The sequence below is a fragment of the Anopheles nili genome, chromosome 2 (assembly GCF_943737925.1).
Source record: "Anopheles nili chromosome 2, idAnoNiliSN_F5_01, whole genome shotgun sequence".
NCBI classification, from domain to species: domain Eukaryota; kingdom Metazoa; phylum Arthropoda; class Insecta; order Diptera; family Culicidae; genus Anopheles; species Anopheles nili.
Window position 1 is genome coordinate 18,863,591 of NC_071291.1, and position 65,190 is coordinate 18,928,780.

The 65,190-nt window shown below is 50.0% G+C and overlaps 4 protein-coding genes and 2 non-coding genes across 7 annotated transcripts in view; 4 read left to right on the top strand and 2 right to left on the bottom strand.

Moving 5' to 3' along the window:
• Positions 1 to 18,019: 18,019 nt before the first annotated feature.
• LOC128720727 (fructose-bisphosphate aldolase) lies at positions 18,020 to 33,085 on the bottom strand. 2 transcript variants are annotated; one of them, XM_053814420.1, is made up of 6 exons: positions 33,041 to 33,085; positions 30,292 to 30,460; positions 29,950 to 30,193; positions 27,349 to 27,539; positions 26,828 to 27,256; positions 18,020 to 18,791 (listed from the first exon to the last, which is right to left on the bottom strand). In XM_053814420.1, the coding sequence occupies exons 2-6, from the start codon at positions 30,424 to 30,426 to the stop codon at positions 18,699 to 18,701; spliced, it is 1,092 nt and encodes a 363-aa protein (XP_053670395.1). In that variant the 5' UTR covers positions 30,427 to 30,460; positions 33,041 to 33,085; the 3' UTR covers positions 18,020 to 18,698. The 2 variants fall into 2 exon arrangements, with proteins under 2 accessions (XP_053670395.1, XP_053670394.1); XM_053814419.1 differs by lacking the exon at positions 18,020 to 18,791 and adding an exon at positions 23,414 to 24,479.
• A 1,558-nt stretch (positions 33,086 to 34,643) lies between these two features.
• Positions 34,644 to 37,735, bottom strand: LOC128730902 (ras-like protein family member 10B). The gene is made up of 6 exons (XM_053823991.1): positions 37,677 to 37,735; positions 37,156 to 37,259; positions 36,845 to 37,081; positions 36,654 to 36,761; positions 36,496 to 36,563; positions 34,644 to 36,420 (listed from the first exon to the last, which is right to left on the bottom strand). The coding sequence occupies exons 2-6, from the start codon at positions 37,219 to 37,221 to the stop codon at positions 36,300 to 36,302; spliced, it is 600 nt and encodes a 199-aa protein (XP_053679966.1). The 5' UTR covers positions 37,222 to 37,259; positions 37,677 to 37,735; the 3' UTR covers positions 34,644 to 36,299.
• Positions 37,736 to 39,260: 1,525 nt separating this feature from the next.
• Positions 39,261 to 39,333, top strand: Trnaa-agc (transfer RNA alanine (anticodon AGC)). Its single transcript has one exon. It is a non-coding gene; the product is annotated as a tRNA-Ala (tRNA).
• An 8,372-nt stretch (positions 39,334 to 47,705) lies between these two features.
• Positions 47,706 to 55,834, top strand: LOC128730247 (odorant receptor coreceptor). Its single transcript, XM_053823283.1, has 8 exons — positions 47,706 to 48,144; positions 48,296 to 48,456; positions 49,401 to 49,499; positions 49,644 to 49,761; positions 51,285 to 51,492; positions 55,114 to 55,318; positions 55,441 to 55,596; positions 55,784 to 55,834. Exons 1-8 carry the CDS (start codon positions 47,706 to 47,708, stop codon positions 55,832 to 55,834), a joined length of 1,437 nt encoding a protein of 478 aa, XP_053679258.1.
• Positions 50,780 to 50,852, top strand: Trnaa-agc (transfer RNA alanine (anticodon AGC)). The gene has a single exon. It is a non-coding gene; the product is annotated as a tRNA-Ala (tRNA).
• Positions 55,835 to 64,532: 8,698 nt separating the features above from the next.
• LOC128722132 (alpha-tocopherol transfer protein-like) overlaps positions 64,533 to 65,190 on the top strand; it is a 7,134-nt gene continuing 6,476 nt past the window's right edge. Inside the window, exon 1 of the mRNA XM_053815968.1 lies at positions 64,533 to 64,589. Within this exon, the coding sequence (XP_053671943.1) occupies positions 64,533 to 64,589 (57 nt within the window). The remainder of the gene's footprint in view (positions 64,590 to 65,190) is intronic.

The window sequence follows — 65,190 nt, forward strand, 5'->3', positions numbered from 1 at the left end:
TGTGGTCTTGCTTCTCGAAATGGACTCACCGGATCGATGCGAGGCGGTACGGCATTCGCCAATGCGGGCCCACCGTTCATGATGGTCAATCATTTCCCGGCGTTTTGGACACGGTGGACGTGTGTGCCGTATTTTTGCGGCTCCCGAGATGGATCGTGCCAAGTGCTGGCCGTCCCCGTCGGTACCGTCACCCATTGCCAGAAGCTGACGGAAAGATGTCAATCACTGGCCGCACTCTGGCTCGAGTTGAGCGAAGAGTTTGCTTAAACCAGTTCCCATAGTCGGCCAGGCACGTTGAGAAGGCGGAGAACCTTTGGTCGCCTGTCAGTGTGCTCACTTCATCGATCGATTGATCACTCGGGCGACATCAGTTGTGGGGCTCGGTGATACGGTGTAATGGAGATGTTAACGATGTTTAGATTATCGAAACCCAATGGGGAACAAGTTTCCATTTCGAACTTGTCCGTAAGTGATGGAATGGTTCGTTTGGCGTGCGAAAACAACATAACACGCTGAGGATGACGAAGATTTGTTTTATTACGGGCTCAATCAAAGCAACCACGCATGACGAACGGTGAAGTGAAGCCCGTACACGGTCCACGGTCGTGTTTAAATTGCGATATATTTTCATGAACCCAGCAGTGACATATTTTCCCGGAATCTCGTGTTCAAGCGCACGATTAATATCCACATGGGAAGTATATTGCAAACACCAAACAAACAAAAAACACAGTAGGCAATTTGTCCTACAAAAATCCTCCCGGTCATCCATGTGTCTTCTCCCGTTCGGCCATTAATCAAGTTACCGCATTTCCCATCCATCATCAGCGTGACTGCGTGAGATGCACACGGCACGCATGTTCCTGGCCGTCGTTGGTAGCGCCTGGTCAACCCCAAAGGGACGGATACATTGCAGTTTCGCGTCAGGTCAAGTCCTGCCGGACGAGCGCACGGTGTGAGTCTCGGTCATTCCCTCGCGTACGGCGTGCGTGATCGAGTTATTCGAATTAAGGGCAGCTCGATATCGGCCTCATGGACGGTTTCGATGAGCTCACGGATGGACGACCTGGGGGTTGAGTTTTGAGCGTATGCAAAACAGAACCGGCTCCGCATGGCCGGGGCGTGTTGATGAATTTACGTCGCAAGAGGAATGTAGCTTTTCGAATTTGAGCTACAGGGCGAACCTCTGCCAATTAAACAGAGCCATCGTCAAGCTAAATTGGGACACGATAGGTCAGGAGTACGTGCTCGCAGCAGAGTTTAAGAGCAACGAACCAGAAGTAAGCAGATCTTTCGGGAATAGCTGTGAATTTCGTCAGCCCTAGTTCGGAGCATCGTCCGGCTCCAGAATTAGACATTTTGAAAACAAATTTAAACTCGCAAATTCACGACGTGTAGACAGCGTACGGAGAAGGATACATTTTGCCAATTAAACTTCGCAATGCAAAACAAGCCCCGTTTGCGAGCGCTTTGTTTTCCGAGAAAATTGCATTACCGATACGTCAGATCCATTTCCGGTCGGTTAATGGAAATTGTGGTAAAGACCGCTCGGACGGGTTGATGTTGTGGTTAATTTAAGCGCCTCAAAATTGCCCCTTGCTGACGGATTCATGCTACGCTTAACAAGCAATGATTCGTATCCATGTCCCACCGGTATGCTTAAAGCCAATTCAAAAGACAAGTGCAAACGGTTCCAGCCAGTTCTGCTAACCGGCAAACGTACGTTCGCTTGTTTTCGTCCAAGTGCTGCAGGCGTTACATAACACATTTTTCCACGTACCATCCTCACGTACAGCGCTCTATGCTACAGTAATGCCATAATACTCACCCAGCTGGCAAACAGACGAACCGACGTCCCGAGCGATTTGCGCGGGTTTGTGTACACTTTTAAGTTTAACTTCCGCACGCGTTCCGGAAGAAACGAAGAGCGCAGCGATTACGCTGGGGTGTTTTAAATTCGACTAACTCTCCTTCGTTTCATAAGCAGCAGATTTTCCGTTTAGATTTTCTTCACAACGGAAACACTCTCACATACACTTATGGTGCTTCTCATGGTTGGAGAAGATGTTTGATATGCGATCGATACAAGACACAACGCTGATGAGTTTCTAGATGATCACTGTTGCCGTTCACTTAAACACGTGTTTCGATAAGCACCAGCCCAGCACTCAGCCACAAGGGTAAATTGGCAGGAAAATCGTTAAAAGCTCCAAGATCAAAAGAAGTCCTCACACAAAGCGGCATCGTGCAATGCCAGGGTTTCTTCACATCAGACACATCAGACTAACCAACACATGTATGGTGCATCGCATTTCAAGTCGTGTATTATATTTTGCTGACTTAAAAAAGAAGAAGGAAAAAAGAGCACAAAAAGAACATTTGACGTTAGTCGAAGACGAGATACAGCTCCTTTGCGGGCGGATTCGACTGGATACTGCGCTGCAAGCCACTGCACATCACTTCTCCGAGTCGAGATCGGTTCCTTCGAGACACGACACGACAGGAGGCACTAATTGAATGTGCGCTCTTCAAGCGACACCGACCGAAACCGAGCTCCCCAGGTCCCGGGTGTCGCAAGGAATTAAATTGGGAAACATTCTCGCAACATTCACACCTCGGTCGAGCGCAAGATGGGATGGGTCGTGTTTCGATGCGTATGCTGATTGCTGTGGATTTTAGAACCTCCTCATCGAGGTTGCCCAGCGAGTGGGTGACGATTTTGCAAGGAAAACGACGGCGCCCACACGTCTCACTGTCGAACAGTGCAGGCCATGGCCAACGGCAGAACGCACCCGCAACATCCTCAGGACCTCCACGGTGGGGTCTTCTCCTTTTTTCTCCCCGAGGATCTTACGTTGCGTTTAATTTCCACCCCGTAGAGTGACAAATATCGGTTGCCAGCTTCGGTCGCTCGTACGATGGTCGTGGTTCCAGTCAGAGGGCGTCTTCTCGCCCACTCACATGCCGGGTCTATTTATAGCGGGCAGCAGTACTTTCCGGCCACTAACTGTCAATGGGCCGGATGGTCGGAGCGCACCATTTGCCGACGGATTGGAACCGGACCGCGTATGCAGCTGACGATCGCCGGGAAAATCCAACTCGCGCAGTTAACCCCCGAGGTGGAAATTTCTCTTCACGGCTTGGCGTGCGGCGGAAATGGTTTATATTTAGCCTCTATCATCGAACGTTTTTATCGGCGTTTAAGATTATGGTCGTTTTTCAAGCCGATTCGATATAGCTGGCAAACAAATAGCTAGCGAAATTATTGGCTCCGGGCAGTCGGTCTTGACCTGTTTCACGTCGAGCGCGATTGCGCCAGGCGTTGGCTAGGTTTGCAGTTGAAGCAGTCGAGCTAGAGCCCAACTGAACGCCGAAATTCAACCACTTTGAGGGGCAAAACGAGCAGTGGTCAGACGTGCCTTGGGGGTTTATGTCTCGTCAGCTCTACACGGTGTGATAGCTCCCCACTAAGGGACGTTACATCGTTAAAGTGAACCCGTTTTGTGCGTACCGTTGCTGCGCGCGTTCGTGTATGCAAAACCACGCGCGCTCCAGCACGCGCTCTTCAAAAGGACCCATAAAAAATGTCCGCCTGTCCGCAAGGAACGTTAAAACCAAAGAAGAATTAACCCTCGCAACCGCGTGGTGCCTGCACGGGGCCAAACCGAACCAACCGCCGCTGGCCACGAGCGATGAAGGTTGCCCACATGGAGCCATTTATTTACGAATTCACCCTCCGTGGTGGGGACGCCACAACGGCACACGAACACGCGCGCACAAATACACGCTCGCGTACGCACCCCCATTCACACACACACACACACACCAGACGGTTAATCTAATGCGCCCCCATTTCATGGTGGAGCACAGCACCAACGGTTTGTTTATTTTTGGCACTCACTCGACTCGCTCACTCGTTCGCGGGCTCACTCACTCGCACGTGATCGGTGCGTTTCCTAGCAACGGGATGCACTGACCGCTGGGAAACGCGCGCACATTATCTAAAACCACCACGGAACCACGGTATCGTCTCCGAACGCGCGGAAAATGCATTCGAATCGGTGCCAAACGCCCCAGCAACCGATCGACCGCGTTAACTTGACGATGACAGCTTTGGGGTGAGAAAAAATAACACCTTGACGCATCTCACGACTGCGCTTGCTCACCTCGGTGTGAGAAGATTTGCTCACTGCTTCACTAGACTTATGCGTGCGCGCGCACGGGTTGCGATTTTCGTTCGTCGTTGACGCAGCTTCTGGGACAACAACAAATAAAACGAAAAAGCGCGTTTGTCCACGGACGCGTGCTGCACGATCGTGTCCCAGAAAATGTGCGCGACACGGCAAGGCTTCTTCCCCGGTTGCGACGAGCGAACAGACTGCGAACGATATGGAGCTTTTCTTCACGCGCGCCGTTCAGTTTGCGCCGTGAGTGCGATGGAAAGTCACCGTCCCTCAGCGCAACCCACCCCAACGATCGCGTTTGGTGGCTGGTGTTGGTGGTTGTTGCCAACACCCCTTCCGCTCAACCGGGTGACGATGACGCCCGTGACCGATCGCGCCGCAGCACGTGTGAAAAACGACGAATTTCCCTTTCTCTGTCGCGCGTTGAAGCTGGTGGGGCACCGCGTGTTGATAGCAACGATCCAGCGAAAGAGTGATCGAGAGAGAGAGAGAGAGAGGTGGCAAAATGGAGGCGAAAAAAAATATCCCTCAACCCCCATCCCGTGCCGTTGGAGAAAGAGCGAAAGAGAGACGAAGGATGGCTTCGATCCAAAACAGTGACGGAACAAAACCAAAGAGAAAAAAGCAAGATAAAAAAAATCGTGCCACGATCGGCTAGTGCATGCGCACCGGGAGAAAGGGAGGCATTTTTCGTGCGTGAGGAAGCGAGAGCACGCAGATGGTGATAGAGCGAGAAAAAAAATCAAGAGCTCAAGAAGGAGAGGGCCTCGTGTAAAAACATCCCCTACCGAGCCGTGGAAGCAAAGGAAAATGAATGGCCAGTGTGAGCGAGCAGGACGCGATTTGCAGACAAAAAGACGAGGTCACCTTTCGCCATCCGGTCCAATGGCGGAGCACGCGGAAGAGATACATTGGAGGCTGAGGCAAGGGACACGGGCCATCATCGAGTGTAAGTGCATTCACGAAAGGAGAGCGTTGGCGAGAAAAAGCAAACCAAAATGCCCGCCAGTAGGCCGAAAAGTCGATGTCATTACCGGTTCATGTGCGACACTAGACACCGCCGGTTTACTTTGGCGCGTTCGTTACTTCGGAAGATGGCGTTTTTCCACACGGAAGCAGGTTATTTTGGTGCTTCTGCACGCGCGAGTGTGCACACAAGTCGGCCAGACCGGTGGAGAAATCATGTTTGATTGCGGCAGCACGGGGCTGGATCTGGGTCCGATGCTCGGAAAGCGAAATCAGCCTCAAGTGTGGTTTGCGAGAGGCAATATTCGATGAGGCTGGCTATTTTGAGCCACATGCTCGTCTATGCACTATAAGGGGCGAAGTCAGTACGCACTACGGCCGGTGCCGAAATAGGCCACAGATTTGACCTACTTCTCGGTTCCCCGACGAGTGGGAAACGATGGGAAAATGGGGCGCCAATTTCCCTCCCATCAAGCCCCGCTTAAAAGCCACTCTCGGATGGTACCGAAATTTCGTCGAATTGATTTATGCCCATTGCCGCGATGGATGGTCTATCTAGCTTCTCTTTTTTTTTGAGTGCTCTCAATCGTGCTTCGAATCGTTAAAGGCAACGCGCGACTGGGGAACTGGGCCCGCATTAAAGTCACATTTATTTCAGTTATCCCGCTGATACACTTTTCCGATGCGCTACCATTCCTACCTGTCCTGACTAGCGAGAGTGCATACTGCACGAATTGAGCACGTGTGTGTTGTTGCAGCTGAGTAAACTCCCACCACAGCCACCGGTCCGGAACGCGTTCACGCCCGTGACAGGATCGTCTTGGCAGGCGCAATTACCACGCCAACCTCTAAGCTGTCGCGATGCATTCGCGTTGCATCGCATCCCGACGATGCACGATGTTTACATTAATTTTCATCAACCCAGCTCGCACAAGCGGACAGCCAGCACTCGGCCCAATGAAATGGAAACGCGGCTAGAGGGCTAGCAAAAAGGATGCCGGAAGCCGGAACGCCATGGCAGGAGTTGACTCTACCCAACCTGAGAGCCCCCGATGCTGGCGTAAACGAACGGTGAAGGATTGTGACTTATGCTGGCAGGGCTTGGCTGTCTTGGCCGGATGTTTGGTGACGCCTCGAGCCAGCCCAGTGTCCTTCGGTGTTGGAGAATCTCAACACGACACGTGGCACGTGCAGTGCTTGGCTATCGTGTGCAGCTGTGTGCAACCCGTGCCTGCATCGTCATCGCAATCGGTTGATTGTGGTCGGGTTCAACCAAAGAGGCAGGGATGGTTCAGTGCCTTATTTTTTCTCCACTCTGTCTCTCTCTCTCTCTCTCTCTCTCTCTCTCTTTCTCTCTCGGTGGTGCGCTGCACAAGGAAGCGTTGCCGTTGGAACCAGCCCCGGAAAGACCCGGAGCCTCGTGGGCCGGGTCTGCATGATTTTTTTCTGGGTCAAGTTCAACCGCTTTCTCGCTGAAGTTGCACCCGTATTGCGTCCGGCGGCCAGTTTGCACAGCCCCATCGCTCAGACGGAGGGGATTTTTTTGCCTTCGCTTCGTTCCTTTACGCTGCAGTTTCCCTGCTGCACCTTGAAGAAGGGCTCCGACGGTTGTCGGCTTTTTTATCGTAACTATTCGCGAACATATGTCGGTGGCGTTGGCAGATACGAGTTTTGTCTCTTATCGCTGTGCTGTTTTCATTCCACATCCGCTCCCGGTGACGGTGCCGAACGAACCTCACAAGAGGGCGTGAAATTCCCCACCGTTTACATCACCGGCCTATCAAACGAAACTCCGCTCCGGGGCCAATATTGCAAGCCGATGGCGATCGCGCTTGCAAAAGATCGCATCTAATTGGAGCGCGCAATAGGCTGCGGTTTTTATCGCCAGTTGAGTGGGGAAATAGTTGCAATTGCGGTCGATGCAACATCGACATCGCAGCCGGCACTCTCCGGAAGGTCTCGAGCGGGCTCTAGCCGCTGGAATTCGATTACCGGCTTGATTCGAAGGCCCTACGCCATCGGAAGGCGGCCCTTCGAGGTGGTGTCATTGCGAGCGAATGTGGAATTTATGTCACCACTTCCAGAGCTAGCGAAAAAGGGCAGCCTTCAATGGGCGAATCGAGGGTTTACGATTCGATCCGTGCGATCTCTCGGTGTCGCATCAAATTCGAATCAGAAAGGCGTGTTTAATGCGTCATTAGAAGGGACTTCAGTCTAATTGGTTTAAATTAGTGCGCACTCTTTTTTTACGTTACAACGAATGCGCTAATTGCATGATTGTGCATTGTGCGGGCTATTTATGAGCGATGAGCGCACTTTACGGCTCAGAATGGGGTTTGCATTCGTCGTATCTCGATCACCATCTATCGGTCTCGGTTCTATCCCGTAATAGCCACACGAGATCGTGCTGTGAACTTAACAACCGGTGCGTTACTTAATCGAGTGGCGCCCATCAATTATTCTCCCCACCGGTTCCGGCTTCCGGCGGAAGAGCCACAACGAAACGTCACGAAGCCGGACGCGGACTTCGAACACACGTCTCGAGCAGCCTCGGAGCCTCGGAACGTCGAACGGTGCAGCTGCAAAAAGAAAACAACCCATTTCCCATTCAAGACACTCGAAGGGTGAAGCGCCACTCGACGCTTTAAATGCACACTACAACGTGTTAAAGCATCGACGAGACTCAAACCACCCCTAGCACGGGGAGTTGCAATACAAACAGACGACGAAGAGAAAGAGAGAGAGAGAGAGAGAGATAGAGAGAGAGCGAGAGAAAAAGCAATCAATGTTGATGTTTTTCTTTCATAACTTTGAAGAAAACACCATGTCGGCACCGGTATTTCCCCGCTGCCAGGGTCGGTTTAACACCACCAAAGTGCGCCACCGAAGCGTGTCAATGTCCAGGGTTAACCTGGGGCAGGAGAGAAGCAATAGCAATAGCGAGGAAAAAAAACAGCGATGCGATCCCCACACCGTATCGATATGTTCAATTACTTACGCAGCCAAGTTGAGCAAACTCGTGCCCCGGCAATCGTCGTCTGGCGCCTTCACGGTGGCCTTCTCGGGGTGACTCGAGTCGCCAAACAAAACGGAAAATGCTGCACGAGATGCACAAACACGCCCGTCCGTTAGCTGGTGCATCGTTCAGTGGAAACTCACTGGCAGGTTTGACTCTGTTCAACCGGTCCAAAATAGCGGAGATACATCTGTCGCATATGGTTCGTATTGTGTGGAAAGTTCGTTCAAATCGATTGTATTTTATGATCAAAAACTACTTCTCAAAAGCATGTCAGCATGAAAGAGAACCTGTTCCAATGGTTGCGATATGGATGGTTGCGATGGTTTTCCTTGCAACAAAAAAAGCCACATCTATCCGTGCACGTGGTGTCGTAAACGCAACCATAATCAATCATATTTCGCTTTGCATACATTGCCACAAAAACATGGTCATCTGCGAGAGTGCTTTGGGTACATTTCCTCTTTTTTTTGCGACTCTTCGCAAAGGTGTCATCCGTTGACCTTGAGGCGGCGGAAAACCCTTCATGCTGACCCTGAAATGGTCTTTCATCCAGAACAGCTATACACACACACAAACATAAACCTTCGCTGTTTATGTTTACCTTTCATCGAGGGACGAGCGCCACCACCTGGTTCCATGTCCCTTTAATCGCTCTTCCACGTGGCCCGTGGTCTGTTGTCACCTGCGATCATCCGCCCGGTCGAACGCCCGCCGGAGCTAGTTTCGGGGGGTTAAATTTATGGCCCGCCCCCGGCGACCATCGAAATAAAACCGAAACAGACAAACCGGCCCATCCCAAGGCGTGTTTGGTGGGAGGTGGAAAACGCATCCATAAAACGCGCTGCCACCTCGGTGGGCCTCGTTTTGTATCGCTTTTCATCGTCTCATGGCATCGGCAATGCCGGCAGACCGGTGCCGGAACATTGGAACCTTCGAGACGCCCGGGTGCCGGTGCCAAAACGGCTGGCACCGGTTGGATTCTGCGCTGCTGAGGGTTGCTACATGTGTTCTTTTTTTGTTTGTTTTGGGAACCCCTGCTGCACGCCAACGAGGAATCGATCGTGGCTAGGAAGCAATTTATTAGCTCACCGTTGCGTAATACGGCACCTTGGACCGAAGCACGACGCCGGGCTCTTCCGGGCCGATTGATCCGCGCGCGATGGAAAACCCCACACCGGTGTGGCTTCTTCCCTGGACAAAACAAAACGCGAAGCGAAATAGGTGGGCGTGCGAAGAGCAAGCCAAAAACCCAAAGCAAAAAAATGAAACTAACTTTCAGCCACCATCGCCACCGCGCGTTGCTCAATGATTTTCTTCCCCTCTCCAATCGATCGACCGGCCCAGATGGTGGTTGTGCGCATCGCGCCTGCAAGCCACTCGCGTTATGTAACGCGGAATAGGTTTTCGGTTACTGCCACCGTTGCTAGACAACCGGTCGAAGATGGCCCTGGCCCGTGGGCTTGCTACTTGCTCGCATCGAAGATGGCCGTTCGCGATACAACCTCGCGAAGCCTCGCGGATGAGAAGCGCGATTTTGGTTGCTCGCGTGGCTGAAGCCATATCCAGCCACCGGAGTGGGTGGAATTGTGGCGAGTTTTTAGAGACGAAAGCGTGGGAGAGGAAGCAATGTTGGTGGCAGCATTCCAAGCGTCGCAAAACGCCCCACCCGGAAACGCCACAGCATCGATCCCCCCCCCCCGGTTGGGACATCGGAGCATCGGAAGAGGCTGTTGTTATGCTACTCGAGTCGCGCCTCCCGCGGTATGCAGTTGACATTCAAACCCGCGGCGCATTGGCATCTGGAACCGGTTCGCCTGGCTGGGGTGTATTACAAAATAATGTCCTCACTTCTGGTCTCCCCTAGCAGGCGGGTATCTGATTTCTTCCTGCGTGCCGCGATGCGCCATTATTATGTGGGAACGCATAATAAATTGGATATTATGTGAATCCATCGTTAGGTCGATTGTGATTTCGACGGGAGCGCGCGTCTTTGTACGTTTTATTTACGCCCCGCGATTTGGAGCGTGTGGAAGAGCCCTGCACGGTGGTATGCTACTGGAGAGGGGTGTTTACAACTTTAGCCTCGTTTTCGGACAAATTTCAAACATTGATTATCGAACGCTAATGAAGCATTTGCTAACGAACGGCAGGGCGGAATAATAATTTCTCCGAACTCGAGCATTAAGATGGTGTTTCTTTTTCGAACACTGTACACATGAATTGATCAATTCATGCTCGCCTCAGGTAAATTGTGACGTAGTTATTGCGTTAAATGCGCAGCAGTAAATGGACGAGAAGAAAAAATCGGCAGCCGATTATGCCATCACGCCATGTCACATTCAAATACCGGCAGGATCGTCGGTTCGTCGTAATTGTCGTAGTTCCGCTTACAGTTTGCACTCGCCCGGTGCGCAATGTGACGCAGATGAAATAATATTATTATTCAATCACTCGACTCTGCCTCAATCTCGCTGCTATGCACCTGCAGTAATTACGGGGCTTTATTTACACAGTGAAATGAAACATAACAGCACCAGAGACGCTCTCGCTAACCATTGCGTTACAGTTTTACACTGCTCCAAGGCAAGCATCACCTTCCGGCGGTTAAAACCCGTCACTTTAAACTCGGCACTACACACTTCACAGTGGAGCCGTTGGGAATCTTGGCGACAAAGGACGCGAAAAATTCACACGCCAATAGCCGGGGTCGTAATTTTCCACACGATTTCGTTCCCCGTAAGTAATCTCGCATCAATTTTGCACGGCATTATCACTCTAATCACGCCATTAGCCGGGCTAATGGATACCATAATGGAACGTCGAGTCGAAGCCCGCGCGTAAGTAGCTGAAAGACGGCCCGTGGCCCGGCATCGAGTGCTGTCGAAACATAATCCCCATCCAATCTGCACCCAGTATCGCGCCCGACGTGCGGCTTGGCCGGGTCTAATGTTGCTCCTTCCGGCGTGAAAAGGATTCGAAAAGCGTACCGAACCGAACGCAAAGTGTGCGGTGGCGAACTGGCGAATCTTTTTACCAACAGTCACACGAACGTCTGACAGTAATCGGCTTCCGATGGTGGCGTTCTGGTCGCGTTTGGTGGAGATAATTCATCGAGCGCGTTCCTCAGCTAATGAAAACGGTTCTGAAATGGTTCCGAAATGGTTTTCGAAATCTCAAGCCCCCGTGTTGTAATGAATCATACGTCGTGGACGATAATTCATCCGTGATGGCAGTAAACAACTTTATCAAACGCACCATTTTGCCGCACCTTTGGGACCTCCAAATTTAGCACTGATTTCAGTGGCGCATGCAACGCACGCTGGTGGTTATAAATAACACCTAGACAGGTAAGTCGGTGTCATTTTGCGCGCGTTGCCATCGTTTCTCAATCATAGTTGGCTGTGCTAGGTCGTCGGAAGCAGATCACCTCACGTGACGTTTCATGGGGTGGGAGATGGAAATTAACGGAATGTTTGAACCGTTTTCATCCCGGTGCAGATTTGTGAAGGGATAGAAATAGTTTCGAACAAACAATGCTCCCAAACAATCCAATCTCGACCCTTTTCGAGAATCCTTTCTAAACTTTTCCTTACTCACCAGCGTGCTGGGAGAGTTAATTTAATTTCAAGCCCTATCCCACGCGTCCGCGTTTCTTCATGGCCAGCGCATAAATCTTATCGCTGCTAATGGAAATGTATAATTGCCTTGAGCGTGGTGGTGTTTTCTGCCCCGGTTGCGGTTGGCCACCAATACCGCACATTAATATCCCACCCCGTAGCGCAGATGAGGCTATTGAGTGCAATCTAATTACACGTGGCATGATCCTTGACAGAGCGCTCTAAAACCTCCGGTTAGGACGTCGTCTGCCCAAACACCCGGTCGAACCCCTGTTCCGTAAACAAGCTCATTTGCTCGCTCAGAAGTTTATCGCACTTTTCCGGATCAGCTGGGTCGGGCAAGCGAGACGGAAACTTATTACTTTCGAACCATTCTACAAGTCACTTCAATTTGTGATCTTACAGATAGAAGTAGCTCTCGATGGCTACCGTCCCCTTGTATAAAGATATAAAGGATTGAAGGGCAACCACCATCTTGGATGGCACGTGCTAGACAATGTAATCACGAACGCTTGGCAGTGAATTATCTCATTAACTGCCAAGCGAACAACAATCCAATCGACCTGTTGCTGCCTGACAAGCCCCATAACGGGTCGGGTCACGGAACATGTGGGAAGGCTTCCGCTCCGAAGGAACTTCCTCAGACATCGTGATACGAGCTGCATTCCGTATTATAATTGACAGCAACATTGTGTGCATTTATCAGTACCCCTGCTCAAAGGGGTATAAGGAACCGGGCCATAAATAGCACGGTCCTACCGTCCAACCTCCCGTTTGGGAAGATCTTAATTGAGATTAAAGCGTTCCATCACACAAAAAGGGACATGGAATCGAGCGTGTGGAAAGTGACATCTCACTAGCCCTTGCCAGGAGTGGCCGTTGGTGAGATTGCCTTGCTGTCGAATCATCGTAACGAGGCAGCCTTCATCGCAGTGTCCCGAGTCACTATGTCCGGGAATCTAAGCCGTGGTTTGCACAAATTGTACACTGCACCCTACGAAGCACCAGGCGTCTCCTTTGCGGTACAAAACGGGACGAAAAACACGACCCCTGGAACGTTCACCTCACTCCCAGACCATTGGCAAGGGTGGCATTAAATTTTACATACGGCAATGCACTGGCTGAATCACTGCATGCGGAACTTTATTGGAGCTCATTCGACATTGGGACACGGTTTCGCCAGAACCACCAGGCGCCCCCATGCGATCGGGCGGTCGGAAACGCTTCGAAAGTTAAACGCAGAACAAAGTCGAAGGCACCAAACGAGTAAGGTTGTAGAGTATGATTACTTAGTAAACGGTTTGCGCTAAGTTTTACGAGCAATCGTGCTTCCGAGCAGGAAACTGGCGCACTTCGATGGAGGCAAAAGTTTCCATGCGGAAAAGAGCTTTTCGCTAGCTTTTTACGCCGCTCGGGTCGGGTGCTGTGATCACTTTAACCTTACCAGTTGCCAAATGAAAAAGGGTTTAAATCGCATATCCAGCACACCAACTCGGCTGCCGTGCTGTTGGAGTCTTTCATCGGGGTCAGCCTGGGAGGCGAAACGAAATCATAATGTATAATGCATAAGCTCATAATTTACCTTTATTAGGTGGCAGCACAAACCGACACGCCACATCTGCCCTCAACCGTTCACTTGCCTTATCACGGCACATCGCGGCGTGTGATAGCATCGGTGTCATGTTACAAATGGATAATGCAATTACAAGCTTCCATCGCACCCGGTGCATGTATCTCCCGCCTGTCATCAAAAGGAATAACGGCTGGTTTCACTCATATGGTACCAGCTTTTCCGCGAACAGCTGTCGCTAGTTTTGCTTTCAAACGAAAAACAAACTGTTATTCAAGCTCCATATCATGATCACTTCTATCGAATGCTCAAAACACGTCCGATTTGTTGAGCTCTGTTGTTCGATCGAAAAAGATGTAAATGATTTGGCATCCGGAAGGGATCAATTTTCGTGCTTCGAATCAAAAAAGGAACTCGTGCCCGTAAGGGGTAAGGTTTTTGATTTGATGGCAAAGATTGGTTCGATTTTTTTGTACGTTTTCCAACTGCTCGCACGTAACAGGGACAATCGGCGTTTGATGACCGTTCGGTGACCCTGGTCCGGACCCCGGGCTGATTGGATTTCGCGTCCTTTCCGGCGTGGCGAGCTTGACAAATTCGATATGTGTGAGTGTTTTTTTGTTGTGCTCTCCATCCTTCCCAAAATCCCACCACGGGGAGTGTTTATCGCAAACGTTAGCGCTTCGCCTTAACAAATGGTGCAAATTGCAGGGGACGGATTGAAAAATCAACCACGATCGTCTGCTGTGAATCGAAATAAACTTTGGAGCTTCGGCCGGAATATTAATGGCCACCGGGGGGTCATGGCACCGCATGTGGGACGCGTTTCGAGCAATAGTTGAAATTCAACCAGAGCCACTAATCAAGCGGATCGGGGATTTTTTGCGCTATTTCTCATCTGTGTTGTTGGGTCAAGCGATTGTGCATTTTCACACGTGCCGAAACTTAATATTCCTTCAGTGACCGGAGCGGTAAGACGCAAAACTATCTCCTCTAATCCGCATAATGGTGATGACGCGCCCAGTAACGCGGTTGCATGCTCTCCATCGAGCCCTCCAACGAAGAGGCTGCTTTCAACGTAATGACCACCGGCTTGGGGTTGCAATTTTCCGCTCCCACCCCGGGTGAGGTTTTTACTTCGTTACGCAAACGAACGGAAAGGATAAGCAGCATTAACATAACGCAAGCCCAGGGATGTGACGCCGTGGTGCGGATCTCGGCAGGCGCGGCCGGATTTGTTGTGCGAATCCTTCACAATCCGGCCTGACCTTTTCACGAGCACACGACCCAGCAAACTGAGATGGCGATGGCGCGTGGTAGTTGCGCAATCGTTTGATGCCATGAGACAAGAAAAGCACACCACAAGCGTATGTGGAAAATTTTTTCTTCCTGATTCGTCTGCAGGTGATGGGCCTATCAGTGGAATGGAAACCGTTGGCCTCATGGAAGTGCCAACCATGCGTCGTTGAGAGTTGGCTTCTTAAAATAAATGCTCACCAAGGAGCAAAAGTGGTTACATGTGGAGCTAATATTAATGAAAAACAAAAAGGCACCCAACTTTCCAATCAACTCCTGCCTCGCGTGTGTGTGTGGTTGTAGAATTTTCCCAACCAAGCATGCCACGCCACGACGAATCTCCATGCAAATGGGAAAACGGCGCAAATCGATGCTCGTCGTCGTCGCGGGTAACTAGATGGCGTTCGAAATGGCGAAACGTGAACACGACGAACACACGCGAGAGGTGTGAGATTTCGCCACCATGCCGTGGTTGTGCAAGCGTGCACAGTGCGATGGAAAATAATATTTACAGCCGCACCGACATCCGACTCAGCACCCAAGCCGGGATGACATTTTTCCCGGCGCTGGATCGACGGTCCCAAAGGGTGGACAACCAGGGTGGGAGCAGGAATAGCACATTTTCAAATTAGATAACCATGATTCGCTCTCGTAACCGTTCTGCGATGATTGCACTACATGGTCGGGCAGTTCGGTGCTGCTATTTTTTTTTTACTATTTTTTGCATGCATGCGAGCGTCATCATCCCCCTAAAGGGAGCCAACAGGCGTTGCAGCAAGCCCGGGAGGTAGCGTTCGGGAAGTAAAAATAGTTTCAATTTCAAATCGATCCATTACCCCGCACCACTTTGCTTACTGTATTGTGGTTGAGCCTGCTACCACTACGGCGATATTGGTCCTTGACCGACGGAAAACGGCGTTGTGGCTAGGGAAAAAGGCCTGTTGATGGGGAGAAAATATGAATTCCACATTATTTTCCTTCCCCCAGCCGACCCGATGGAAATAATTCATCATCCTGAGCCCGTCCGTTTGCAGAAAGCCGACCGAACTGAAAGCAAAAAGGACTTTTGCACTGATGGCCCGAGCTTGAAGCCTTTGAAGATGGCACCCGAGGATTGATCTAACATTCGGTCGTATGGAACGATTTACTTGCGGCTTGCAGGTGCATGATTTATGCTATCCATTTCACGACAATGCTAAAAATAGAACGCTCACTCGGTGCCCATCCTGTTCGACAAACTTTTGCTTTAACCGATTTGATCCACCTTGGCAGTTTGGGAAATGGAGTTCCAGCCATGGAGTTCCACCTCTCTCTCTCTCGCTTTCTCTCTTTCGTACATAACCACGGCGTGGCATGTTTTCATCGTTGCTGGTACGACGACTTAAAACTCACCTTTTGCCATAGTGCCTTTCCTTGTCCGGTAACCACCACGGGCAGGATGGAATGGATTTTTCCTTTCTCTCTTTCTCTTTCACACACACACTCAGCTCAAACATTTCCCACTCTTCGGTTCATCCATCATTCAAACGGGGAACTTTGTGAAAAGTCCGACGGCCAGTGAATTTCCCCGGTGTGCCGTCGTCGGCGAATGAAGGTCGGCGGTGCCGTTGCAATTTCATGCCGCCAATGGCCAATGCCAACGTGTTCGGCAGTGCTGGGAAAAGAGAGAGAGAGAAAAACACGTAAACCAGCAGGACCTAACCTTGTAACGGACACGGTGGCCCCGCCGAGGTACGGATTAATATTTTAGCACCGTAACGACCGTCTATTTGTCTTGGGGATGAGTTTGCAGGCAAAAACCCATCGTCCCAATTGTTTTATAATTGCAACCGGCGAGTGATCGAAACGGTCAGCAGAGTGATTGATAAAAGTGAACTGCGTGGCGAATGGTAGATGCGTTGATGTTGTCATTTGAGGATATAATTGAAGCAAAAAGAAGGGCATGTAACACTCCCCAATGGCGCATATTTTCAAGAGCGATATGTCGCCATCTCATTATCCCTTCGCCCTACCATTAGTGTCGAAATGTCGTCAAAACGCTGTCCAACATGCGAACCAGCGCCGTTCTTTCCGATGTCGAATCCGTGGTAAGCTGTCAGCGACATGGTGTGGATGTAAATTTTCTAGCGCACAACTCAACCGGAGGATGCTCGAAGGACGTTCCCGTACCCCGGTCCACACGGTGGTCGTTAAAATAGATTGTAGCTAATTAATTTTGCTCCACCTGAAACGAGACCAGCGTGGGGAAAAGCGCCGAGCAAAATTGAGATGCGACAGTAAACAAACTAACTCCATGCGAAGGGAAAATTAATATTCACTCGCGTTCGCATTCGCGTGTTTGCACCATTGGTCGGGAAGTAAAGAGATGAGAAAAACCGGTGTCCGTCCCGGTTTACAGTAGAGTTTATTTTAAAAGGATCAGCCCCATCCAAACGTGACATATGGGCATGCTCGATCCGCTAGCGAGTTCGTATTCAATCAACCGAAACGAACGGGTGAAAGCTTAAAACATGCCCCGGCTGATGGATCGTTTCGCGGAATTGGCCAAAAGCCATCGTCACCTCGCTTGGGTGTGGGTGGTGAAATTATTGCTCCGACAATTCGTTCATCATACGTTCGTTGATTGGCAATTCAGGTGTCACGCGCGAACCATCGATCCAGGACACCAGGCCCCAACTATGGGTGGGCCGCTCGTGTCATTATAATTCAGCGATTAATTTCTCCATACGGCTTTCTCGCCAAATTCTGTCGATTGGATTACTTCTCGAGTTCGTCCGTTGGAACCCGCACGCGCCATTTTCATACGGAAAGTGTGCTGTAAAACGACTACCGGGAGGGTGAATTAATAAGTAATTAGCTGTTTTACCCAGTTTCAGCGAGACAATATTGATTGATGCAGTTTTTATTGCATTATGGTGTCTTCAAGCTGCAGAGCAGAAGCGCTAATTTCACAGCGTCATATATCATGTTCCACCTCAAATATTCATTCTTTCTTTAATTCATCGTAACATTAACACAACACTTACATGGTTTTATTAACTTCAGGTGTTGTATGAATTGCATTGACATGCCAATCATATCAATGTCATGTTCGTATTTCTCGCTGAATTTATTGTTCTATCCTATTGCAAGCTTATAACTAAATTTTCATCTTACTCCCTTTCTATCCGCTCCATATCGTTATCCACATGCTCTCACTTACCCATTCTCCTCCATATCGAATTACACTTACTTTACATTTATTTCATTTTCACCCCCGATGTTCAGCCACAACCAGGGGCTTATATGCGCCCCATAGGGATCTCCTTTCTGCGCCCATTTCGGATGACGAGACGACCCAGTACGCATTGAAAGTCTCACGTTATGTTGTTGTTGTTGGTTTACACTTTATTGTAACATTAATAGATAATTTTTAACGTTGTCCGTAGCACGGCATATGCCATAGTATGTGGTATTGTATTGTGTATTTGCCGCTGGATGCATGCGGTGTCAAACCATTCGCCTACATGAAGCATTCCAGCGTTACATTTTAAACTAGGGACTATAAATTATAAAACGCAGCCACGATCAGCTGACAGATGTGTGCATTTGTTGCGCGTTGCAGCATGTGCCGATGCCATAGGTGCACACATACACACACCAACACAAACGCACGCACTCACGACACACTGCAACGGCCGGGCCCTTTTGCGGCAACACATGGAACGATTATGCTGTTGGTTGCACCAACGTCTACCTTCACACATACGCCGCCGCCGTCGCACCGTCACTAGCTGTTTCTCAGTTCTTAGGCGGAGAAGTAAACACGATGAAGCGAAAGGAAACAGTGGAAAGCCGGTGGGTGGAGATGGGGGTGTGGAGCACGAACACCCAGCTGCAATTTCACGCCACACAGTCGCACCAAAAAAGGGCGATCGCACGAGGTGTCGCTAGGCCACCGGGTGTCATGCGTGCAATTGTGGATGGGTTGTGGATCGAACTGGAGATCGAAGGAGGCTTCATCTAGATGCAGACGAGAAGTGCAGCTTGAGGGCACACGTACGCACTTAGTAGGCGTGGTTGGCGACGAACAGGCTGCCAGCACCGGCAGCACCCGTGACACCACCACCGTACTTGCCGAGGGCGGCATCGCTGTTGGCCTGTAAAGGGAACGTAAAAGAAGCAGCGAAAAAGAACGTTAGCGAACAGAGGTTAAAAATGTGGTTTGTTCTGAGAAGACGGAATCGAAATGCACTCCAGGCGTTTGGGGGCCATTTTGTGAAAATGCATTAGATACACACACACGAGCGCCCTCTCGCGGGAAACACCATCCAGCGCGGAGACGTGATCTTTCATTGACGGGAAAACCCAAACAACATTTCCGGATGAGTAAACACCATTCCGGCTGTGCATGATCGTGAGTGAAGTGCCAATGAACTGTTAATTGCCGGGTGCCAGTGAGGAACGTGCTAAATGCATCATTTTTACAACAACCCATCGGCCACCGAATTTACGGCCAGTCCCTTTAATGGGGGTGCCTGTCGTGTCCGCTGGGTTTTTGGAGATCACCCCGGACAGGTGGCGTGGCCGTATACGTCTCGGTCTCAGATCTCGTGGGATTTTCATTCATTCCATTGGCGTGGGGGATTGACTTCGGTCTCCCGGAAGGTGGCACCAGCGTGGTGTGGTTGTTCGTTATGCAATTTATTGCCATGGACCAGTGCTACCTTGGCTGCCTTGGCCTCCATTGCTCGGAGCCCGGCGCGGGTTGTACAAGGTTCACATTGCACCAGTTTCTCTGCCCCCGTGGTGGGCCCAGAACGCGCCCTAGAATGCCTCACCAGCGCGATAATATTCAACAACACGTCCCAAGCGCTTCCGGTTGGGCGGAACGAGCTGAGCGAGCATGTTTGCTTGGGTTAGAACACCCGATTACAGTCAGCTAATCTAATCGAGTCGCGTCGTGTGAGTCATCGACAGTCAACAGCCACAGCGTTAGATGATACCACGAGGCGGAAATGGTCACCACAACCGTTGACAAGAGACATCGTATCAGCATCCTCTAAAAGGAAGACGACCCGAAGGCTGAAACCGAAATTTCGATCGCTGGTCTGGTAGCCGGTTGGTTCCCGATAAGGTGACCGATAATCCGATCAAGCAGCCCATTACACGCAAACAGATGACGCTGGCAGGCGATAAATCTGTCACGTAATTTGATACGTTCCTGTCCCGCTCCGTCGAGGTTCCGGAGGCTACTGATTTTCGACGCCGCTAATCTGTTTTCGAGCGGCATTGCAGTCCGGCAGTCGGGCTAGTTTGCATATCGAGCTCGAGCACCCGTTAGCAGAGCGAACGCCAACGATTAGGACCTCCATTTTGGAGGGCTCACCAGTTTGCTGAGCCCAACGGCCAATTTGAAAGCGTACTTAATCGAAATTCGATTTCGACGAACCGAACCGAAGGGAGCAAGCCGTTACAAAAGGACGACCCTCCCACGTTGGTCGTTGGCCGATAATTCGCGTGATAGGCGTAATTGAGTTAAAGTGCACCACTTTATCTACATTATCCTACTCGACAGGCACACCGTCGAGTGGACCCTGCCGAGCGTGTCTAATTTCATTGTTGCCGATAAGCGCGTGCTCGCGCCCGAGACAATGGCATTTTCATGCACATTTTCATCATTTTCCATCCGTTCTTTGTTCCGAACTGGGGACGGTAGCAGATTTATCTTCACTTTTACGCATGGGTGGCGCTAAATTAATTCCCGGCTCAATTCGTACGCCATCATGCTTCTTCCTTCGGGTCTCCAGGTTGGCTTACTGGCCTTGCTCTCTGTCGACCTGGCTCCCGTTTGACCCTGGAAAGAGTTCTTCTCGCGCCCATGACCGTCCATGACCAACAGTCGTTCGGTCGAGAGGATAGGCGTTACTGACGACAGTGGGTGAAGATGGCGTTAATGAATATTCAGATGTCACCTCCGCCCACGAAGCAAGCAGATCAGCGGCATTCATCGTAAAAGCCGGCTGGTAGCCGTCTGGAAACTGAAAGTTCCTGACGAACGCCATCGATTTGCGTATTGCTTCAATCGCCACAGCGGTTCTCCATTAGTGGCCATTTTAAACGAGGTTGCAACTCATCATTATCCTGCACAATATGGCGTCGATCGATCGATCGTCAAACAAAGAGTCACCGCTTTCATCGGCATCGGTGTGGGTCGATTTAAACCGCTACTGGAGGCTGCTTCCGAAGACAGCAGTTCCAGCGAGATGGAGGCGAGAGCTCTGTGCAAGTGGTGGCGACAAAATCGATGTTCAATTTGTATTCAATTATACTCGCAAAGGCGCGATGCGATCAGATTCATTTTAATTAACTTCGAAGAAGCCCCACCACCACCTGGGGCATCGGAAATCAATGCTCTGGAAGCAACGGGAGCGTACGCTGGAGTAATTCACGTGTACGCGATAGCGACTCTCAGAACCTTCAGCACGGCATGTTTGCATTGCGCACTTGCGTCACAGATAGTCACAATTTTTGAGTGCACAAATAAATCCGCCACCGGAATGATTTGCATAAAAATAACGCATTGTCTGGCGAGACCTTGGCAAGCATTAGCACTCAGTTTCCCCAACATCTCGAATCACCCTTTCGATACATAGCGCAAGTAATTGCTCTTCTGGGTGAGTTTATTGACCAATTCATCGGACCAAACGCACCGATCACGACATTAATATTTGACTGGACAGTGGCGTTTGTCGAGAAGAAGCAAAAATCCCATCGCTGCCACAACCGAACGTAATGCTTTTCATTACTTCTGCTAACCGGCGTACGAGCGATGTTTTCGAAAACAACACCACATGCGGCGGCGAATAAATTAATCCCCCCCCGGTGGCTGATTTCTCGGAATTTTCTCGCAACGGAAAAGTATCCACCCACCGGTGATCGATCGGTCGATTCGCTTTATTGCTTAATTACTGCTAATAAAGCACACATACACACACACACACACCGTCGTCGTCCCGGCGACACACGGTGGTATCAATCAATACAGGAACCGCCCCCGTAGGGAGCGATCTGGCCATGCAGACGAGAGGACGAAGCTAACGACCCCATTGTTTACGCCTTTCTAGCCCATCCAAGCAACCCACAGCAAAGGTACGGCTGGCCGCACCGGGTGGTTTGTTCCTTGTTGCTACACCCACTGGTACGGATGAGCCCGAGTGTATTCTGGCCAAAATTCAACCAAACGCGCCGTTTTGGAAAGTTTCGCATTTTCCTTACCACCGTCGCCAGGGCGAAGTCAGCAAACCGCAACAGCGAGCCACTTTTAATTATTCCACCAGCCTTGAACTTGAGCCAGCTTGGGCGTCCTCATGGCGAGATGCTGCTCCCGTGTATCATGCATTTTTGAAATAAATATAATATTTAGTGCTCCTCTCGTGGGGGCTAAAAACGGTCCCTCACTCACTCTCGCACGAGGATGTAACCGGGTGTTTCCGCTGTGGCTTCCAAAGCCGTCCCAGGAAAAGTCGAAGCACGAGCAGGAGTGTGGGAGCTATCTACATGTCTAACCACACCGCTAGCAAGCGTCGGAATAAACGATGCGGTTTAATTAGTTTGGGTTGTGTTGGGTACGTTTGCCTCGCGTATCCTCTGAGCCCCCGGGGGCTAAGCCAAAAGGACGACGAATGTCTTTGCCTAACCCAAAACTACCCGACCACACCACGACCACCTAGAACATAAAGCATCCGCAATGATTAATGAGATGACTGTTTTGCTGTAGCTTTGGCCACACGTAAGCTTTTGCAAACAATTCCTCGGAGGATGGCCGCACAGCTGTTGGGAGCTATTTCGAGCCACCAACCAGCCGAGAACCTTGTCCGGAGTCCTTCGGAGAAAAGCGCGCGTGCAAAATTAGCTTGCTTTTAAAGTCAACACACCGTGGTGCCAGACTGTGTCCTTTGCAGTGGTTCCGTCGGCAAACATCCCTTTCTTCGCTTTATCTGACAGTTATGGCAGATTTTGAAAGCATTTTTCACCATCATCTCATCACCATTATCATCACGATGACGAGCCGCCATGACTTATCACGAGTGTTAGAAGGCACGAACACGTTTGCCTGGCAGCTCGGAATGTTGGGTGACTTCGAGGACGCATCTTATCACCGGTACACGTAACGAGGGACTCATCAAACGTTTTAAGGGTGGAGCAAATTAATGGTGCCTGTTTTCGGATGGAGAGTGCATGTGTGTGTGGATAAGGCTCCGATTGCATTAGATGAGCGCCAATTTCGATCGGTTTCGTTCGACGAGCGCACCCCTGGAGTGTAAACATTTCTCCCGTGGGCAATTCGACAGCCGTTCTAAACTGCCCCACTGCTGGTGTCCTCGTCACGCTGACACGACGGCTTTTCCGTCGGGGATGCGGAGGCACTTTCATTTTCCTGCATATCTCATAATGGCCGTTCCGAGCTGATGCCGATCAATTTACGACAGCAATTAGACGCGCACTGTCTGATGGGGAGGCGATTAGCAAATTGACCGCAGCAATAACAAATCATCCTCAAGTGGGGGATCTACGATCGATCGCAACAAGCATATGTACATTTTGGCAGCACAACACGCCTGAATTACTAGCGGCCGTTGCCATTAGCAACCGCGGATTTGTGAACCTCTCGCAGGATGGAAAGCCAGTCTTAGAGCTAGAGATTAAAGTACATTCCACTTACATGCTAAACAGAACGAAATGAAAAAAGCAGCATTTAAAAAAGCAGCAATGGAAAGAATAAAAAAAAGTACATGCAACGCAAGCAAATAATTTTGGGCATCCATCGGCAAACGAATTTATTGCTCGTACACTTTTACTTTCATCCTTGCTACACGCTAACCCCGACATTCGTGGCGCTCCTTCGGCGGTCTACACCCTGCTGTGTGATCCGGGTGGATCGTTGGATTTTTTTTTCTGTTTTTGTTTGTGTTCGAATTCTCTCGTTTTTTTTGTTATTGTGACCAATTTATGATTCTCTTGCCAATCGTCACACACAGCACCACGTCGCCGTCGGGTTTTGGGGCGTGAGCGCGCCCAGTTGGGTTGGGAGGATAGCAAGGCACTTACAAACCGACCCACTTCTTAGTGTAATCGATTCAATTTCACCCAACCCAACTGCGCTTCTGATCAAGAAAAAAAAACATTGCACATACTGAGTAAGTGGTACGGGAGTTAATTGACGCAGAGATTAGGAACAAAACGCTGGTTATATACTATGTACGAGGAACGAATTAAAAAAACAACTCTATTAATATAACGACGAAACGAGAATCGTAATAAAAAAACCCATCTGAGGTGAGTTAAAACAAAAGAAAATGGCTCTAAATACATATAACAGTTGTGCGCGTGTGCGTGTCTGTTTGTTTCGTGTTTTTCGCAACATGCTGTAAAATGGGAAGTACGATTGGAAGTACGCGATCTATCTAGAGACAAAAACGTGTCCTGCGGTTGTGTCTTATATCGAAGTCCCTCGTTCTCTCTCCTTCGTGAAATGTGGATCGTAATAAGCTAGCTTATCCTGAGGTTGCGCTGCTGCTGCTGGAGTTTGCGCTCCACTGCTATCGTCCTGGCAAAAGGAAGGTCCTTTCGATGGGAGAACGGGCGTGCTCTCATGGCGGGGACCTGCATCTGCTTCCGGGCCGGCCAGTACATTGCGAAGGCCCAGAGGACGCCAGGGTCGTCAGCAGGCGAACGCAGCCACCATCCTCCTAGTAGGCGTGGGACTTCACGAACAAGCTAGCGTTTGCGGCGTACGAGGGAATCGAACCGGGGACATACTTTGCCTGGCAAGCCAATCCGTTCGCCTGGAATGTGTTGCGAATTGTTGTGCATTCGTTTTACGGTAACAGTGTGCAAGATGTGGGATTGTGATTGTCATTGGTTGTGTGAATGTTACGAGTGTTTGCAGAATGGATTAGTACACGGATGGTTGCTGTTAGGTTTATCACACGAGGTATTAGCATAGAGCAAGGAATCAAACACACGAGGCACATAAATAGAAGATGGAGAAAAACAGCAAACAAAAATGCATGCACAACATCACAAGCTTACAAACAAGATTCTATCCAGGAAACAAAACGATCAACTGATTGCTCTCACGCTGTCTCCCCAGAGTTGGTTCCCCCGGGGATAAAATGTGCCAAATGGCTCACATTGGTTCGCCTCCTCATTTTGGTTTCAAAGACCCCACTGTACGCCCCCAACAGATGAATTGATGAGTCTTCAGCACCATGAGCTGGCCAACAGTGCGCTTAAGAGCGTTATGAGCCCATGGTATCATATGGCATCCGCACCAACGACGAAGGTCGCATTAGGAAGGCCATATCGTAGGTGCTCTGGTCGCGATTAACCCGATGACTGCAACCAAAGACCGCATACGGTAACATGAGCCCCACGCCACCAAACAATGGCGCAATTCGTCGTGACGGCACTATTAAGATCAGCCACCGCCACAGCGCAGTCTTTCGTGTGCCATTGAACTTGTGGTGTGATGGCGAGCATGGCCGCAGCATGACATCAGTGTGCCACAGAGAGTCCACCTCCGCCACGAGGCTGACCATTGTCTCACCGGCCACGCCACATTATGTCACTCACGGTGGGTTTGGAATTGAAAGTTGCCCTAGCTTTCTTTGGCGAGCCGGCAAACCGGCAGGTCGCACGATTGACACTGACTTTTGGGAAGGGCTGTTGAACTTGATCACTCGCGTGCCGGAAGTTCAAGGGCAAACTGGACCCCGCACGAGCTTACCGACGCTCGCAGGTGTGTGTAAAATGCTGCAAGGCTTGACCGGCCGTTTGTTACAAAATGCATCGCAGGGTTGCGATGAAGTCACCACTACCGGTTCGGTGCTTGCAGCTGGATCCGGTTTGGTGAATAGGCAGCGAATCGGCGTCCGGGGACGGTGGCATTGAGCAGCTCGTTATTGGGGGTAATTTAGAGGAAATAAAGGATGAATTAAGTGGGCCCATTACGGGCGACCAGTTAGAAAGTCTCGCACGGGCGTCGTCTAGCGTAGATTGCTCGGCGATTAATTCTTTCACCTACGCACCGCGATCGTGTGGTCGGTTTTCAACGAGCTGATGCCAGTGAAACATTCCAGCAGCAAAGAAGAAGGATTAAAATATTCTTTATGAGGATTGCTGTCTTCTCGGGGTCGCACGGAAGCGACGCCACTGCCGGATGGTAAATACAACGTTGCATTCTCGAGAGAGACGAAAGAAAAAGCAGAAAAAACTGCACATTTGCACAGAACTACTCATTTCACTCGCCGGAAAAAGAGGAAACCTCCAGCGAATAAAAAGTAATGACGGATAAATTACGACGGTACGCGCTCCCCTCGGGGAACCTAATCGCTGCGAAGGGTGAAAGGATCCAACCTTCGCATAGTTCGCCCGTTCGAGGGTTTCTCGGTTGCCCCGTCGGCGAAAGGAAATCGATAGTGGCGTCTGCGAATCCCAGACACGCCAGCGACACGGGGCGTCGTATGACATCAACCATCCTCGTGGCTAACGCGCCATGCCAACAAACGAGCGGCGTAAATAAATGACGAACGAAAAGGACCGGATAACGCCACTACGAAGCCGGTGTGGCTACAAAAATACATCTCATCGATTTTGACACAGGGAAAGCGATTCTATCGATATCCTCATTGGGGCGAGTTGTGAGAGCATACTAACAAACGAACAAACCAACAAACAAACAAGCATTATGCAAAGGTCCATTTGATTGATTGCAGCGCGTCCTGTTACTGGTAGACTAGGTAGACTAGGTAGACTGTTAGCGAAAGGCACCCCATCACATCAACCAGCATGCGACCCACTATCACCAGAGAGTAATTAATTCTCGCCATTGGCCAACACTATCGATCATCGATCGAACGGACAAACACGGTGTCATAATTTACAAGCGAAAGGCCGTAATAGCTGGCGATATTAAAGTGTTTGCGTGTGTTTGGATAAGGATTCTTGGGTTGAGGAATGGCACCCTGGAATGTTACACGATTAGCACGATTAAAAAGGAACGGAAACGGGGACACATTGATAGAACCCACCACCCCCAACATAAATGGCCATGGCCTGTTTGATGCATTTCGATCACATTTTCCCGCCATTCGACATCGTTGTAAAAGAGTAAAAAGGGTTGCCAACATACCTTGGCGCGCTTGATGAGCTCCTCCTGAGCGGCCTTGACGTTCTCCTTCTTGCCACCCCAGGCGCGCAGCACCGAGGCCTGCAGGGCACGACCGTACGAGAAGGTCAGAGCCCACGGTCTCAGCAGCGGCACCTGGTTGATGGCGCTCAGGTTAACGGAGGCTTCCTCCTCGGACTGACCACCGGACAGGAAGGTGACACCGGGCACGGCCGACGGCACAGTGCGACGAAGCGCCGTCACGGTAGCCAGAGCGATCTCCTGCGCCGTCGGTTTCTTGGCGCAGCTCTGACCGGCGGTGACCATGTTTGGCTTCAGCAGCGTACCCTCCAGGTAGACGTGATGGTCGTTCAGGGCCTTGTACACGGCAGCCAGCACGGTCTCCGTGACCTTCTGGCAACGGTCCAGATCGTGATCACCGTCGGGGAGGATCTGCAGGAAAAGCGAAGATAAGTTAGAGGTTAGCAAACAGTACAGCTAACAAACGATAGATGGCGCCCACGTGGAGCACGCTGGCGACTTACCTCCGGCTCAACAATCGGGACGATACGCTGCGACTGGCAGATGGATGCGTAGCGAGCCAGCACGTTGGCGTTCTCCAAGATGGCCTGGTAGCTCGGGGTGTTCTTGCCGATCTTCAGCACACAACGCCACTTGGCGAAGTCGCAACCATCCTTCTTGTACTGCGCGCAACGAGCAGCGAGATCGTCCAGACCTGTAACAGAAACCGGAACAAAACCGTTGATGATTAGTGTTAGAGTTGAAGCCACGCTGTTACTGGCGGAATGGAAAGATAAAAATTCAATTTGTTTTCCCCACTCGGGTCCTTCGACCTTCGACTACTTCTACCCTGCGGTGGACGGTGAGTGGCATAATCTGCTAAACAAGAAATCAGCTGTGATGTGTACCTTTTTTGTTGTTGTTGTTGAAAAGTGAACAATAGTGAAATGCAATTGCCTTTCGCTCCACTCCACAGTAATCCGATTTGGTGCGCTTTCTTGCGCTGTTGCGAATTGAGCGCGGACAATCCCACAATCCACGACGACGGCATTTGCAAACAACCACACTGCAACCAACACCGACGAAGTACCCGCTCACGACGGGTGGTTCAAAGCACAACGGACAGCGTGTGTCTCTGTGGTGCACACCCGGCCGAGGATTTGTGCTCGAGTTTTTCACTCAAGCCCGAAAGGAACTGTCACACCGGCTGCTGGAAAGTGTATCCTAAAAGCCACACCAGCGCTACGATACACACGGCCGTTGGCGGGAAAATCCCGGCAGAGGCGCGGTGAGTTTGATTTCTCGAAAATAAACGATGATTTTCAGTGGCGTTTTCCTCCCCTCGGTACCGACGGATGGATGGGATGGAATGAAATGAAAAATACCATTACGAGCAAACGAGCTTCGGTCTGGAGTGGTACGATTTCATTGTAATAAAAATCTCTCCCCCACTCGCGACTGGCGTTGCTATCCCGGTCGGAACCGTCGGTACGGGACGCGTTCCACAAAGGAAGCAAAAGGAAGTACCATAAGTGTTGCATTGACCCAGTTACGCGCCGCTGTGTAAGTCTCATCCGACGGGATTAATTGTTTGTGCAGCAGGAATAGCACCACGAGCGAGCAGCTCGAATGCAATAAACCTACCCGCCAGCGATGGAAGACGGATATCGCGCCGTTCGGTTTCTTCTTGCGGTCCCGGCTCCGGGAAAGCAAAGAACGAACGAAGTAAAAGCTAAACATAAGCCCGGGCAACAGCTGCCACACTGCGACTAACGGTAGGTGGGTGTATGTTTGCTTCAAATTCACGATCCTTTTTAATTGAAATTTGGCCAAATACTTATCAACGCCACTGCTCCACCGTTGGCGATGGAGTGGCAAATAACTTGCCCAAAGAGCCTTCACTTCGGGCGATTTTAATCCCTCGTCCACAGCAGCGCAATTACAATTTTTTTCCACAACTAGGACACTCGCCCAGAGAGGAAGAAAGTGGATTTAATGTCATAAGCACACAGCACACTGGTATTGCTGTATCAGAACGACTCCACCCACTGACTGGTTGTTGCCACCGGGCACTGGGGTTGTTACGAAGTAAAGCATAAAGTTTCCCCCCGAACACAAGTTTTCCCCCTTTTCCGGCGCAAACAGTCGCACTCCGGTCGGGCGTGAAACGCTAGGCATCATTTCTTCAAAATGTCACCGATCAGCGTTCATCGCACAGCGCTGAGAGACGCAATTTTTCGCATCCTTCAGCGCGCTGCTGGTGGAAATTTCTCTTTAATTAACCCACTTTTCTGCGTTGACTCGATTTGTCGAACAAGATGATATTTCTCGTGTTCCCGTGCTCTTGGAGCTCGTTTTTCCAAGCAAACGCAGCGCACGATGCACATTGTTACGGCTATGACCTAAATAGGGACAATTTCCGTCTGCCCACTCCTCTCCGGGAGGTCTTCGGCCAACGCACTACTGCCCCCTCCTCACGCTGATCAGCGGGTCGGAAAAACGCCGCTTTTCCTCGTTACGCTCGTTGTTCGCAAGGAGCACGAGGTGCAAGCGGAAAAACCCTCCCTTTTGCTGGCGCTTCCGGGTAAAGCCCACGCGAGTTGCACTCGCCTGGAAAGTAGCCCAGCGGAAACGAGCGGAAATGTTGTCTTATTTGCTCGCTCGGCGGATGTTTTGTTTCCCCTCTCTCAGCGCGTTTTCCAACTGCACTGTAATGGTGGGAGTGGGGGTCGCGGGTTGGCCACGACGGTAAACAACTTCCTTGCCAACTGCCGTCCATTCATCTTAATTAAATACGACTGCGCACACACATACGGAGAGAAGTGGGATCCTTCAGACGACAACCTCCAACAGCACCGGTTCGTTAGGGGCAGGTTGTCCGGTACGGCAGGGTCAGCCCTGTACAAGCGACAAGGGTCAGCACCTTCTAGTGCGCTCGTAGCGCAACGCAAAGGATGCGATAATTAACTCCGACCTCGTTTCCTTCGCCCATGGCGCTGTACTTATAATCACTACAAAGTGAAAATGGGTACACTTCTTCATCGTGCGCTCGCTCGCTTTAAGTGGCGCTTATTTACGGCACTGACAAATTAACTTATTAGCATCCTCGTGCACGGCGCGCTTACCCTGGGTGGTGCATTCGCCTTCCGAGCCCATCAGGTCGACGACGCCCTTGTCGACCTTGATGCCAGCCAGAATGCCCTTGCTAGCCAGCAGCTTGGCCAGAGAGGTGCCATCATCACCCTTCTGGTACAGGGTCTCGTGGAACAGGATCACACCGGAGATGTGCTCCTGCAGGCGCTCGTCGGCGGTGAACAGCAGCTGACGGTACTGGCGGCGGTTGTCCTCGTTGTTCTCAACTCCGATATCCTACGGTTTCAAAAGACAACAAAACGAACGGCTCGTTAAGTGTACGTGAGGTATCGGAATACGGCTTTACCAGCGGCTGGGGTTTGTAGTTTACTTACCGAGAAACGCTTGCCACAGGTGGCGGTGGATTCATCGGCGGCCAAAATTCCCTTACCGGGGGCAACAATCTGCTTGGCGATGCGGGAAAGCTCCTCCTGCAGCTCCTTCGACGGGTAGTTGAAGTAGGTGGTCATGATGCTTGAGGTAAGTTTGGTAGCGGTCGAAGTTCTAAGGAGAGAAAGTAAAAGCAACCATTACCAGATGAACACATTTCGTGATGCACTGTGTACGGGATGTAGTGCGCATGGTTCACGCTAGATGGCAGCAGCGCTTGGGTTCATTTCATGGTGGCGCTGTCAGCGCCATCTATACGCAACATGAGCAACGATGACGTCGGTGCATCATCTCGATTGCATCAAAGCGAACTAACATTTCGTCATTCTTATTGCTGCCAGCCGATTATGCCTCAACCACAGCCAGTCTGATGTTCGTTTGTTTAGTAGTTCAAACGTTAATCATCAACAAAGCCATGGACAGTTGTCGCCCATTGCTTTACGCGATAACTCCACTCGCTTTCACACACTTGATGATAAGATGATGAAATTTGGGATCGTTATTATTTTGTTGCCAACGGCAACCTACACACACGACGCCACTTGGCTGTGATCAAGGCTTTCGATTTGCTAGACGAGCCTTCTCTCTTCGCTACACGCCTAAAGAGCCCCTACACGCCCATTCAATTGATAATGATAATGGCTGAGGGGCACTGGAAACACTGGCCGGTTTACTATCTGGTACGCAAAGGTCATCCCGAGGTCGTTATCAGCGGCATGTATCATGCAGCGTGTTTGAACTTGACTGGCACGTTGCGATCCTAATCCTAAAAGGTCAATCTTGGGCTTGGGCAAAAATGACGCCCTTCCAACTACGCCGCATGGAGGAAAATAATTCCCGTGCCTTATGAACACGTTGCACGGCTTCAAAACCTCGTTCAATAAATGCCGCAAACAATGCCGTTTTTTTTGTAATTTCAGAGAAATTTCCGTTTGATTATATCATCTCGAAAGGTGGACTTACGTCCTAAACGGAGAGCACATTGAGTATCTATTTCTGATCCTCAATCCGTTCATGCGTCTTGCGTACAGAAGAATCACGATCGTACGATGCAGGTGGCCGGGTGGGGCTATTGTTAGCCTTACGTAACAAGCAATTGTAAACATTGAAAAAGCGAAAGTCGTCCTTGAACTTGAGCCAAAGATGAAAGCGATAGCCTATCGGCCACGACGGCCGGACGTGCGGAAAGGACGATGTGGCACTTACATTCGCCAAACCACACCGTGGGGCTATTATCACCACAAACGCGGACAGACACGGTTGGCTTTCCGTTAGGAAAAGGATTGAGTTATCAGTTTTGCCATTCGATTGAGGCACCAAACTGCGCAATAGCAAGCAGCAGCAGCCGGTGTTGACCATCGTCGGAAGGTAGAAGAAGCGGCATCAAAAAAGGGAAACCAAAATGAAGAAGAAGCCATGCCTTAACCGACTGTGTGTGTCCACTCTTCCTTGACACGCGAATGACCTTCAAAATGCGATTCCACAGGTCAAAAAGGTGACGACAACGCAGCACACAGTCATGCGGCAAAGGCGATCTTCGTTCAAGCGGCAGGATCAAGTTCGCCAGCCGCGTATTTGTAACATGGCCATCGAAATTCGGTTGCAGCCACTGGCCCTCTGGGTTCAAGTCCACGTGCTGCAAAAAAGGAATTGCAATCAAACACTATGTAAAAGCGGGCAAGTGCCGCTAATTTTGGCAACCGCTCACATCACATCAACGCCATCACATTCCGATCGATTGGCACCATTGGCACCACCGGGGTTCGAGTGCAAGTGCAAGCAACATGCCCACGTGCACTTGGCCGGTGTTGGTGTGATACGGCGCCTTGAACTGCATCCGGGCATGCCAGTCATGCGCAGCTGAAGCTTGATCGCTGAACCAAGCTCGCGGAATAACGGACGAAAAAGGGGATCCATTTTCTAATGATTTTCTGCTCGTTTCTGCTGCTCACCGAAACTGGTTTTCTTTTCATTAAAATGCTGCCAGCTAAACTGGCCGCCATCATCTCGCCCCCGTGTCATGACCGGAGCAAAAAAAAAAAATGGAAGAGAACCACGAAGTCTTCACTCCGTCGAGGTCATTTCAAAGGTGCCAGAGGGCAATGACACTTTCACTCGTCGTGGGTGACCGTCCGGAAATGGCTCCAACTCCCTGGGACCAACTCCCATCCACCAAATAAAGGCCTCAGGAATCCAATCCGAGAGCATCCAAACGGTGAAAGAGAGCGTGAGAGATTCCACCCCGCCATCGGTGTGAAGGTTATTTCAATGTCGTGCCGGACCGTGTTGTGCAACCTTTTTCTTTTTGTTTTTTTTTTTACTTTTGCCACCACGAGCTCCCCATAATTGTTGCGGGTGGAATCCCAGGCGTGCCGGTTGGAAATCGCAATTGTCCACCATTGCGGTTAGGTTTAGTTTTGCGTCGAAAAGGTTCCACGTATCCGTTGCACAAGGAACACGGGCGGATTTGCATCATCCGGAATGGTGTAATTCCGCGAAAAGTTTGCCGGAAGGGCAGCCAGCAGCCAGCGCAACAAAAAAAATACACAAACACGACTCACGGGGAAGCTGCTTCGTCTGTTATTTTCCTTTTTGTTTGTTTTGCACGTCTTAATGATTTCACTAAACCCCGTTTGGAACCGGTTCGCGTGGAGGAGACCAAAAAAAAAAGGGGTGGCGAGAGGTAATACTCACTGGAAACCGGTGAAAACACGCACCACACTTTGCAGGGTCTGTTGTGAAAATTATTTTGATTTTCACGGGTGCGACGTGTTTTTATGCGCTTCGTCAGGGGTGCACAACTCTGCAAGCTGCATGGCGCGTATTTTGCTTAGCATGGTTTTGGGAAGCTAATTTATTAACCACTTAACAGTTAAATGTATTAAATGGTTTTGAATGGGTTTTAAAGTTTAACGACTTATTTCAAGGAAAAACAATCATTTTCTTATTGAAATGATATCTGAACATGGGAAATTTATGTAAGAAATTTATCAACCTAATGGTAATGCATTAACATATCGATTTGTTTTATGCAGCGACCACATATCTCTACTTTGTATGATCACATGTTGTACTTATTTAATTTAAAAATAAAATTTACGGCTGTGTAACAGTTGTCTGCCCCTGTCGTGGAGGTTAAATGAAGGGCGGTAAATTGACGTTAAAACTGTCTAAAATAAGCCAGTGTTCTTAATAAGAAGCATATTTTTTAAGATTTATTAAATTATTTTAAACCATAATGCATCGTGTAAGCTCTGTAAATCATGGGTATAGTATAGTAATATGAAACTATGCAACAAAATTTAATCGTTATTCATCACAGTTTTCAGATCTAAAATATAGTTATCAATGGCAAATCCGTGAAAAGAAATTGAATACAGTAGCGTCACCTATATCATAAAATGTGAAGTATACGGTAATATTATATTTATATTGCGTAATACATAAAGACTTTCCGTAATACATTACGAAATACGTCTACAGAATAAAGAATTGGATAAACTGCAGACAAACCGATAAAAAGCAGCATACAATCGTCAAAAACATAACCATCAAGTTGGCTATAAAACTGCGTTCAAAAGAGAAAAACAAATATATAAGAGCATAAAAATATGTCGAGCGTTTTAAACGCAATTTTAAGATACCTTTTTCGCAAAAGTAACAGGAGAGCATGCGAACCGAAAAAATGCTTAGCAAATTGACTCATAGATGGCGCTGGATTTGTCGTGAAATAATTCAAGCGTTTCTAAAATTCATGAAACATTTCACTAGCGAAACGCTTCATGCGATGTTTTAGCGCCATCTATGAACAAATAGTGGAAGCATTTTTCTCTTTAGCGTTTTTAACGCCATCTATTAGTCAAAAAATTAAACTGGGAAATTATTTACCTCTTAGATCGCATGCTCTCCTGTTACTTTTTCGTAAAAATTTTGCCAACTATGCCCGTAAAATGCACGGGAAAGTTTTTGAATCTCATTATTTTATTTTTTTGCTTTAAATGAGCATGTCCGTTACGAATTCATGTGACCGCAATATCGTGCGTAGATCTATTACATGAATAAATCGCAATATGTTTGATGCAAATTTGTTAACAACTTTGCAACTGTTGCCTTAACACGAGCTTAAATTAAGCAGGAATTCAATTTAAAGTAAGATTTCAGCTTAAATCATAATTCATAGATTCATACAAAAATCTAAACGATGGCAACACATGTAGGAAAGTTAATTTCTATTTTTTCATGACATAATAACTAGTCGCACTCTTTTGCAAGCTTCATAGACAAATTATTTTTTGTTTTCTTCGTAATTTGAACGCCAGACGATGCAGAATGGTATTTAAACTAATTCGAATCATAATTAACTGCAACAATATTGCAATTCTATCGTTTTGTCATGCGAATTCCCGTGACAATCGAAGGAAAAAGTATCATTGGTTTTGTCAGTAATTGAAAACACAAATAAAAGGCTTTAAAAAACCTCCACAAACCGACTTAAGCCGCTTTTACTTCACTTGCTTCATTTCCCGAACGCCATCGTACGCTTTATTCGTTTATTTTTCATTTAACATTGCTTGATTCGTCAACTGGTAACACTGGTGTGGCTCAGTCCTTCCCATCGCCACCGTTTAATCGCCCTAACGTGGTCTAATTATTACTACGCGTCTTACATCACCTACATAAAGTGCAATTTCACAAAGCGCCATTTAACTCCGGGTGCGTTTGGTCATTCTCGATCTTCGGCAAGCAAACATTGGGCAGCAAAATCCAACATAAATCAATCCACTCAAACCAACGCCTTAATTCCAGAGCTATACGCTCGCTTTATTCGAACGCATTAATAAACTAAACATGTGTACCACCCATACGAAATTCGATCAATCATAAGCGTAATGACCAGCTCCTTGACGCTGTTTAGCATATCACATTCGAGTGTGCTTAAAGAAATAAAAAAAGGGAAACCTCAACCCATCGAGCGTAAAAGAGAGCTTTCCTCACGCATGCGGACAAAATGCAGCAGAAATAAATCGTTACGAAATGGGTACGCTCCCTTGAAAAGCTTTCTCAACCCGCTAGATGATCGCTGATCGCCCTCTTCGTGCTCTTGCTACCATCGCCATCATTTTTTTTCCTCTTCTCCTTTGTTAACATCCGCTAGCTAGAACGACAACAAAGAACACGCTCGAACGCTCGCTCGAAACGGTTCACGCTACAACAAATCAGCCTACTAAAACCGTGGTCTCCTGGCGGGAAACGCGGCGGGTTGCCTAGCAACTGGGCGGCCATTTTGTTCGCCAATGCACACGGAAAGCGTCAACTAAAGCACCAACACAGAAGCGATGCAATGCGCGATGCTGTCAACGCAAACAAATTATGCGTTGTCACGTAAGGAGACACGCAAGCGCTTTTAACACACACGAATAATGCTAGTCCTAGCTCCTGCACATCCTGGCGTCCTTTGACGATGGACCAGTGTGTGTGTCTGTGTGTATTTATAGTGTGTGGTATTTGTTATTGTCTATCTCTCTCGTAAAATCACGTACATTAGGGGGGGTTCTTTGTACAAAACGGACGCTGGGGCGGGTTAAAACACGTCTACGAGCTACAGGATGGGTACGATGGATGGGATTTCACGATCAGCCAGGGTCCTGGTGGCTACACTACTGGCTACTATTCTTCAACAGACACTGAGGTTGCTGGCTTCAATTCTACTTGTTCTGCTCAATCTGCTCTCCCCAACGGCTAATTACAGTTTTACAGACGCTCCATCCTTTGGCACGATCCTGGATCCTGGATGAGATACGTAACGCTAACATTCTCGACGGAGGACCACGGACTCGGAAGAATACCCGAAGGCTCAATAAAAACCTTCAAGATGAGCGTATTTTCTGAGCTCGTGGAACTCGACGAATGGCCAGCATCACTTTGCGGAGGAATCCCTCCGGTTCAGCTACTACTAGAGTATTGTGCAACGATTTTTCGTCCCGATCGCCTGCGAAAACTCCAGCTTTGGTGCGGTTCCACCGACCGGGTAGCCCATCAGCTCCTTAAAGATGTCCCCAATTTTGTAGTTGTGCCTGGTGTATTTATTTTTTTTTTGTTGAAAAAAGATCATTAAGCAACGCGATCTGGAGCTGGATCGAGGAACTTACTTTGCCGAACACTCGACGTATCCGCAGCGCCAGTGCTTCCGGACGAGGGTGGAAATATCCTTTAGTTCCTGTGTATCGTCAGAGGGTCAGAGAGAGAGAGAGAGAGATCGAGAGAGTAAGCGTGAAAGACGATAATTAAAACCGTCCCGCCCGTTTACCTGAGTGTGAGGGTTTGACACCATGTCCACTTTGTTGCCCACGACCATTATCTTGAAATCGCGATGGTTGAAGCTCTCCAAAATTTGATCGCGCATATTTCGGCAGTACTAATTCCGGAACAGTGATCGAGAGAGAGAGAGAGAGTCAGTGATCTTCCGTGAAGAATTGGAAAACCTCATCAGTGCCTTACCTGAAAGGTGTCCAAATTCCCCATATCATACACCAGCACGTACGTATGCACCGTCCGCAACCCAAGCGGATGACCATTGTTCCACTCCGCCAGGTTATCGATCGGGAAGTACTTCTGCGGTGGTACGTCCAACACCATCAGCTCACGAATGCACGCATCACACACCAGACAGCTCCGATAGACGCTTCGCCGTGCCGTGCGGATGTGATCCTTCGGAAAATCGTGCTTAAAGAATTGCTGCAAAGATGTGACGCATGGAAGCACACATTGAGACACCGGCAAGGACCCACAAGGATAGGGGGTTCGCTTACCTGCAGGATGCTGGTGCGTCCCACACCGGAGGCCCCCAGAAACGCCACCTTGAGGGGGCCTTGCATCCAGGGGGGATCCGGACCTTCCAGAGTGATACGCTAGGCTGAAATACACCTATTCTGTATTCGAATTTCCATGTCGATCGACAGGATCTTGTTAAGCTTAGTGGTCGCGTTGCCGCTCGTGGTGGTATTGGTGGTGATGGGTTTAAGTTTGGTGATGGTGGGCTTGGTGATGGTGGTGATGGAAGAGTTAGAAGAGACAGGCGCGGCTCTACCAGCAGCAGAAGAGGCAGCAGTAGTAGCGCAGACTGGTTTGGTGTTATTAGGCTGGGAAGGTGATTTTCTGGTGATAGTAGGGTGGTTGTGGTGGTGGTGGTGGTGATTGTGGTGTTGTTGGTGATGATGGGATCGGGCCGGCTGCACGCACACATTGATCGGTTCGACCGATCGTGGGACCGTATCCGAGGACTTACGGTTATGGTGGCTGAGTTTGAGTGGGTTATTGCAAGGATCCGTACCATTATCGTGCAACAGTCTGTTGGAACTGGTCGGTGAGAGGCGGTTCCACATTTTCGCGGCTAGCTTGGGCAGGCTAAGGGTGCACACTTTTCCGCCGCCGCTGGAAACGATCGCCGTGCCTGGGTGCTACGGCTTTGGTATCGCTTCGGTGCCGTCTCGATCGTCCTTGCTTGTGAGCTTTTTCGCACGTCGATTTTCGCAGGTCAATTTTCTCGACGTTCACTCGCCCACTTAATGGTTTTATTCGGCTTATATTTCAGCAGCAGGGGGTTTCTTCTTGTTCGGCGTTAGCTTGAGAAGTGAAGCGAGATCATGTCCAGTTAGGGCGTTGTGGAGCTCGAGCTCTCGTGGAAATCGGACTCCTCGTTAACTCGGGAAACCGCTCTTTTCTACTCTAATTAATCCGCTACTTCACTGCGAACACGTCGTCGTCGTCGTCGATGTCGTCTGATAGTTCCTTTCATTATAGCAGCAAACCGTTCACTCGCGTTGGGTGTGCCATCCGGCATCTAGCCACGGTTGTATTGGTGTGGTCGATCGTCAACATCCTGGGGGGTTTGTTTTTTTGCAGGTGTGCTATGAAATGGCATAAAAATATGAGAAATGAAATTTGAAACACGAGACACGAGGAACAATTTTTCTAATGGCAACACGGACACAGCTACGCCACCGCTTTCCCCATCACGCCTGGGGATGGTTGAGTCAATCACCTGAGTGACTCGGTCGCACCCTTATAAGGATCCTCTTCGTCTATTTTGCATTACATATGATCGGTATCGATCGGTATCTCATTCGCTGGAGCCGGCTCTCGAAAGCCATCCAATCAATCGTACGTTTGTGTTTCGCGCTGGAATGCATTAAACGAGCGCAATCGTAAATCAAATCAATAACGTCATCCCACCCACTCAACCGCATTCTCTAATTGATTTCACCCAGTGCAAGTGCAGCGCTCGCACTCGCACTCCAAACAAAGCAACCCATTTTCAGCGCAACCGCGCCCATTTCTCAATGCATCCTTCGATGGGCTGCTTGAAATTAGTTTTCACCGCTTTTGCCAGCAACTGGAGACCGAAAAGCTAAAGCTTGACCAAACACAAATCCGGAAAGCTATCGGTTCGCTATAGAGTCCGCCGCTTCGAGGACCCCTCTCACATGGATGGATGTTTTCGCATTGCCGTACCAACCGGTTCCGGTGGCTTTACAATCCTTCCACCTTTCTGGCGAGAGCATAAATATGTTTACGTGCCCAAGCGAGTGTGTTCGGTCGACGGACGGTGACTGGAACGGCTTGCCGGTACTTGTTATGCACGACGGCATACTGGGGCGACCGGCTGTTGATGCAGCCGGTTGGGGTCTAAAAATACACCACTCTCGGTGGGGATGGTCAGAAGTGGAGCTATTCGAAGTTTGCCAGAGCCGTTGCCGGGGAGTGGTCAAGTTGAATGACGACGACGACGACGACGAGCTTCTCGGTACGTGCGCTAATGATGGCTCGAGATCGTAATAGGGCTTTTCGGAAAGTGAAAGTAGGCCACTGAATGGGTGGCAACCAGAACGGGTGATACTCGGATCAGAGGTGTACCGGGGATGTAGCTCAGATGGTAGAGCGCTCGCTTAGCATGTGAGAGGTACCGGGATCGATACCCGGCATCTCCAAGATTAAATATTGTTTTTGAAGGATGTGCGTGTGTGCGCATGGGAACGACAAATAGGAGAAGAACCACAAAAGCTTTTATGGTATGGTGTGTGCTGGTTGTGGAAGGATTAAGACGTAAGTCGATGTAGGATTAAAACTGCAGTAGAAAAGAATATATGCAATGGGGTGGAATAAATGTGAGACTCAAAAGGAGGAGGGTGGATGTGCTTTTTATACAAATCATTTTCCAGCCTACACACCTCTTATCTTTTATGATTCTGTAGCAATTAAACCGCAACCACCCCAAGTGGTGATTTACAAATCCCTTAAGCTGAACACCCGCACAATGTATCGGGGGAAAAAAAGGCCACAGTAAAATTGATTACGTAAAATCAAAGCTGAAACACGACACCACCGTGTTGGGGCGAACCTCATGTTGAGGTGAAAAAACAAAAAATGCGCCACCACCCCTAAAAATTCTATTATCAATGGTATGATTAATCACAACACCTCCTTCCACCGAAGCCCACCTACGTCCCACCGGTGGCTCGTGTTCGGTGATTAAAAGATTATGATTTATCGCTCTTCGATGCAGCGACGCCGTCGAGAGGGTAGCGAGAGCAACTCAAAAGAAGAAGAAGAAGATGGTGAAGAAGAAAGTACACCCTCACAATCTAAACAAAGCGCCCCAAGCGCTTGTTCGGTTAGAATTAACTTAATTAAAGAATCATCCAACATCCGCACCGAAGCCTCTTAATCCTTGGGCCCGGATGAGGGAGTACTTTGGAAGGCCATTTTCTTTTTTCTTCCACCCACCCTTGGTGCGGTTCGTTCCCGTGTAATGTGTCAACAAAGTGGCAAGGTTCCATGTTTCACTCCGGTTGCCAGGCCAAGGAACAATAAACGGCGCGGTGTTTTTGGGGCGGTGAGGGCGGATAAAATAGCTTCATAAAATAAGACACACAGCTTAGACACAGCCCGAGTGGAAGTTTTGCGCCCGTCAAGATACACGGTGGTGAAGAGACGCCCATTGGAAAAGGTGGAAACGGAGAAAATCGCCCCCAACCCCGTGACGTTAATGGGTTTTCTTTTCATTTCGCTCAAGGAAAATTATGGCAGAACCCCCTGGGCCGGGCCGCGCTGGTTCGTTGAAGTATCGAAAACAAATAAATTCTCGATGGCTTGACGGTCGAACTTTATTACATACGTGCGTCTTTTTCCTTTTTTTTTTTGTTTTCGCTGTTTGTTTTATGTGGCCGAGAAGCTGTAAAAAATTGAGACCACCACGACTAGGGACGGACGTAAAGGATCAGCCCTTGATGCGATCTGGTGATGGAGCTTTATTTGACACCCCCAGCCACACACACACGCGTGCCTTCGGCAGGATATTATGTTAAAATTTTCAATGAAGAAACCCTAATTACCATTCATTTGGAAAACCCTGCGCAATGCTATCGCTGACAGATAATGGCCCATCGATTGACGATGGCAATAAACGCAGGGCTCAAGCGACCGCTTTCGCGTATCCTTTCGGCGTGCTTTTTTTTTTTTGCTTTCACAAAACCATTTAACCTCGCCACGTATCACGCCGTTTGATCTCGCAGCAAATGTCCCATGTGGGCGATCGAGAAAGCACGGAAGGACTCTCTCTCTCTGTCTCTTTTTTTTATGTGCGTGTCGCCAGCTCGGCGGATGCAATGGAACAACACAAAAAAAAGGGGGAAAAATCAAGAACAAGGCCTTTTTGCAGCCACCCACTTGATACTTCAAGGCCAGCGGTCGTCAGAAAATTGATTCCACATCAGCCAATGGAGCGAGCCCGAATAGTCGCGTCGATGCATCAAAAACGATTAAGCGCACCGCTCGGTAAACACGACCCACAGTCCGATCGATTAAAGCGATATCCTGCGAGACATCGGGGCCGGTTAAGTGGAGGATTGAAAAGCGGCCGCACTGGAAACGTGGGTGGATGAGTGGACGCGCTGGACGCAGTAATCAGGACGGTACACACAGCGCTGATTGCAAAATCCATCCAAAACGGTGATTAGATGAAAGGATTTCCGGTGCTCCCGAAGGCCGGCCCTAGTGGATCCTTTCGCACGAGCCCAGTCCGGTGCTGCTTTGCGTTGGGAAAACGTCCCGGATCCGTTCGTCAAGCCCGAAGGGGCTTTAACGTCAACCGGTGCGTTGTGAGAGCGCCACAGCATTAAATAGAGACCCTTTGCGTTTCGCGCATCGCCGGAAGGCTCTCGTGCCGACGTAAGTAGACTCTAAGTAGGGGGTCCTTTTTTGGGGGGCGAGTGGTTCAGACGTCGAGGAAGGTGGATAATCGACCCTCGAAATCGTACGTACTGGGTGAGCTGGAAATATCTGGAGCTCCATTCCTGCAGGGGGGAGTGTTGCATATATGCGCTTTATGCGTGCTTCAACCGAACGGTTACGCACTATTTACGCGAATCCCTCCGGCACCGGCTGATCCTTTGATGCTCGGGTGCGTTATATGCGATATCCATTAAGGTAATGAGATAAGCCACCCTTGCGATGGGTGGTGGTGGTGGAATTCATTTTCTATGTTGTGAGTGGGCAGCTTATGTGGTTTGGCACGTAATCGAAGAATTTACGCTCCGATTTGCGTTGCCGCGTGGATTGCGGTGATGTTCGCTGCGTATCGATTTAATTGAAATTTTTTGGGGAAAATCGAATAACCGAGTGAAGTGTGGTGCATTGTAGCAGGAAAAATCGTTAAATTCACCCCACCAAGTAGCTGGAAACATTCACTCCATTATGATCAGCAGTGTTGACCATAATTTTGTGTTCTCCAGCAGACAAGAAAGCTTCCCCTGTTCTCTCTGGTTTACCCGTATTGACCTCGAACTGCTATAAAAAGGCCAAATTCTCGAAGCCCGAAGCCTTCGACGGTAACAATGGCACGTTGCACGACAAATCGACCGTCCCGTTGACAGCCGCTTTCGGTGTGAACCGGCGATTCCTTCGCGCGAACGAACCTTTTCCCATGGTCATTGATTATTAAAGTCACAGCCGCAAGCTGCTTGGGATGCTGCGGGCAGCAAATTTTGCGGGCCGAGCTCACACAAGCACCGCTTGAATTATTGAGAACCGAACCGAGCTCGTGTCCGACGTCCGCCAATAAACGAAAGGGACCAAACGAAGGATATTAAGCGGATCCATCACTCTTACGGTTCGCGTATTAATAACGTGTCGGAGCACACGTGCGGCCGTTATCACTAACCGACCCCGAACCGTCGGTTGCTAGGTCAGTGGACAGCACCGGCTACAGCAGCCAGCTATTAGTGGCATCTCGAAATCCCTGCACTTATCACCGTGCTGCGGTGGGGTGGGTAATCACTCCGAACACGAATTTATTTGAATAGCATCAGCTCGCGCGTCAACTTGGTTTGAATATAAATATCGCATCAAAGGCACCTCGCCCTGTGGCATCCAAAGCCGGTGCAAATCGTCTGCGTTGTCTGGGGTGTGTGTGTGTGTGTGTGAAAGGAAACTGAGGACACATACGCACACACACACCCAGGCATAGACAAGCTGCACAAAAAAAGCCCATATCTAGCCGTACATCCTGAGCAAGCCGTCGCGAGCCGTCGCTGGGTTTGATTGCATAACAGCCCCGTGATGCTCCTTTGTGCTCCAGGACGTTGTGTTCGCCCGTCCCGACGAAGCTCCTTCCGTCGTAATCCTCCCAACCACCCCGTGAGTGCCTAGACAAGCTCGCTCGCTGAGTGACCGACATCAGGAACCGAACCTGCACGTCCGCCAGAGGGTGGAAATTCCTTTGGTGGTTCAGTTTCCTTGCGCTTATCCCGCAGACCGGATCGTGCGTTCCCACGCACCCGGAAGGGCGCAAAAGCGAACGAAGGATGGGCGCTAGCCCCCAGCAGAGAAGAACCCTTTAAGAAGAGGGTGAAAATCAAAAACGAGAGAAAGAGAGACAAAGATCGAGATGACGGCTACCACGTGTTCAACCGCGGCGGCCGTGCATGATTGGCTCGCACGACATAAACCGATTACGGGCAACTGGGGCTCGTACACATGGTGCTCGTACAAGGTGTAATTCCACGGCACTCTGTGTCTCCGCGCGGTTGATTAATTAGATTGTTATCCCAGTGGCTCCCACCTTGCTGTCTCACGCAACCAGAAATAGAACCCGCTACTGCATGCGCCATGCTTATTTACTTAGACTTTTGCTCTTGCCACTGATCGACTGCTCGGGGACTTTGCAGGCTGGTGGTAAACGTTTTGAACTCCAAACCGAAAGCAAACTGCTCGCGTCACGAACACGCCACCACCATGAAGCACGTGCGTTTCTTTTGCACCTTTAGCGACCACCAAACGGGGCTCCGAAACCGACACGAACCACTGCACGCACGACAGACACCATGCGCCTCCACCAAGGCAACAACCCCACTTTCGGTGGGGTTTGATTTTGTTTCACCACACACCAACAACACACGGCTAGGTGCGTCACACGCGCTGCCAATGGCAACGCTGTTTGACACTTTACACGCAGAAGGAAACCCGAAACTATCGAAGCAGGCTAGCCAAAAAAGGGAACCGCGAATCCTTCACCGCCAGCCACTTGTACGGTGATGAACCGAAACCAGCGACCAAAAATCCCCGTGCCGTTTGCTGCTGCTACTGCTGCTGTATGTGTGCACGCGCGTGTGTGTGTGTGTGCGTATCCACTGTGAGTGAGGCAGGAGCGTTTCGCAGAGGCACTAGAACCGCTACACGAAGGACACACTGGCATCCGCGCATTGAGAACGTTCGCTAGCAACTGAAACGCACGCGAACCGGTGACCGCCTCGGTGACTGACTTTGGCAAACAAGTTTCGGGCACCGGAAACGATGCCTACCACGCCGGGCCACCGAACCGGGGATCGTCGTTACCGGACGACCTCGGTGAGTGTCCCAGCATCCGCTAGCCTGGAACTCGCGCCGGTTTTTCGCACCCCTTATCAGGTGGCCGAGGTGTCGCTCCAAGAGCCGATTGTTCTGTCGTGAGAGAGAGAGAGAGAGTGAGTGACTAAAGCCACAGAGCTACTAGCACATTGAGAGAACGAGAGAGAGAGAATGTTCGGGTGAGAGAGAAAAAAAACCTGTTGTAAATAAACTAGGAAAACGAGCATCAACCGCGCTCGGGAAAGCGTTTCCAGGAAAAACAGCTGAGTTCAGCTCGATTGCTAGGCGGCCCGTGAAGCCCGTGTCGGTATGAATACATGGCAGTTGTTGGGAGGTGTTTTGCTTTTGTGTGTTTTTTTTTGTTTTGTCTCCCACACGCAGTCTGGCCGTGACGGCAGCGATGGCTAAAGCGTTACCGCTCGTGTGAGCTGGTTAATTGATTTTTAACCCCCCCGGTGTATTAGTTTATAATCCAACACTCGTGTCTGTTCTATAGCCGTAACACAGAAGGATACACGGCACCACACACACACACACACACACGCGCATCAAGGACATCCGTTCGCGTCTGGTTTAAACCACCCGGTTTTCCAGAACCGGCTTACAGGCTTCACCGTGGGTGGAAGAAATTCCAGCAACCAGCGACTAACCAGGGAACCGAAGGAAAACGGGACATCATCGAAGAAATCAATTAAGGATTTAATTAAATCCACATCGCTTACGCCTCCGTCGAACGCGAAACAAATATTCACATCAACGCGGCAAATAACCATAAGCCTTGGCGAAACCCGGTAGGGATAATTTCGCGGCCCATCATTTTCCACGGGTTGCATTCTTAATCACACGCCGCAAGGAACCGCGGACCTCTTTCCCGCGGGTGGTGGAAGGAAAACACTTCCGTATCCTTTTTTTTCTCGCACCCCAATGGGTGGTGGGAAAAGGCGATGAAAGAATAATGCCGGCCCTTCACGTTGTGCCGCCTAACGCTTCGATTATCTCGCACCCAAGCGCTCATTCCTTCCGTCGTTCGTTCGGATGCCATTCCGACACATCCTGCTACCCTTTTTGGAGCATTTTTCGTGTCCCTGTGTGCGTGTGCGTGGGTTGAAAGAGGGCCTCCGTGTGGATGGGCCGTAAAACTAACGATCCTCCTTAACCGGACCGCTTACCGGTGAAGTAGCGGCGCGAAAAGCGAAAGTACACCCAAGCATGCCCGTTCTAATGGCCCTCCAGAGGGCTGTTCGTCGGTTACCGGAAAAACCGTCTCAAACACGCCAGACGCCGTGCAAACGCGTCATGATTCAGTGCCGCCATTTCAGGTGTATAAAATATGCCTGTTTAAGCTCGAGCTCGAGAAGGCGTTCCGGTTCGTCCTTGAGCGTGAAGCTCCTAAATAGCCGCTATCTCCATCCATGGCTTCAGGTGATAAGCGCTTTGCTAAACCGCAATGGCGTCCCAAGTGGCTCGGAATCCAGGTGGAATTATGTGGCCTTTATGGACACTGGAGGGTGGTTTTTTTTTGTGTGCGTCTTTGAAGGTCCCCCACAGGCACAGGCATTGGGGACGCGAGTTCAAGGTAAAGGCCGTTTGGTAACGACCGCTAACGAGAGTTTCCATTTCCATTTTAAACGCTCAACGGGCACGTGTCGGTTTGGTTTATAATTTTTAGGTCGAACCGGATACGGGATCGATAATTGCTTCGATGGAGCGGTTCGGTACGTTCCGATTCCACACCGTTTCGGGGACACGTATCCTTGCGATGAATGCATATTTAATCGTGGGATCGCGCGTCTGGTGACAAGTGTGCTTCGAGACGCGATGACTTCGAAACATTCTCGAGCTAACTCGAAGCAAGTACATGCGAAAGGCGATGAGTTTTGGGCAAAAATATCCTTGAGCATTTAGCTTTCGTCCTTACAAGCACACGATGAGAATGAAGTTGTATTCTTTTGGCCACGTTCTTAACGCATAAATCGATCACACACGGTTCAGGTCCAAGTTTGGACTTAACACGGCACAATGTCGCGTTCGCCACCAAGAAGTATGCAAGGTGAAAATTGATCGTTGATTTTATTGAAAAAAAAAGAAAGCTCAACGTTTGGTCCGTAAGCGTGGTTGGAAAAAAGGAAAACCCTACCACCCGTGATGGCCGATTGTTAGCATGAAAGATTAACGCACTTGAAAACCCCACTCGTTATCCTCGCACCGGGCACCAAACCCGGGTGGGAAAGTGTGGCTAATAGTTCCCGGGGCGAAACAGATGTCCCGAGGACGAACCGATCGAAGATGGCATCGTCTTCCGTCGGTGCACGTGTACCGGTACCGTGGCCAACGTATTCCTAACGGCCACGTCAGACACCCGGAGCCAGCCGGGAAGCCATCCTGTCGTGGCGTGCTTACATCCGGTTGATACGCCGAGCTGATAGGACGTATCAGACAGATCGTCGGATCGGTTGCGAGGAACCGAAAGCCACATCACTTTCCACATCCCAAGCGCCTTTCAAAGCCAATCATAAACCGTTTAGTTTGGAATACGAACGCAACGCCTGAGTGTGGGTGCAGTGATCCTTGCGGGTTTATTTTCCATCCCACCATTGTGTGCCGTAAATCGACATCTTCGAGACGACGACGACGACGACGACGACGGTCGCGATCGCTTCTAAGACTTTCTTTTGTGCAAGCAGTTGTCGGTGGTTTCTGCCGTCGAGGAAGACCGCAAGGGCGGCTAAAGTTGAACTAGTTTTCTTTTCCACGGTGCTTTTCCAGTGTGAGCAAAAGTTTTTCCTTGTCCCCCGAGGGTCGCGTCCCGTTGATTGTGCCCGGGGTTTTGTGGGACCGTAAAACGCGTTTCGGTCGGTGGTGCGTTCCTAAGGCGGAGTTTTTGAGATTGATATCGAGCGCGGTTCTTTGTGTGGGTTTGCGAAAATCCCAACCCCAGTTCCTGCTATTGGTCCGCAGATAGCCGTGGTGCCTTCAAGGTAAGCCAAGTCAAACAGCCACACAAACCAAAGATGCCATTTAGAGACCGGTCGGTCGGTGGCTAAAAATACGGACAACTCCACGCGCAGTGGACACTCACTGGATGTCCTTAATTGTGCACGGCCAGCTTCAGGGCGGCTGGAGGGCTTCACAAAATGAACCAAACAGACTGACTTCTTCGGTCGAATTTACTCCCGGTCAATATTTAGCCGTCGTTAAAATGTGTCCAACAGCGCCAAAGGTCCGATTGTCCGGGGATTGTTTGATTTAGAGATTTCCATCGACCGTCGGGGCGTCCGTGGGAATTTTCCCGGAAGTGCCTGCTTCAGGCTTCAGGGGGTGTTTTAGTTTTTGTTTGTTCGCCCTGCCCGGCAGTCCCGTCGACAAAATCGATAAATCAATCAACGACGATCCGAGGGCGCTGGGCAAAAAAAAACCCAACCCAAACCAAACACCGTGCGTTTGTTCGTTCCCACAGATGCAAGTCCATCCGACCAAGTACGTAGGCCTGGTCGCCGACCTGATGCCGAACATCCGATTGATGCAGGCAAGCGGACACTTCCTGTTCCGGTACGTCACCGGGCCGATCCTGATCCGGAAGGTGTACTCCTGGTGGACACTTGCCATGGTGCTGGTGCAGTTCTTCGCCATCCTCGGTAACCTCGCGATGAACGCGGAAGACGTGAACGAGCTAACGGCCAACACGATCACGACGCTGTTCTTCATGCACTCGGTCACAAAGTTCATCTATTTCGCGGTCAACTCGGAAAACTTCTACCGGACGCTTGGCATCTGGAACCAAACCAACTCGCATCCGTTGTTCGCGGAATCCGACGCTCGGTATCACTCGATCGCGCTTGCCAAGATGCGGAAGCTGCTCGTTCTCGTAATGGCCACTACGGTGCTGTCTGTTGTCGGTAAATTTGCACCTGAGACCCACGCGAATCGCTTGGTTTCACGCGGGTGGGCTTTGCGTGTGATTTATCGCGTGCCCGCGTGGGCGCTGTGTCCTGCAAAACGACTCATTGTGTTCTGTTCTTTTTTCACGCTTCCTTCGCTCGTTTCCAGCCTGGGTCACGATAACGTTTTTCGGTGAGAGCGTGAAGGATGCGTTCGATAAGGAAACCAACGAAACGTACACGGTGGAAATTCCCCGGCTACCTATCAAGTCCTGGTATCCTTGGAACGCGATGAGCGGCCCGGCGTACGTGTTCTCTTTCATCTACCAGGTACGTATCGTGGCTGGGTGCGAATGGAAGCAAATTATGAGCAAAGAAAACGCGCGATTATGGAGATGTCCAAGCCATTTGCCGTCCGCGGTTGATCTGACGGTCCATTACTGGGACTGCCATTGTTCTAACGCTCAGGGGTCTGGCTCTCGGCTGAGGGTGGTTTCGTTCCATTACGATTGCCGTCACTTGAGGGAAGCCGCTTAAATCGATCGGTCGGTTTGTCGACAAACGGTGGAATTTTGCCGTCGAGTTTGTCGCGAACTCCGCTAATGGCGCAATTGCGTTGTGGTGGAAAACGAGCGCTGATTAAAGCTGTCACGACCGGGCCTTTAAGGATTCCCGTTTTCCAGCAACAAAGCTTAAAGTGCGTCTCGTTGGACGAGCGCAATAAAGGTGACACAAACGCTCGCTCCACCGAAAGCTCATTTCTGCATTTTAATTAGTCGACGTAATGCAAACAACCTTCCCTCCGGGTTAAAACAAAGTGCTCCCGGTGATTGCCTGCGCTCATCCGTACCGGTGCCGTACCGTTACTGCCATCATGCCGGAAAACGGAAGCAGACGGACGTCCTGCAGCCTCCAGCCGATAAGGAACCCGCTTCCGGAGCCATAAACTTTTGATGGGTGTTTTTAATTTTATTTCCGCTCTTAAGCGCCTAATGGATTTTTCATGCTCCAGTAAGCCCGTGTACGGTGTGGTGCAGGTTTCGGTTTTTTTGAGCGCTATCGCCGCTAAACACTCCAATATTGCCCTCATCAATCCTCGAGGCTTCCCGTGTCTCTTCCCCGTCGCTCACGTGCACTTCCGGTCGTAATCCTGCCTAGGACAGGCTAAGCCACCCCCTGCTAGTACGTGGGGGTTGATGCGTTTATCATCCTGCCCGCGATGGGGTCACGCCCGCATACCCGATGCGCTTACCGACCGATTTTATGCTTCCCAGATTTACTTCCTGCTGTTTTCGATGGTCCAGAGTAACCTCGCGGATGTGATGTTCTGCTCGTGGCTGCTGCTTGCCTGCGAGCAACTGCAACACTTGAAGGTAGGTAATACCGGCAGGGTCAGCGCGTGCTTTCACGTTCAATTTCGGCCATCGCTCACCCATCGGGGTGGTCCGGATTTCCCGGTGGCTCCCTCCTGTTGGATCGATAGGGAACGGTACGACTAAAAGATTTCATCCCCGCAGGGAATCATGCGCCCGCTGATGGAGCTTTCTGCCTCGCTGGACACCTACCGGCCGAATTCGGCCGCTCTGTTCCGAGCGATTTCAGCCGGTTCCAAATCGGAGCTCATCATCAACGAAGGTACGTAGTGCCACAGGGTGTGTGTGTGAGAGAGAGAGAGAGAGAGAGTGGGTGACCTTTGAACTCGGAAAGTTTGGGGCTCACAGCGCCACAGGACGAACGAGAAGGAGGCAGATGATAAAACAATCCCACCACTGCCACTCGCCGTCGGTAGACGGATGGAGGGAAAATTCGAATAAATTGAAGTTTAAAAATAGATTTCCAACAACCGATGGGTGGGTGGGAGCACTTCGGAGTAGATATCGCACGGGTGTGTACAGTGACGTGCAGCGCGAGCGTACCACTTGATATGTTCGTGCCACATCCCTAACGAATGAATGAACCAAAAGCTCCCTTTTTTTGCCCTTTTTGAACTCCGCTAACTCCTGATACAGTAATTCCCAACTCATCCCAACGAATCGGGGCGCTCATTCGAACGAAACGTTTCAGCCGGCACCAATGGCGCGTTAAGCCCTGTAAAGTCGCTTTAGCTGTCGTCGGCAAGTGCCCGTCACCGAGTGACCACGGCGGATGTGGTTCCGAAGCGCTACGCGAAATGCATATTAAAAACTGTACCACGGTTTCCCACCACTCAACGCAAAACCTCGTGACCGGCAAAACCGCAAGCTTTTTTTTGCGTGCATTTGTCTGTAGTCCTCTGTCACTTTCATCTCTGGCGCTCTCGGCGGTGGTGGTGGATTTAAGCTGAGCTTTTTTTTCTGCCCACCCATGTGTCCTTTTCGATACAATCACATCTACCTTGCAACGGCGTGGGCAAGCCATTCAGCGCACAGATCGAGCTAGTTTATTATCGGCTTTCGCGTTTATCCCTGCTCCGTACCGGACTCAGCTCTAAGCTTGATGTAATTTACCGTGTTTATGGCGTTTCGCCGCCTGCTTCGTTGCGAATGTTGTGCACCGGGGTTCTGGAGGTTTTTTTTCCTTCATTCGTGCGTGTATGTTGCTTTCGCGAAATTGAAAGCAGGTCACGCTGGAGGTGCCTTTTTGTTCGCTAGGCAACGGACAGCATGCACGAATTGGGGATGTAGCTCAGATGGTAGAGCGCTCGCTTAGCATGTGAGAGGTACCGGGATCGATACCCGGCATCTCCATTGAACCATGATTTTTGTAAGGATCGAATGCACACCGCGCGCTCCCTTATGGAGTTTGTTTGGAGTTGTTTGATCCTGTGAAGGAGCGACGGCTTGTGTTTGTGTGTTGCTAGGCAATGTTCTCCTTCTCGGAGCAAATCCATCTACTTTTCTCATTCTCCTCGGAAAAGCCCTCACTCCATTCATCATTATCGGTGAAAAGCAAAATCCTTCTTGATCATGTTGTCTTTTTTTTTTCTTTATTTCCCTCAAACGATTCTTTCCGTTACGTTTTGCATCTCGGATGTGGTGCGATGGGTTTTTGTTGTTTGTTTTCCTTTTCGATCCGGGCATCGGGATTTCGGGAAGGACACACACACCTTTTTCGTGTGGTTACATTTCGATGCTTGATTGTTACATTGTCACCGGTTTGTCGTCTCTTTTCCCCCGCAGAGAAGGATCCCGACGTGAAGGACTTTGATCTGAGCGGTGTCTACAGCTCGAAGGCGGACTGGGGCGCGCAGTTCCGCGCTCCCTCGACGCTGCAGACGTTCGACGATAACGGAAGGAATGGAAATCCGAACGGGCTCACCCGGAAGCAGGAAATGATGGTTCGCAGCGCCATCAAGTACTGGGTCGAGCGGCACAAGCACGTCGTACGGTAGGTAATTCCGAAGGTAGTAGCAACCGGTAGAACGAAGCCCTGTTAGCAAGAAAGAGACTCTTCGCCGCTAATATATATTGTAGCAACCACTCGTGAACTCTAGGACCGCCATGTCGCACAAAAACTGGCTTTATGAAATAAGTATTGCGCACAGAGCGCGCTGTGTTTATTTCTGTTCTCACCGACGCTAATAATGGGACGTTTGATGCATCGCACGAGAGTACTTCGTTAACAAAGAGCCCCTGCAAACGAGAGTCACATCAGAAAAAGCACAATTTGCTTCCACCAGGTTTGCGTTCTATCGGCGCCGTGGATAAGCTTAAGTGACTCTCGAGAAAAGCTCCCAATATAACAAGCACTTGCGAAGGCGGGCGAAGGAAAAAGAATCGTTCCTTGGTTGGGTGGGCTTCGAGCGACAAAAATATGCTTCTTTTTTTTCTTCTGTTAATATTCGCGACCCCTCGTTGTCAAAGCAAAACCTTCCACCCATAACCAGTTTACTGGTTTGTGTATGTGTGCATAATGATATCCAGCAAATGGGAAACAGCCAAAACGGATGAAACGCACAAAAACGTCCTCTCGAAGCTAAATTCGTTAACATAGCATACGAGTTTATCCCCCGAATCGATTCGTCGCCGCTCGAACCGTTTTGTCCGTATCGATTTTCCGCTAAACATGCTTAAATCGTTTCACAAAGCTCTCGTAATCCCGTTCCAGCAATCCTCCAATTGGGAGTCTATCGTGCCTTTGTACCGGCGGTGCGGCTCATCGTTTGCGGGGCCGGGAAAATCCAATCCCGGGCAACACCATCCGGTTTGCCCGGGGAGAATAAGGGGCAGATAAGAATCACTCTGGACCATTCGGTGGAAAAGCCGAGCCAACTGGCTCCCGTCCGTGCGTCTGTCCGGGAACGAGAATCGTGATTTCAAGACTTCGTGAGTTCCACAAATTCATCCGTTCGCCATCGGTTTCCATTACGGTTTCTGCGGAAAGCGGACGTGCGAGGAAAGCGAAAGCGTTTAGATTCCAGCCGGACCAAATTGAATCAGCCGCACGCGATGACTTGTCTGAGTTTGCTCGGTCGCAGGATTACAGCATTCGCCATCTGTGCGCCATCGGGCTAATACAGCTGTAAATCGCGTTACACATTCCACCCGAATGTTGTTACACCAACGCTAGCCCGCGCACCGGTTCTGTTTGTGTTCCGTTTCTCGCTCGTCACTCGCTCCCTGCTCGTGATGATCCTTTTTCGTCGACCCAAAAGTCGGATGGCCGGCGAGGAGGTGCCAATGTAGCACTGCTGCTCCATTTCAATCATTGTCAATTTTGGCGGTAACTTCCGTTGTCGACGACGTTTCAAGTGCTTTTCGGGGGCTAAATTGCACCCCTTCCTCACGGTGAAGCGTTTGCGGGGCGAATCGTTTTGCGCCTAATCGATATGCAATCTGTTTGTCAAAGCGTTTTTCCTCGATCGCTTGGGGCGAGTGTTTCATTTCGTTCTCTTTTCCGCGTTGCTTTTCCCATCCGTGAGTTCCTCGCCTTTGAATTGTCTTGGTAGAGTAGATATACTGTTATTTTTTCCCGGGTTCAGGCAAAGACAAATTCCAATATTTTCTTTACCGCGTGGACTCGCGTGTCGTGCATTCTTTTGCGCGCTGTGTAGCGTCTGTTATGAACCAGCTGCAAGAGTTCGTTTTCCATTCACCCACAGTCGAACACCAACCGTGACGTTTATTCGTCTTTCTCATTCGTTTTTCCTCTTGCCGAAAGCTCGCCAGCCGGCCACCATGCATGCGAAATGATCCTTACGAAGGATTTGAGCCTCGTTTGCCGCGTGTTGCTGGTTCTTTTCTTCCACGAGGCATCACACTACCACGAGCAGAACCGTAAGCCGCCGAACATTACGCAACACGGAAACGAGCCGGAAAATGAGCGCGCCAAATGAAAAGAAATCCCCTTTTCGAGTGGCGCCGTTTCCGTCGTTGGTGAAAAGATTCGCTTCCGCGGAGTAGCACCATGTTTAAAACCATGTGTCCCGGCTTTAGACCCCTACGGGGTTGATCCTTCAGGAACACACTGCGGGTGGTCCTTGCATTCTCTCTCTCTCACTCTTTCCTGTTTTCCTCAAACGCTTGCACACATACACCCCGGAATGTGTTCGGTACGCGGTGCTTACCACGCCACTTACAACCATCAACAATTTCTATTCAACCAACCAACTCCCCGATGTACTGAAGAATTCAGAACGTACCGCGCCAGTCCCAACACGGTCGGTTCGTTTGCTTTTCCCTTTTCCCAAGCGGCTGGGAGTTTTTAGAATGTTACTAGTCGCGTTTTTCTTCGCTTCGTGCAAGAATATTCAGCAGTGAGGACCCGAGGGCTCCAGCTAACCCAACATCCGGCGTGATTTGAATGTCGCCCAGTCTGTGGTGGGTTGCTGGGCAGTTTTTTCCCGGGGTTTTCCCATCACCCGTTGCACGTATGTGCTCTTTCATTCGTAGACGACCGCCCATTCGGTGTAGCGGGCTGTTTGTCGGTACAAAATCTCCACCCATGAGAAGTATTTTCATTCGAATGGCACCGTGTGCCCGACCCGACGGACGACGTTGACAGTGTTCAGGCACAATTAGAAAACACGATTCTAATGAAAAAGGGGGGTTTCATTCGCCGTCGACGGGATTGGGACACTCGCATATCGTGGTGCATGCTGGCACCGGATGATAATCCCATCGTTGCAATCGCAGACAATGAAGAGCCGTTTCTGGCAGGAGAGCAAAAAAGCAGAGTATTATTTTTTAGTATATTCTATCAATTGTTATTTGAAAAACTTCCTTTGATTGGAACGTTTTAATTTCATCAAATCATACTTAAAATAAAACATGTGGATTTAGCGATGCTCTCTGGAAATCTACACGACATTCATTGATAATCTTTTTCTCTGTGTAACAGAATTACACACATTTTCGTGTGTTAAACTGGTGACCGGACAGAACACTGCGAACGAAAACCACATGACATAAATTAAATTTCATCGCATGTCTCTCTGGTCGCTGGATGGAAGGCGATGGCGTTGTTTATCGCTCGTTTATCACGCCATTTACGGCGACGCAATATGATTACATTCCCGTTCGTCTACCGAACGGAATGTCACCTGAATTTCCTCCGAAACGACGCGTGCCTGCGAGCTATTCTCGGTTGCTCGGAGGCGGGAATTGGATTCTCGCCGGAACCGGCATCCGGCATTCGGTGAACGCGCACACAATACGCTATAAATATGTACCATTTCCACCGTTACGGGTGATCGATTGGAAACATCTCACGCCAGCCCTCGAACCGAGAGAGATCTGGAAACGCGCATCGCTCGTTCGCGAGTCCCACGTGTCCGCAGCACCAAACGGTACCTCTGTCAATCGATCACGGATGATTTGATTAATATTTTTATTACTCACCTGCCACGTCCGTTGCCACGGTGACTCGCCGCATCGTAGCGGGCCGGGTTCGATTTCCGGGATGGACAACATTTCCCAGCTCTCAGGCTATTCGACGGGGCGGAAAAGTGCCACCAAATTCGTCACCTAACCTAATGTCTGTGCTGTTGTTGGTGCTTCTCTCGTTCAGGCTCGTTTCGGCCATCGGTGATACCTACGGACCGGCGCTGCTGCTGCACATGTTGACGTCCACCATCAAGCTGACGTTGCTGGCGTACCAGGCGACCAAAATTGTCGGCGTTAACGTGTACGGACTGACCGTAATCGGATACCTGTGCTACGCTCTGGCGCAGGTATTTCTGTTTTGCATCTTCGGTAACCGGCTGATCGAGGAGGTAGGCTCGTGCCCCCCCGGGGGTACCGTGAAAAGTCACCCAGTTGTGGTTGAGCTGAGGTTTTCACCATCGTTTTTCCTCCTCCACCACCCACTCACCCACCCACCCACACAAACACACAGAGCTCATCCGTCATGGAAGCGGCGTACTCGTGCCACTGGTACGATGGTTCGGAGGAAGCGAAAACGTTCGTCCAGATCGTGTGCCAACAGTGCCAGAAGGCGATGACTATTTCCGGGGCTAAGTTTTTCACCGTTTCGCTGGATCTGTTCGCATCGGTAAGGTCACACGAGGGTCCTCGGGGCCGGAGCTCGGAGCTGTAATCCATCTGAAATGGCTTTTACCATCCTTGAGCCTTCGAGGGGATAAACCTCTCGAGCTTTGATGTGATGCGGCTGAGTGGCTTTTTTTTATCTCGTTCTTTCTATTTTTCTCCCCATGGCTGGGTTCGATCGCCGCACGCAGGTTCTCGGTGCCGTTGTCACCTACTTCATGGTGTTGGTGCAACTGAAGTAAGCAAATGGAGCCACCGTTTATGCACTGCTACCCGTGGTTGCGGGCTTTCACCGATGGAAAACGACGCCTGGTCGGGATGGACGGTGCACTGCTCGACAACAAACAGTGTTTTCGAAGGCAGCGAGGCAGGATGCGACCGAGGACATGCCGGGTGACCTTTTGATCTTGTTTTTCGTTTACAGAACAAACCGTAGCCACCGCGTAATGTTTGTGCCTTTTTTAATACAATGCAAATGGGTAGCGTAGAGATGAAAAACAATAAATGAGTACAAATGATTCTTATCGCACCGTAAGATAATTCGTTCTATTCAGCTGCTTTTCTAGTTACAGAAGTGAGATTGCAATTATCTCAATCGTTCAAACAAACAGAACAAAACGAAAACTGCAATAAATCTTTAACACTCGGACGGATTACTTAATCGAAAGATATAGAGATATTGTGTTGTAACACAATTCGTCGGTTTCTATGAGCTCCTGAACACCTTGAAAACAAATTTGGAGCAGCTAAGCCCCACACGGGAAAGCAACATGACCACAAAAGAATTTAAATTGCTAGATTGGCCATTTCCATCGCCGGGTTGGATCGGTTCGTGTTCCTCTTTCGCAACTCACGGCGAGAGAAATTTATCACGGTGCGGTTCGCTTCCGCTCAAGATTGGCCAGCGGAATCATGCGAAGCAAGCCATGAAAAAACATCCCAAACAAACACACTCACACACGCACACACAGACGTATGTTGCGCACACCGGAAGAAAAATTGGAAATGCATAAATTAACAAAAATTCGCCAACCGAAAGCGCCCGATCGCGCGAAAGAACCACCGCTACCCGATGGCCCGGATTTTGGGGATGGAAAACTTTCGCGAACCTCGCTCGAGGCGTGGTGGGAAATGAGAAGTGCGAAAATGGCCAAAAAAGCCGAGATTTCTCGCAAAAATCACGCTCACACACCATCGGTAATGGAGCGACGGATGCAACGCTTTCGGGCGTGGCGATTTTCTTGTGCGAAATCCGTTGCATCGTTTCCAAGTTTCCAGCAAATGCCGCTGCTTCCGGTCCGCAAACCGGTGCACTCATTTCGTGAGGGGCATTTTTTTTGTTTTATTTTCCAACCCATTACGCGGTTATCGCTGAAATCGAAGCCAAAAACTGATGCCATCCCGCGTTTTGAGAGAGGAGAAATATCCCACAGCCACAGCAGCTGGAAAAGGCGGAGTTGGATTGAATCGCTCTTTGTGGAGAAGAAAAAGCCCTGGAACTGAACCCACCAAAACAAGACCGTAAATTATGGCCAAACGCCTTTTTCACCCGTCATCACCGGCTCGTTATTCCGGCGGGCTGCTGGAACCCAAAAACATACGCCTCAGCGATCTGAATTAGTATGCCGTCGGGAAAGCGGATGGTGAACGAAGCAAAAAAAACCACGACGACCCGCCAAAAGGAAACCCCCCAGCTCGCTTCTCTTTTCGCAAAAATTACCCAAAATGACGTAAAACTGACCTACCCCCCTACCTACGCTCGCACGTTCCGAGTTACATCACGCGCCCGGTAGCGCGTTATCTATCGCGCAGCTCAAAGCTTCCCTTTTCCGAACACCGAGGGAACACCTTCATCATGGCTAGGCCTTGGGAGGCCACCGTCGTAGCACCTCCGACACACTGCTCGCATAATGAACAAATCATAAACATGTGTTGTATCAGGCCACCACCCCCAGGCACGGTGCGTCGAGAGCTTTTCATGCTCCAAGAGCTCAGCCGCCAGACTTTGATTTTATGCTTTTCGGCCCGGGCGGTGATGATCCCCCACCCACCAAAAGGGAGGCTGCCCAGCCACAATCACACACACACATACACACACACACACGCATGGGCCAACACTCCACCCGATGGAGGCGCGTTTACGGTTTTACGGGAAAATCTCGCCAGACCGTAACCAATGCTCCGGTATCGGGTATAATTATCTCGTTAGCAAGCAGGGCCCGCGTGAGGTCTTTTGCTTTGCCCCCTTTGTTGGATCCTGCTCCAGCTTGGGGTTTGTAAATAATGCATCAACTGCCACCACGAAAAATGTGTCCCAAAATGTGTGCCCGGAAAAGCCTCCTCGCGTATCGTGACCGTAATCGACGGTTGGCTCGTAACCGCCTCCACTGACACCTCGAAGGAGCTTTCTTCCTTCTTCGGTGAGTTATGGCAACGGCAAGAGGCTACCCGGGAGGGTGGCTGCTTCCTCGTGAGGCTCCGGACCACGCTGCATTACTCGGCTCGGCTGTTGCATCGCCATGCAACATGCAACCACACACACGCACACGGAAATGATAAGGTGCAATAGGTGGTTTTTATGTTTTATTTTTTTTTTTCTTTTTCTTTCGTTTTCGTTGCTTTCGCCGTTGCCGTTGTTTGGTTTGTTCGAACGCCTCTAACGCACCAACGCACCTCCACCATCTGCTCCTCTGGTTTCCCCTGGCATTAGCACATTTCGATGGGCTCTTTTCTTTGTGCCATGCGTTTCACCCAGCGTTCGCGTTCGCGATGTTTCACCCGCATTGAAACGCGCATTATGAACACCTTTATTGCGGCTTCAGGGTGGAAAACTGCAACCGGGGTGCCATTTTGCTTCCGCCCGGAGTCGAAGACAGGGCTTGCGGGTGCATTATGGAAGAGCAGGGAGCGTTTGCGATAGCGCCCGGTTACGCATCATGGTTCTATTTTCTTGGCAGGATCCGTCACGCCACCCTAGGCGTGACCTTAAGGCCTCGTTGGTCTCGATTTCTCTCTCTCTCTCACTATGAAGAGGTTATAAAAGGTGGGGTTTGCATTGCATTGTGGCTCAAGGGCATGATCGCGGGGAGCGTTCTCGATCCACACCATCAACAAATAATCATTAATCGATCGTGCTTCACAAGACCATTGCTGAGTTGGTTTAACTTGCAGTGAATAAAACCATGCCTCTGTTGCTTACCGGTTCTAGCTGGCGCCAGCAATATGGCGATGTTTCCATCATTATCCTTTTCAGATGGCAGCTTAAAACCCTTTAGCCATTAATTGCCGTCCGAAAGGGAAGGCGGGAAAAGATACACACACATACACACGAACGATCCCCGGGCGAGCAGCACCCATGACAAATCCCCGGCTCAGGTCGATTACGCTCGCAAAAGCCTCCAAAGGGGGAAGGAAAAAATCGTACAATTTCACCCACGCCCGCACTTACGATGATTGCCAGCCCAGAAATGTGATGAAAAGCGAGACACGGAGAGAGACAGAGAAAGGCATAGCAAGAGATGATGAAGGAAAAGCACGCGAGTATCGCACCCGGGGCAGATGTGGTGCCAAAATGGTGCAAAACGAAAAGAAAGCAGCCGGAATAGTTGGAAAAATAAATCCACCCCGGCTCGATCGGTTGGCTGTGAATAAAAAGAAAAGGAAAAACAACCAAACACAAACCACTACCGAAGAAGAGCACGAGAGAGGTAGCTAGGGAAGCGGCAAACGACCGAATGGATGGATGAAAATGATACTGGAATTTTAATTGATAGCGAGCCAGCGTAAAGCTTTCAGCTGTAATTATCGATCGAAGCACAGGGCAAATAATAACGAATTCCGGTCCGTTGCGTGTCAGTACGGGGTTGATAGATCGGGGGTGGATCGGTGAGCCGGCGGGTTGACGTGGGGTGATGGTTTTTGATGAAACTGAAAATCAAATGCTGAATGGCACGAAATCTTCCGACACATCATTACGGGCGGCTTTCGTTTGATAGTGCGATGAAAATTGCATTTCGATTTGTATTCTGCGGTATTAAAACGAGTGCAATATGGTGTTTTCGCGCTTCGAGCTACTGTTTCTTTCTTTTTTTTGTTTTGCACGGATTTCCATGATCGAGAGTTTTTGTTTGTTTCATGCAATAACATTCAGCAATTTGAACTGATTTGTGCGACCCACGCGCAACTGTCATTTTCCCGTACGGTCGCCTATGGAAGGCGGAAGCGAACGATTAAGGCGTTTTTTGTTGGTGTTACTGGCTGGACGTTTTTCCGAATTTTCCCAACATTCGGTCGTGGTCCGATCCGACACGTTCAACCCATACCCCTCGCTTGGGTCACTTTCTCCGTCGGAATCGTTTTACTCGCACCGCCAGGAGGCGAGTTTTCCTTCCGAATCGGTTGCCATCGCAACACATGATCGTAACACGTCAGCTGACGTCTGAAGAAAGCGAACAGCGAGAGAGAGGAAAAAAAAACACGAACGAACAAACGATTCCATCTTTGCGCCGGGTCATCGCGGATGCCGAAGTTCGGACGCAGGATTACGTTTTCCACTTCCTACTTGGCGGGGCCACAATTAAGCAGCACACCCCTTCGATGGGTTCGACGGCGTGCTGGAAACAAAGCTAATCAATAATGACGCTCGGTGCGGTCAGACTCGTTCACAAAATGGCTGTCGATTGGCGGGCGGAGTGCGAGATTGATTGATCGTACGAGATGCGAACGTGGGTGTTACATGCGTACGTAACGGTGCTGTAACGGATGCGCGATTTTTTGCACGATGTGTTGCTCGATTTTCCATTGGTTTCCATTTCCTGTCGGCGGGCGTTCTTATGGTGCTGTGCGATCCATCACTAGTTATTCTTTTTGAGAAGTAAGTGTAGCAATTATAAACCTGAAACGTTTTCCCGTCTTTTGTTGCAAGCATTTGTAGGAAAATTCGCATAAGTAGTCGTACCAACTGCATCTAACAAAGCATGCCATGCAAGCTATCATATGTTTCAAGCTGAATAGGGGAGGCAGTTTGTTGTCCAATTGTGGTGGAAAACTGAATGTTGGAAAATCACAAATAAAATGCGGCAAGAAAAAGGCACCCAACGTGTAGCTCAATAGTACCGCAGGAAACGACCACATTCAGACGGGATAATATTTATGTATTAATTTATTTCCTTTCTTTTGTATTGTTTTTTGTGCCTCACGGACAATTACCTACTCCGCACTGTAAATAAGAAAATTGTATCGCTTTATGTGGCTTTTCAATTGCCTTAAATTGTGCCTCTCCACCGTAATAAAGCAAGCGAATTATCACTTTGCAGTCATTAAATCATACACCGCCCCGCACGAGGAAAAACCGCCCAAGGACTCCGAGCGGTGGCGGGAAAAGATAAAAATGAAAGTGCCATTTGCACCGGAGGCCTCCGCCCGCGGGGTTCGACTTGTAATTCGGGTGTAAATTCATGCGATACCAACTTTGGTTGTTACGAAAACAGCAACACAACACCTCGCGGCTCCTTCGCGAGCGCCTAGTGAATGATTCATCAGATCCACGGCCACGATGAGTCGTAAAATTCGGCATGGAAAAATCGCAACCGCAACGCTGCAGCACCTACCTTACAGCCGTGCACAGGTGGCATGTAAAAAAACAGCACACTGATTTCGGTACGCACGTGTGTATTAGCAGTACAAACGAACCGAAATTTGCAATTGCAACGAGAGCGACTAACCAGACTTTTGCGAAAGAAAAAAAAATCACATGGAAAACTCACCTCGAGAGTTTTCGGAATGGCATTGATAGTCCACCGTCATGTGAGGGCCCGATCAAAGGGGCGTAAAATGCGATTACCAGGCAAAAACATGCGCCACATCACACTGAAAGGGCTTTCAATGAAAAGCTACCGTCCGTCTGGCTTTATTTCGTCTGATTTTATGCCTTGTCGGTACGGCGCGAACGGAAAAGCGAAAATAAATTCGAAAAAAATACTCCCAACATGCACAACCGCGCTTCACGGGTCACGAGCAGGCACCTTATCAGCTGCCTTAATTAATCATTGACGTTTATGATTCTGCACCGGTGTGTGCCTTCGCGCCGTGGTTCGTCCACGCTGCCGAGCGAAAGCAGCGACAACCCAACGAAAACAATTAAATTTCTATCAAACGCCCAGCTCCAGACTGCAGCTCCACCCTCGGGGGGTGGTTGTGCGGATTTTTTCTTGTGCTTTTTTTTTCTCGTTCGGTTTTCCACTCCACTCGATGCAGCCGCGGTGACGCGTAGAGAAAAGTTTTATTTTCCACGACCGGAAACTGGTGAGCGAGTACGGGCAGATACGGTGCTGCTTTTTTAATGATCTCCCGCAAGTCGAGCCCGATGCCCTGGAGGCGATTGCGACACAACTAGAAGCGCACACAAAAGGTGCCGAAGAAAGAACTTATTTCCACTCGAAAAATGGTGCCCTATTTTGGCTCGAAACTATCTCTAATTGCTCGCGAGAATGAGTTTTTAACAAGGTTTATCACACTCTGGAACGTTGAGTTGAAGCAAACTTGTTCTCAAAGCGGTATTTATCGGACGGGTAGGTTTTTATTTAAAGCTTGTGCGAATTTGAAGCTCAATTTCCGCTTGTTGAAAACGAAAAAAAAGCTCAAGGGACATGTTGAATGCGCTGTTCTGTTAGTATCTTTAGTAGCCGAAATCTCTCGACATCTGCGCTTTTCAAGGTTGTTTTTAGAAAAAATATTGCGCCTTAAAACAAGGAAATGCAACAATTCAACAAACAACGCTCCCAGAAGCTTTGAGAATTTGCCAAAAGTTTTCCCCATCGCGCCCTTGAAATCCGCTCTAAAGCACCGATCAAACCCACCGAAGGGTTGCAGCGATCGAGCGATCGAAACGTAACGCATCTGGAAAACTCCACGCGGCCACGGCTTATCGATGGGCCAAAGGCCAAACCGACTTTCCACAGTCCTACCTCGCTGCTCACCACGCCAGGACTCGAACAAAGCCCTCACGTTGCAAACCGAACCGAACATGCCAAGGGCTTAAGCGAGCAAATGTCTGATTTTTTGAATTCCGCAACCAACGTTTCAACGCAACCCAGCGCCACGGGGCGTACGCGTGGTTTGGAAACATCCTTTTTTCCCTTCGGCTCGCATCCACCCTCTTCGATGGCCCACCATCAGACCACCTTCGGGGTCGTCCGAAGCGCGACAAAACTATTTCTGCACGCAATAGTATGAATCGCGTGCCCACGAAGCCCATGTTCGGCGTGGTGTCCGTGCGATCCTGCGCCAACATACAAGGGCCCATGCGAGAAACAAGGGCGCCCGCGAGCGCCACACCCGGTTGGGTCACACCAGCTGAAGGTTCGGACAAACGTGGAAAACTTCCTCCCCCAAGGCTGGCCCCCAGGTGCCGTATGTGTGCGAGTGCGTGTGCGTGTGGATAATGTAGCGCGATGATTCACCGACGGCGACTTGAGGAGCGCTCGCGCTGCTTGGTTGCGTCTTCATGCATTTTTCGCGCATTTCCCACCCCACGTGGCCGCGTGTGATGGCAGGTGTGGAGAAAATTCGAACGCGCGGAAGGCGCAACCGACCGCACCCACCCGACTCGATCACCCCTTTTTCTCCACCGAGCACGATCGCGATCGTGCATCGGTGTGGTGAAGATCCCTCCCCACTACGACGCGTGCACAGTGGCGTTGCGTTTGTGTTGGAGCGCTCTGTGGTGGTGTGTGCGGTTCTTTAAATATTACCTCCCGGCACACCGAACACCATCGTTCAGTTCGGTTCCAGTGGTTCAGCAGTGCAGATCGCAGCGAAACCGCCACCAGCCCGTATTGGGACGATCGTTCAGCAGCCGTAGCAAACAGCAGTCATTTTGAATCGAGCATTCCAACCGGGAATTGCAACAGCAGCAGCAGCAGCAGTAGCAGCAGCACAGACCAAAGAGTGTGAAGCCAGGTGTTCGTGATTTCATTCGTCTTCGTTGCAAGCAACCGAAAAACCCAACCAAGGTATGCATCCCGCAGTGGCCGTCATGTCACACGAAACCGCAAACACAGGAGTCCCCCTACTAAGTGATCGCAAAGCGGGCTTCCGCAAGTGAACAGTACAGTTGCATTGCACAACCGAACGGCAACGAGCGCCGCCAGTGAGTCCCCGGGAAATCAGTGGAACAGTTGTTTGTGAACTGCGAGGCTCCCAGAACCGGTTAGTGGTTGCGACAGCCGGTGGGCCACGAGCTGGCCTAAAGGGAGTCTACTTCTTACAACGTTAGCAGGTTGGCCTTCTCTTCGGCCAAAGTGTTCGGCAGCGGCAGTGATTTGATCGACGACGACACGATCACCGAGATCAGCTGCTCCACTGCGATTTCCACGGGGCACACTGTGCGATATAGGTGGCGTTGTCGTTTGGCAGTGAGCTTTCGCCTGCGTCCATTTCCCTCATCGAGCGTGCTTTTTTTGTACCTTTTTTCGTCGTTCGTTGCTGCATGAGACCATTCAGCTACACCGGAAGCGTGTAGCGGCTGAGACGAGGTTTGGTTTTCCCACACCCTTCCGGTCACAGTGTGGCTCGAAACTCATCTTTATTTCATTTTCTGGAGCACAGCCGAAACCGGCTAGCTCCCGTTAGCGGATCGATTAAGCCGCGCATCAGCTGAACGTTGCACCCGATTTTCCAAAAGCCCACCGGCTTTCTCCGACTTTCTTCTTCTCGTTCACGACTTTTCCTTACCATCCTTCCAACCTCTGTCCGTATGCGTCCACGCCGTCCATTGCCGTTCTCGCTCTACTTCCATTTTTCGCACACCGTGCAGCTAACTCTGTTCATTCTTCTCTTCTTTCACGATCGCACAAAACACGTTCGCGGCGTCTGCGAAATCCGTAATCCGAACGAAACGCTCGAAAACCCATACGGTTGTGATGTAAGGGCGGGGCGAAGATGCCACCGACCGTGCATAAGGAGACGAATTTCTCCACCACAGACCTGAAGTGGAAGGTACGTCCGTCGACGGCGGCCATCTCGGCCGTCTCGCTAACACTCGCCATCCCCGTGGGAGAGGGGGCTTTCTGGCTAACAAAACTCCCTTCTCCCCTATGGCGACGGGGGGTTGGGGGAGGGATCGAGGGGATAATAATGCATGAGGATCGGTACTGATCGGTAGCGATTATGTTGTCCCTAACCTGCATCCTGTGGCGAGCTAACCCAAAACACCCTTTCCCACAAACGCTTCAACGCGCGAGCTGCGTCGACTAATCGCTAGTAACTTTTACCACCCCCCCATAACCAACGAGCGAGGGTGGGAACTGGGGCTTCTTTTTTTTTCAAACACACGGTATCGGGATCAAACCACTCACGCCTTCGTGACGGTGAAAATTGGCGCATCAAAAAGCTCGTGCGAATTTACGATTTTCGTGGCTCTCGCGGGTGCATCCTCCCCGGGGGTAGCTTTCTCCCGGGGGGTGAATCGGGGATGAAATTTCGCTAATGGAAACCCAAGCGAACCCCCCGTTCGGGTGGGTGAGGGAAAATTGGCCACCCTCCGATCACGAAACGTTTGTTGGGGGGGTGTACCGTTTTTCCTTCCCGATCGGCTGAC

Coding starts and splice junctions, on each gene's coding strand:
- LOC128730247 (XM_053823283.1), top strand. CDS start 47,706: ATGCAAGTCCATCCGACCAAGTACGTAGGCCTGGTCGCCGACCTGATG. Junction 48,457..49,400: donor TGTTCTCTTTCATCTACCAG/GTACGTATCGTG, acceptor TATGCTTCCCAG/ATTTACTTCCTGCTGTTTTC. Junction 49,762..51,284: donor GGAGCTCATCATCAACGAAG/GTACGTAGTGCC, acceptor TTTCCCCCGCAG/AGAAGGATCCCGACGTGAAG.
- LOC128730902 (XM_053823991.1), bottom strand. CDS start 37,221: ATGCAAGGCCCCCTCAAGGTGGCGTTTCTGGGGGCCTCCGGTGTGGGA. Junction 37,082..37,155: donor GACGCACCAGCATCCTGCAG/GTAAGCGAACCC, acceptor ACATCTTTGCAG/CAATTCTTTAAGCACGATTT. Junction 36,762..36,844: donor GGAATTTGGACACCTTTCAG/GTAAGGCACTGA, acceptor TTCCGGAATTAG/TACTGCCGAAATATGCGCGA.
- LOC128720727 (XM_053814419.1), bottom strand. CDS start 30,426: ATGACCACCTACTTCAACTACCCGTCGAAGGAGCTGCAGGAGGAGCTT. Junction 30,194..30,291: donor CCTGTGGCAAGCGTTTCTCG/GTAAGTAAACTA, acceptor TTGAAACCGTAG/GATATCGGAGTTGAGAACAA. Junction 27,257..27,348: donor TCCCGATTGTTGAGCCGGAG/GTAAGTCGCCAG, acceptor CTTTTCCTGCAG/ATCCTCCCCGACGGTGATCA.